At 45.1% G+C, this 72,089-nt stretch overlaps 2 pseudogenes; both read left to right on the forward strand.

Moving 5' to 3' along the window:
- Positions 1-4,258: 4,258 nt before the first annotated feature.
- LOC144368105 (reticulon-4 receptor-like) lies at positions 4,259-51,091 on the forward strand (annotated as a pseudogene).
- A 15,925-nt stretch (positions 51,092-67,016) lies between these two features.
- The window catches only part of LOC144368106 (KH domain-containing RNA-binding protein QKI pseudogene), a 10,832-nt pseudogene continuing 5,759 nt past the window's right edge, over positions 67,017-72,089 (forward strand).

The following is a 72,089-nucleotide window of genomic DNA, read 5'->3' on the forward strand; positions in this document are numbered from 1 at the left end:
TAAGCCACATTCTCAGCCCGTTTTTCTGTTTTTTTTTTTTTGAGACAGGGTCTCCCTAAGTTGAGGAGGCTGGCTTTGAACTTGTGATCCTCCTGAGTCACTGGGCAAGGTTCTATGTTTCTGAGGTTGAACTTAAAGATCCCAGGAGTTAGGTGTGAGGTTCTCTGGGGTCCTCGTCATACAGTGCCTTCCAGATGGAATGAAGCTGGAGCCTGTCATGAAGCTGACCCGAGAGCCCAGCCTCTCATGGCTACTGGGACCAGCCTCTCTCCCATCTGTTTCTCCTCCATCCTCAGCCTGAGCACCCACGTGCATTCAAGAGTCGTCCCACTCGCCATCCCTGCCACAGTTAAAGCCTCACTCTTCATTCCCCCAGGTACTCTGCAGCAATCATGGCGGGACGTTGGCCCTGTGCCGGTAACTCTTCTGACTGTGGATGAAGAGGGAGACAGAGGCGGCCCACAGTGTGACAGGGAGCCATGCCTGGCTGGAGCTCCAAGGATTTTATGCTCCTACCTTCATGGTTCTGCTCTCTGCACCTTTCTGTACCCATCCCCCTGAAGACTGAGTCCCCAACTCACCATGTTAGTTCACTCTCTGAGACAAAGCGTATGAGGGAATCCACTTCAAGGAGGAAAGGTTTGTTTGGGCTCCTGGTTCATGGTCAGCTGACTCTGCTGCTTTGGGGCCTGTGGTGAGGAGAGCATCATGGGGAGGCTCTGGTGGGCAAAGCCTTGCTTGAAGTTGCAGAGGCAGGAAGCCCTGGAAGCCAGGACACCAAGAGAAAGGAAGGTCTCCTGTTCACTTAAGATCTTGCCCCCATTCCCCTGTGGCCAATGTCCTCCTGCTGAGCCCCACCCAGTGAAGACTCCAGTGATCCCCAGGCTGCCCACCAAGCTTCAACACAGGGGTTTGGGGGACGCTTAAGAGCCAGGCCATAGTGCCCTTCACCTCCCCACTCACATTGCCACTTCCTCCTGTGCCGCTTTGGCCTCTCTCATACATTCTGGGCCAGGTGCTCCAGCCCCTGTGTTTCGGGTCACCATACTGAGGGCACGGCACTAACGTGTTTGTGGATGGCGAGAACTGCAAGGGCAGAGAGCCCGACACACTGGCATCTCTTCATGGCTTCCTCCACCTCTGATGGCACTGGACGTGGGCTGTGGACGGGGCTCTGAAGAAGGCTTAGGGTCATCGCGACAGGCACCCTGCCCTGCCCCCATGCCATGTGGACTTCAGAGGAAAAAGGAAGGTGGCATTCTCAGGAACCCACCCTGCTGCAGAGGGAAAAGAGCTCCCCGCTGAAGTGAGTGACGAGAATGAGCAGGCTGGGGATTGGGGACCATGACTATGTCACTGCAAGAAGAAATGAATGCAGTTGGAGACAGGCCAGTCATCTGGCACACCCAGTGCAGCCCAGAAGAGCAACGGGCCTCAGTTTGGCTGACTGCTCCTTAATGGGCTTGGGAGGCCACCTGCACCTTGGCATGCCCAAGACCCATGCTGCCCATTGCTCAGCAGCCATCCACATCACCTGGACTCCAAGAACTCCGCCAGCCTCTGTGAAAATGAAATGTCTCTTGCTCATGTCCCAACAGAAGCCCAGACTGGAATTTCAAGTGTGATCTCTGGATCTTCTCTAACTTGGTTGTTTGAAGCAGCCGGACAAATAAAAAGAGTCTTCCAGTAATTGCCTACAGCTTCTAGCATGATGCAGCCCGGGGTCAGATCCTCCCTGGGGACTTGTCTGCAGCGAGTGCTTCTTGCCTGAAAAGAACAAGAGAAACAAAGGAACACAACCAAACAGCCACAGGAAACAAGAGGAACTGGGCCAGGCTGGGGTCTCGCACACCCATGACCTCAGTTGGAGGTCCCTCCCAGAGTCCTGTAGACTGCAGCCTGCAGGGACCCATGGAGGTGGGTACACTTGAGAGCCACCAGAGCAACGGAAGTTCCTGTGCCCTGCTAAGGGTTGTTCCAGTGAAGAGGAGCTGGCCAGGATGCAACCTGATAGCTCTCTGGCCAGAGGGGAGCCGGACGGTATTCCTTTACACAGGCCTGTGCAGAGGCCACATGCTCTGACCTATTGGGTTTCATGCAAAATGCTAATAGACTTCCTGGGATAATTAATAGAGGAAATTGGAAAGAAAGGAACACTCTATCAATTATCAATAGGCAGCTCCAAGAAACTTGTCAAATTAAGTAGTTAAAATACGATGAATAGAAGCCCGTGGAGTTTTGAAGCAGCCCCTTCACGATGGAGCAGACCTAGAAGCTGGGACACTTTCCTGTTCCCACAGAGTGTGCCAGAGGTAGAGGGCAGAGGAGGAAGCCAGGCATGGCTGTAATCCAGGAAAGGTCACCTTCATCAAGGCGCAGAAGCAGGAAGCAGGGAAGTGGTCCCCGGGGTCCGTGGAGGGCTCCACACAGCACTGCATAGCACTGGGATGTGGTGGACCAAGGTGTCCCTCATTCCCACCTGGGCCACCACAGATGACAGCCTACATGACCAGGGCATGCTGGGCACACAGCCTCTGCATGCTGCCATACCCAGCCCCAGGCACACTTCTCTCCTTCCTCTGTTGATTCATCATGTGTGCATAACGGCATGTCTCCACATACATCAAGGTGGCCCATATGATGATAAGGGAATCCAGTGACGCTGCAGCTGCCCAATGTCTTAGCAGCGGCTGGCTTGGTGCGTCTATTGTGATGCTTCTGCAAACCCCACAGCAACTCCAGGCGCGTGACCTGGAGCATGCAGAGGACGCAGGCCTGAGGCTGGAGGTGGTCACGGGGATGAGGTGCTCGCTGACGACTCTCCCTTGTTTTAAGATGTTCTCCAAGTTCTAACCAAAAACGTTTTCTGTGGAGCAGAATTCACACCTGCCACAGCCCTCAGGGCCACTTATGTCAAGGGGCTGCGCACAGAGGCTGGCGGGAGTTCCCTGGCAGGCGCTTGCTTAGCAGGCCCTGGGTTTGTCCCTGTGCCACACACCCACTCATACAAGGGACCTGGGCCATCCAGGTTCCTTCCGTCATTTAATTCTTTTTGGGGTTGGAGCCCAGAACTTCATGTGCTCTAGCACATAAGTGCTCTAGCACTGGCCACCACTCACCTCTCACTGAGATCTCTGTGCATCACCATGGTGTCCACACACTGAAATGGACCAGCACGGCGTTGCTCTGTGGCTGACCCTTGCCAAGGGGCCACGCTGCATGTATTGCTCCTGTGGCAGCCGTGAACCAGGAGTGGTGCCAGCCCCCTGACATAGCCCTCTGAAGTCGTTTTGAAATAGATTTATTAAGTTGCATAAAGTGAGGTGACTTTAAAAATTACATTCAGAAGATGAAAGCACTAGTCTTAGGACGTGCCCATGAGATCTGAGCCCCTCACCATGCACAGAGATCCGGAGATGCTGTGGGTTTATCACTGCTGCTTCTGGAGAGGACGTCACTGTGTCAAAACCAGTCAGGAAAACTGCACGAGAGTTAAATGCGTGATCTCCTCTTGCTCACCTATGTCCTTTCTGAAATAAAAATATTTTTTGAGGTCGCTTTTACAGATGAGGAAACTGAGGCACACAAAAGCTAAGCACCTGGCCAAGGACACCTGGACTGACCCCTAGGTCTGAGTGACTCAGAACACGGGGCAGGTAAACAGTTGCCTTCAGAGTGACCAAGCTGTGTTTACCACTCCCACAGATTTAAAGAAGATAATGTAGAGAATGCCCTGGGCCTGTAACATGCCAGGAAATTTTATCTTTCCTCTGAAAGGTGCACAGGGCCTGAGGACATTCACATTCATGTGCTTCCACTTCTGCATGGCAGAGGAATCTGGAGAGGGTGAGCACCTCCCAAGATCCTTGGGCAGGTTGCCACAGAATTGGCACTTGGAATTCTCCAGGTGCCTGAAGAGTTCCTTACCTTCCCTCCAGGACCGGATAAGCCCCCTCAGGGCCTGGCTGCATCTTCATGGAGACCATCCTGGGTACAGCCCAGTCCCCTCTCTTGTCATTGTCCCCCAGTTGCTTCTCTTTCCAGCCCGACCACCATGCAGGAGCTGTTCCCGGGTTCCTGTGCCGTCCCGTTTGTGCTATCCATGGTGTGACCGGCACAGGGCTGCTGTGTTATTCTTTCTGATTGTTCAATAAGCATGAATTGAATGCTAAAGGGCCACATGGAGATATGTGTTACCTTTCAACAAAGGTAAGTTAGCTGGTTTGTCACTGAGACGTCATCAGTGCCCCTAAGAACCATGGTGGAGGCCAATCCTGCGCTTGGAGACTCAAGGCTGGAGGGAGAGCTGCAGGCCGAGCTCAATCACTGCCAGCTGCAGGAGGCCCTGCGCATAAGCAGGTCCTCCCCTGTCCCAGAACTGTCCGGCTCTCTGAATCGCGAAGGAAGCCTGGGAATTAGGCTCCACTATTTCTGCTTTTCAGGGAAGAAAATAAATCTCCTCAGCCTCAGGCAACTTGCCTGGTCCTGCGTGGAGCTGTGTTCAGGGCTCTCTTCTTTTACCCCACTAGAGAACAGCCTGGGGCAGGGGCCTACCTGGGCAGCTTGACCCCATGATGTGGTTGTCCGTCAGACCCCTCTTGTCCTTCAGTTTGGCCAGCCTCAGTGTTTGAGCTTCATCTTTCTATGTGCTGGCCCCGTGTTCTCAAGCTGTCCCACCCACACTAGAGGATCACCTGTGTCAGCTTCCATTTCCGTGACTAAACTCCCTAGACAATCAATTCAAAAAGAGGGAAGGTTTATTTTGGCTCCTGTTTTGGAGGTTTCAGCCTGTCGTTGGTTGGTCTATTGCTACTGAGCCTGTGGAAGCGTGGACCACCAGTGCTTCCCTCATGGTGGCAGGGAGCACAGAGAGTGAGGAGGGGCTGGGGTCTCAACATCTGCCTTAAGGACACACCCAGAAGGCCCAGCTCCCTTCCATTGGGTCCCAGATCCTACATGTTCCACTGAGCCTTTAACACCTGCGCCTTGGGGACTCCCATCCAACCTTAGCGAAGACCCAAACAGGGAGCAGGGAAGTGGCAGGGTGGAGTCAGGGACTGTCCTGCCTGAGGGGCTTCCTGGAAGTTTCACCCAGTCAACCCCCTCCCCAGGCTGTGGCTGCTGCTCAATGGACTCACGGCCAGTACACACAGGTTGGAATTCCTGAAGTAAGACGAGGGGAAGAGACGTGGGGGAGCAGCTGGGGTGTCCACTGCCCCTCTAGTTTTAGCCTGGACTTTAAACCAGCGACATGCTGATAGATGCCCAATTAGCCACCAGGGGTGGATGCAGGGGTGCTCTGGTGCGTGGCCGTGGCTGGGGCTGCAGTGTCAACCTGGCCATGCTCTGCATGTGCCATGCCCAGGATGGTGGCCGTGAGACCGTGACCAGCTGCAGGACTCCTGGCCTGGAGTCTGGGCCGTGTGTCTCCATGTAGATGAGCAGACACTTACCACCATGTTACGATCCCCTCTGCCTTTAGCACAGTGACGTGGGCAGCCTGGGTGGGGCGGCCCCGAGGCCTGGAACAGTCTCCAAGGTGTGTGTGTCATAGAAAAGGGCCCAGCAAGGCCCTTCTCAGAACACCAACTAGGGCTGATGGCCCATGGCTGCACTGACCACGGGTGAACTAAAGCCGCCCACAGGGTTGCTAAGAACTCCTGAAGGTTTAACCCCTGGCCACCGAGGCTTGATACAGCTGGCTCTGGATGGTCACAGACTAGAACCTGCCTTGTTCCAGGGAGGAACCTGTCCCTGTGACACTACACCAAGTGCCATGGACCTCGAGGGAGAAAGCATTAAATATGTGACCAGGCATCAGGGACAGTGTGATTCTCAGCCTTGGGACAAGCACTGAGGAGCCAGGCAGAGGCGCCAAGTGTGTAATGCCTCAGCCACTGAGACTGTCCCCTCCAGCCGGCTGTGCAGTGAGCAGCCTAGAGCCCGGGGACAGCAGGAGAGGCTGCATCCCAGAGTCTCCCCAGGCAGGCAGAGCTGATGGACGGGGTGGGAGCCTCCAGGCAGAAGGCCTGGCCTCCACACACAGAGCCGCAGGTTTTCTGGAGCACCTTCTGCACTCCCGGGCAGTCCTGATGCCAGGGGACTTTGGCAGTGTCTGGAGTCTTTTGGGTTGTCACAGCTGACATCTAGTGGGTAGAGGCTGGGGATGCTGCTCCTCATCCTGCAGTGCCCAGGGTGGTCCCCACAGAGACCATCGGGCCACCAAGGCCAGCCTTAGGCTGAGGAGTCCTGTGCCAAGAAACCAACCAGCAAGACCTTCCCCTGTGAGTCTCGAGAGCCACAGAAAAGGCTTCTCTTCTGTTTTTTTTTTTTTCTGTTTCTCCCTTGGCACTGCGGAGGGGTGGGGAAGGAAGAGGCTGTTTATATTCAATCTCGCTTCAACAGCAGGGAAAACACTGTTTATACAGAACATCAAAGGGGGCTGCCACAGATATCAATTCCATATTGCAAGAGCCTTTGCCAAATCAAATTAGCTTATTTTCTTTGATATTGAGTTTGACAAGCAAGGAGACTGTGAAAACCAGAATTCCAACTGGGCGTGCCCCTCTAATTTGGTAAACTTTTTTTGAACATTGAGATCCCAACAGTAGCCTTATTCTTCAAGCAAGGATTATGTTATTGTCTGTATTTATTGTGTCTGGAGATTTGCCTCTTCATATCCCCAATTCCTTCTCATATTCAGATTCTCCGGGAAAGTGACGGCGGCGGCACGGGCTGGTGGACTCGCTGTGGGTGCCCAGGGAGAGAGGCCCTTGTGCCATGTGAACCCACCGCCCAGACGATTGTGTGAAGGGAAGGGCAGGGATGTCAGTATTAGTGTGAGTCAAAGGGGGGAGAGAGAGAGAGAGCTCTCATTCCCTGGGGCCAGTTGCTTTCAATGGTTTTTGGCTCCTGGTGGCTTTGTGAACTCCTGAGAAGGGGGTTAATTGCAAGGGCAAGCACACAGGGGCCCCTTTTTCCTGGAGTTCCAGGGTGCCCACTGGCTTCCTGAATCTCAGGCAGGGAGCCCTGCTCTGGGACCAGCAGTCGTTGCTGTAGCTCAGAGCACATAGAGGGAGGAGGTCTCCCCGCTCCAAACAGACTCAGGCATGTGCCCCCTGCCACCGCCTTACACCTGTGACCTGGGGCCTCACCTCCTGAAATCAGCTGATCTGCGGTGAACTGGACATCGACATCTGCTCCTCCAGGCGCCCCTCTCACAGGCAAGGGAGGTCCCTCTAAATCACTGTGGAAAATCGGGCCTGGATGCAGATGGAGCTGAGGAAACCACTCCTTTCACTAGTATTTGTGAAGCTCCAGCCGCTGCAGATGCCCCCAAGGAATGCTGGGAATTCAGATACACTAGGACCAAATCCTTGCCTGCAGGACCTCACGGGGCTACTGAAACCCACAAGAGATAGGTAGGCAGATGTGCAGGCGCTGAGACTCTGGGGTGAACCCAAAGGTGTGCAGAAAGGAGCTTTGAGGATGAGGCTGGTGACCAGGGTTTGCTCTGGGGGTGAGAACCTGCGCCGAGGGATTCTGCTGCTGGCCCAAGGTCTGAGCTCAGAGCCTGGCACCTCCAATACAAGCCAGACCAAATGGCTTGTAGACCACGTCACCAGGTCACAGGGCTCCAGGATCCTCCAGAAGGCTGGCTCTCAAGTGCCATCTTGGTAATCTTGACCCCACTTCATCATTTTTTCACCTAATGGCACCGGCTATGCAGTCTGGACTTGTGATTTCTGCTTTCCACAGAATCCCTGCAGTGTAGACGGAGCCTGTGGGTCCGCAAGAATGCGCTAACTTTCTTTCCCTGACTACTCTGCCCTGGGAGTGGGTCTGACACCCAAGTGCTGACTCAGCATCCAGCCCACAGCTCAGCGGGAAGCGCAGGCTTACCTAGGCCATAGGAAGAGCACGGGGTCCCTCGAGGAGCCGAGAAGGTCTGCAAGGCTGCAGCATGGAGGATGTGGGAGCCAGCCGGAGGGCTTCAGGGGATGACGGGCCAGATTGCACGGGGCTCGGGGGCATGCCAACACTCTGCTTTGTTCCGAGAGCAGTGGGAAGTCACCAAATGCCTCCAAACGCCTTGGACAGTGTCCTTCCCTGCTCTGCCTTTCTGTCTGAACCCGGACAGCATGAGGAGCCGACTCTGTGTTCCCAACTGTCCTTCTCACACTCCCCTTCTTTTTCTCTTCCTAGAAATAGCACCCCGGATCTCCCTTGGCAACTTACCCTTTCTCCTTCTTAATCCCAAGGCCTGGGAGGTATTGATGCCATCCCACCTCTTGCAGGGAACCTGTGACCCTAAGTCCACGGATATGTCTCCTCCATTTTACCAACTGAGTTTATCTTACCATAGTCAAAAAGGAAAAAGGGCACAGTGCAGAGATTAGCTGAGTTTCCCAGAATATGAAACCCTTTTTCCCCTGAGAACCTCTCACTTTACCCTGGATAGTGTGGCATAAAACTTCCCTCTCACCAAAGAAACTGTGACAGGAGAAAAGCTTGTGCTTTCTGAGGGCCACTTCAGGATGAAGTTGACATTCTGAAAGTCAGATCCAAAAAATGTAGCCCAATGGAAACTTGATGATACTTTGTGAGCACCTGAATCAAGCCTCACCTGATGTCCAACCACCTCTGGGCCTTTCAGCCTCCTGAGCCAATGATTCCGCTCTGTTTGGTTAAGCCATTCTGAGTTGGCTTTTGGACACGGAGGTGCTTAATCAATTCCGCAGGCTTTAGCAGCGATCTAATGTTGCTGATTCTGCAGAAGAGTTATTACAGACTCATCAAAACACAGGGCACCTGGGAGGTAGAAGCCATGTGGAAACTGTAATCTGAAAGCATGAAATCTCATATTTTACCCAAGTATTATGATGGGCCATCAGTCCAAAACTTCACACCACAGCACGGCTGAATTCACAGTGAGCGGTCTGAGATGCATGTGGACACAGTTCCAAGATTCAGGATTCAGTTTCCACTTGGAGGAGAGCCTAAAATTTTTGGATGTCTCTCCAAGGATTCAAGCTGGTGGATCTGAAAAGCCAGCAGGGGGATCTCCTGAGAAGGGTTTTCATGACTCTCCGGGACACTTCCTCTCTGTGGATAGGAAGGTCCTTTGCTGCTGGGCCTTGGGCCCTTTCAGGAAGAAGCTGGCGGGGGCTCAGAGGGGTGAGTAATGCCAGAGACTGGAAGGCAAAGGCAGCCTTTGGCTGGAGAGGAGCTGGAGTCAGCAGTAGCTGGCCCAGTGGGCAGCGCAGACATGGAGGCCTGCAGCTGCCCGTGCTGAGTTTGGTGCCCGTCTTCTCCTTTTGAACTCAAGGCAGATGATAAAGGGCAGTCCCAACCCTGCTGCGTTGAGGCCTGGGTTTCGGCCACCAAGAGCCACACTGAAGAATCGAGGCTCGGCTTGGCCTCTGTTCCATCAGGGCCTCTTGAGCCTCGGGCCTTCTGCGGAGCGGCCTGCTCAGGGATACTTCAGAGGCGAGAGAAAGGGGCCTGGATGCCATGAAGAGACCAGGAAAGGACCCGTGATCAGCCCGTGTGTGGCCTGTGGGAACTGACCCCTGTGGCTCCTTTGGAAGCTGACCAGGCACCTGATCCCTCTGAACTTCTGTTTCATCTTCAGCTCAATGAGGGACAGCAATTGAAAAATAAGAGCCCAGGGGATACTTCCGCACCAACCTGTGCAAGAGTGAGCTCCCTCCACATGAACAAAAGAGTCAAATTCAACCCCAGTACGCTACAAAAGCAGTAACCCGCAGGCCAGGGTCACAAAGGGAGGGGACCAATGAAGCTGGAAACCACCACTGCTTCCCACACTTCCACACAAGACGTGCCCTGTGTAGGGGGTCACACAGGTCAGCCCATGCCTGGGCAAGTGATCTGTGGCTTCTGCCCAGTGAGCCAATACATAAAGGGAAACTAACTTCCTCCAGCAGAGTGATATCACTGTCAGTCTGCAGAGGTGCTGGCCCGCCCTCGGCACAGTGGTGCAGACATCAGCTCGCAGCCTGCCGGAGGTGTGCCAACGTGACACATTTAAACTCTGAGCTGATCCAAGACAGTTAGCATTGACCCTGGGGGAGAGGCAGGCAGAGAGGGAGGGGTGTGTGTTCCTGTTGATGACAGGGGGGTGGGACTGACCCTGGGGCACCCCAGAGAGGCAAGTCCCCCACCCAGTGCTCAGCAGCAGGGGGAGTTCAGCAAGGCAAACTTGGGGTCTCTCTTCACAGTGGTCCAGTTGGCCCACCACCCGTCTCGGAGCCAATAGACCACAACAGCCAAGTTTGGACAGAAATTGCTCTTTCTTTTCCTGCTAATGGGGGACTTCCTTTCCCGGGGTTTGAGGGGGTGGGGATATCCCTGGTGACTTCTGCATACTTCCCACTTGAGCCAGAAAAGCAAGTGCAACTTAAGACAGGAGAAGCAGGCTAGGCCTCCCGCGTCACTGAGGGTTCAGATCGGCTTTTGTGGTTTGGAGGGAGTGACCGTTTTTCCCAACTCCATCCTTCATCACCCTCCTGGCCAGAGTGTCTGGGAAAATTGCCTTCTCGTTTTGCAGGGACCATTAGGTTAAGAGATAGATTGAAAATAATAGGAAGACGTCAGCAACTTCCTCGGTCTGAGCCAAGAGAAAAAGAGAAAAAGAGCAGGAGGCAAGTGGTCAGTGTCTTGGCCTGGACCCTGCAGCCAGGCCACCACAATCCCAGAGCTGGTTCCATCTTTGAGGGTGGAGTCAGTGCACCCCAGAGGATTTCTGAGGGAACACTCAGCAGAACAGTGAGTGCTGGGAGACCTCTCGTTTTCCATCCTGACGGTAATGACACTGGCTGGGATGCGTGACAGAGGTGTCAACAGGAACAGGGGACTATAGCAGGAACAAGACATGGCCACAGGGACCATGTAGAGCTATAAACCCAGCAGTTCATTTCAAGCCTTTGAAACCATTGTTCTGCCTCTGGGTGTAAATGAGAACTGAGGTTTGTCATCGAACAGGTCATCTTCCAGAGGACCCCTGTGCAGGGCGGTGGCATCCCAACCACATCAGCCACTGAGCATCCTGGAGGGAAAATAGGATCTCAGTGCAAATCAACCCCTCTCGCTAGGAGAAGGGCGGGGAACTGGAGAAGGCTGGGGTGTGTGAGGCTGGTCACAGGAGCAGAAATGTGTGTGCGACTGACCACAGGAAGAGCGAGGCCGGCTGTTAGAGGACGGGCCAAGAGAACCGCAGTCCCCAAAAAAGGCTGCACTCAGCAGGCAGAGCCCCGCCGGCCTCAGAGACGTACTCTGCTGTGCCATGGCTTTCTTTCTCACAGGGAGAAGGCTCCTCTCTAGGACAGAATTTTCACATGATTGTCCTCTGGAATTCCATTCCGGAGGGGGTGTGGTTCTACTACCCCCCCCAAGAAGGAGTGATTGATAATAATAACTTCCAAAGTCATGGCCACGTCAGCTGCCTGCCCTCCCGGTATGGCTTGCATTATGGGCCCTTGATGACCTGCTAGATACAAGGTCATTACAATAAGGTAAACATGGCCGATATCCCCTCGTGACCGAGGAGGAAGCTGAAGGGAAATAAATCATGCCAAAAGATATGGGGACTCTACACTTGAACCACGGTCTGAACCCAGATTTCTGTGGCTCCAGTGACCCTGCTTAGCTCCCTGTGAGTGGCTTTTACTCTTTATAACTGTCTTCCCCAAACCCTGAGTAACATGTGGGAAACCGAGGCTGAGGGATGGGGAGAAAGTGGCCCCTGGCCCTCAGTGCCGAGGTTGGTATCCTGTACTGCTCCTCTTAAAGAGGCTGGGGGTGTCAGGGAAGCCAAGGAGGTGCCCTTTGGATGCTACCCCTGAGCCACCGAGAGGAGGTGAAGTGCGAGACCTGGAGAGTCGGTCCCCCATGGCCTCCTGCTCCTCAGACCCTCACAGTGACTTCTGTTCTCACTCTCTTGAGAACCATATTTTTCAACTTCTCTCTGAATTCTCTGGGCTCTCCAATCCTCCCATGAACCCCTCCCCCACTTTTTTTTTTTTTAAGGTGGCCAGAATTTGCTTTCTGTTGCTTTCAGCCATAGCATTCTAATTGGTACAGTAATCTGACTGAGTCTAAAACACTGAAGCTAGGAAACCAATTCTGAGGTCATGTCCAAGGGAGGACAGGGGAAAAGAGAGGGGCAAGCCAGAAATTAACATGGGTGAAGGTCTATACGGATTCTATGCAATTCCAATCAAAACCCCAATGGCATTTCTTACAGAAATAGAAAAAGCAGTTCTGCAATTCATCTGGAAAAATAAGAGACCCGGAATAACCAAAGCAATCCTTAGCAAGAAGATTGAAGCAGGTGACATCACTAGACAAGACCTTCAACTATACTACAGAGCAATAGTAACAAAAACAGCATGGTACTAGCACCAAAACAGACTGGTAGACCACTGGTACAGAATAGAGGTCACAGAGACCAACCCACATAACTTCAGTTATCTCATATTAAATTATATTATATCTTACATTAAAGGTGTCAAAAGTGAACATTGGAGAAAAGATAGTCTCTTCAACAAATGGTTCTAGGAAAACTGGAAATCCACATGTAACAAAATGAAATTAAAACTTTATGTCTCACCATGCACAAAACTCAACTCAAAGTGGATCAAGGACCCTGGAATTAAAGCAGAGACACTGCACTTAATAGAATAAAAAGTAGGCCCTAATCTCCATCATGTTAGATTAGGCCTCAACTTTCTTAATAAGACTCCTGTAGCACAAGAATTAAAACTAAGAATTAATAAATGGGATGAATTTAAAATAAAAAGCTTTTTCTCAGCCATTAGTGAAATGAATAGAGAGCCTACAGAATGGGAGAAAATCTTTACCCCTCACACATCAGATAGAGCACTAATCTCTAGGATATATAAAGCACTCAAAGCCCCTAACACCAAAAAAAAAAAAAACCAAATAACCCAATCAATAAATGGACCAAGGACATGAATACACACTTCTCAGAAGAGGATATACAATCAATCAACAAATATATGAAAAAAATGTTCAACATCTCTAGCAATTAGAGAAATGCAAATGAAAACTACTCTAAGATTTCATCTCACTCCATTCAGAATGAAAGCTCTTATGAAGACAAACAACAATAAGTGTTGGTGAGGATGTGGGGGAAAAGGTACACTCATACATTTCTGGTGGGACTGCAAATTGGTTTAGTCAATCTGGAAAGTAGTATGGAGATTCTTTGGAAAATTTGGAAAGGAATCACCATCTGACCCAGCTATCCCATTCCTGGCTTTATACCCAAAGGACTTAAAAAACAGCATACTACAGGGACACAGCCACATCAATGTTTATAGCAGCACAATTCACAATAGCTGAATTGTGGAACCAACACAGATGCCCTCCAGTAGATGAAAGGATAGGGAATCTTTGGCATATATACACAATGGAACATAACTCAGCATTAAAAGAGAATAAAATCATGGCATTTGCAGGTAATGGATGAAGTTAGAGAAGATAATGATAAGTAAAGTTAAACAATCTCGAAAAACCAAAGGCCAAATGTTTTCTTTGATATGTGGATGGTGACTCACAATGGCAATGGGGGGGCATGGAAGGAATGGAGTAACTTTAGAAAGAACAAAGGGGAGGGAGAGGAAGTGAGGGGGCATTGGGGTAGGAAAGACGGTGGAATGAATCAGACATCGTTACCCTGAGTACATGTGTGAAGACACCAATGGTGTGAAAATACTTTGTGTACAACCAGTGTTGAACAATTGTGCTCTATATGTGTAATATGAAATAAATTGCATTGGGCCATCGTGTATAACAAATTAGAAAAAAAATTAATGAGTGAAAGTACACTGCTGGCAGGAAGTCAGCACAGCCATATGGAGAACAGGGTGGAAATTCTTCAACAAGTTAAAAATAGAACTTCCATATGATCAGCAACCCCCAGGGGTCAAAGGAAACCAGATTTCTAGCTGAAGAGCATCTGCACCCCACGTTCATGGCAGCACTATTCACAGTACTCAAGAGTGGAAGCAAGCTAACTGCCCATCCACGAATGAATAGATAAAGAAAGCACCCTCTTTTACCAGGCTCAGCTGCTTAGGAGGCTGAGGCAAGCGGACTGCAAGTTCAAAATCAGCGGGACAACTTAGAGAGACCATGTTTTAAATTCTATTTTATAAAAAAAGAATTGGGGATGTAGCTTAATGGTAGAAAACACTCAGGTTCAATTCTCAGTATATCAAAAATAAAGAAGGAAAAAATATGGTTCACAAATACACACACACACACACACACACACACACACACAGAAATACTACTCAGCCATATAATAGGATGAAATCCTAACAGTTGAGGCAACAGAGATGAATCTGGTGAACATTGTCCTAAGTGAAATGAGCTGGCCACAGGGAGACACAGACCTCATCCATGTGCAATCTAAAGATCAGATGAATAGAAGAAGAACAGGTACAGGAGGCCAGGCAGCAGGGGATAGAGAGAGGATAGCCAATGGACATTGAGCCACAGCCCAATAGGAGAAACAGTGCTGTGTGCAAGTGCACAGGAGCGTGGTTGGGGTTCAGAATAATGTGCTGTGTGTTTCCAACAACAGGAAGAGATGACTTGGAATGCTCTCATTGCATAGAAATGAGGACTGCACGAGATGGCAGCTAGCCTTGATTACTACAGTGTCTGCAGCTACTGAAGTGTCACGCTGTGCCCCATGAGACGCACATGGATGTGCCCCACTGAAAACAAAAATTTTAAAATGACAACTTAAAAAAAATAGGAAAACCTAAAAAGCAGCTGCTCATGGAGATAGAAGCTTCGGGACCAGGGAGGAAGGAGGCTGCGGGCCGCTGTCCTCTAGTGAAAGCCGTCCAGAGGTCTCTCCCACCAGGTCCCAGCAGCTGTCTCTGTATTGGGACGTGCATGTCACTGCAGAATCAAGACAGACGTCCACCCAAGCGCACCCCTGCTTTATTTTTACATATCTGTTTCTATTACAATGCCGCTCTCCACTCCAGCGAGAGGTCGATTAAGTGAAGGGGATTTCAGTTGATTAAGTGAAGGGGAAATGAGTCCACTGGAAAAAAATCCTTAAATAAATAGAGCGCCTATCACAATTATGCATAAAAAAATAAGTGACACTTAAGGTGCTACGTGGCTCCTTAATTACCTCATGACGCAGCTAATGAGACTTGACACCTGATGACAACGCCAAGCCCAATGTTGTCATCAGATCTGGAGAAGCCACCGGGAAAGCACACCTCTTCATCTCAGTCACCTAACTGCAGGTCCTGAGACTGTTAACCTGAGTCATCACGAGACGAACTTTTTTGGTGATGCAGTTTGTGACAGGGAGGACTCTGCGTGCAGAGCCACTCCTAGGCTCAGGAGCTATACCTCTTCCGTGGGGTCAAAAATAACATAAAGGGTGATACTGCAGCCCAGGGCAGCGCGCCTGCCTGGCCAGTGGGAGGCTGAGTTCCTTCCCTAGCCCCGGAGAAATAAATAGACGCATAAAGCAGAAAAAGTAAATGAATTTTGTAAAAAATAACTGTCAGCCTCAGGAGGGGCAGCATGGGGGGGGGCTGTCTGGTCTGATTTGTCATGTAGACTGGCATTCCTGAGAGGGAAGAGGCAGTCCGGTGTCACAGACCAGGGACATCTTCAGTGGTGCTTGTCAAGGACCTGAGACACTGATTGTTCCGCACTTGCCAGCTTTGACTGTCCAGCGTCAACAGTGACACATAGGACATTCAGTTTTGTTATCAGCTGGGCATGCGTGGCTGCAGTGGCAAGCCCCTCCTTGTGGTTCTCCCCGTCCAGTGACGACGGCTGAGAACGTCAAGTCACCCTTTCTGTTAAGCAGGTCATCTGTGGGGATGTCCACGGCTGCTTGTTTCAGTGTTGTCCCCCCAGATCCCACATTGAGCTCCCTCAGTCTCTTTCTGAAGCAGGATCAGCTGCAGTGTGGATACCCAGACAGTGGCAAGAACAGGACTAAGGGTGTCCAACCACACCATGCAGCACCCATAGGCACCACGTTGTTCTAGCAGAGTGCCAGCCAGACCCTACATGGACAAGCCCCAGTCACCAGGAGAGTCCCAGTGACCCATCTGTCCTGCCTCACGAAGAAGCCCTCGTTGCACTGTGCACAGGGATCCCTTGACTTGCCTCAAAGCTTTCATCCAAAGGCCACCGGAGGTGTGAGCTGCTGTTTGGTGAACAACTCCTAGAGGTTCTGTGGGCCAAGGTCCCAGAGGGAGTGAGGGAGGCTTTCACAGTTGAGACTGACTGGCAGACACACTCAGTCACACTGGTGTAAATGACATTGTCAGGGGAAGATTCTAATGTGCTAATCTTATAAGGATCCCAAAGCAAGGGAGCAACCCACAACCAGGCAAGGAACCCAGCACCCCATTTCTCCAGGACAGCTGCTCCTGAACAGGCAGATCCTTTAGGGGGGAACTACCCAGGCCAGGCCAGTCAGGAGAAAAAGAGACGCTGACTCTGGCTCCAGAGGTTCAAGTCCAAGATCAGGCAGCCCCATTGTTTGGGCCTCTGGAGAAGGCAGCAAATCACGGTGGGAGCACAGGTTGAAGTCAGCTCACATCCTGATCCAGGAAAAAAAGAGAGAGAGACAGATCCCTAGAACTCACAGTCCCCTGTGTGGGCACACCCGCAGTGATCTAAGGCCTGCCTTTTAAAGGCCCCAGAACCTCCCAACACGTCCACTCTGGATCTTTGGGGACACCACCAGTTTTCAAACCCCAACCAGGCATGCACACCTGTTTAAGCTGACCAGGAGGGGAGACTCCTCCCACATCACGTGGCAATATCATCAGCAAAAGTGCCGACCCGTGAGAGACACCACCTAGCCCTTGGTAAATGTTGTTACATCCACTTCTCAGGCATCTAAGCAAATATAGATAAAGTTTAAATAAAAATAGTAAGTTCAACCATCACAAGAACATCTTCTCTGATCTCTCAAAAAGAGTCAAGCAAAAAAGGTTTTGAAGCATTTCCTGTAGAACATTAACTAGCTGTTTGGAAAACTCTACATGATGCAATGTTATGGTTGGAATGTATCTAACCCCCCAAGTTTATGTCCGGAATGTGTGTTGATTGAATAGTGCAGGACTGTAAGCATGTGCCTGTGATGCAATGTGAACTGCAGAACTTAGATGGACTTAAACTGCAGAACTCAGATAGACCTAAGTTAGTGGTGTAAGTGTCTACACCCCAGGCATAACCAGGTTTACTCCAGACCTCACCCAGTTATCAGATGCAAGCACAACTGAACTAGGACTCAAAAACCCAGACTTCTGAGTCTACACCCAAGCATCTCAGATGCTCACCTGTGACATGTCTTAAGTCCAGGTCCCTGGAACTCTATCCAGGCTGGAGAAGTCTGGTGCAGGGGGGGATGACAGTGGCGGAGGTCTCCATCTCATCACGATTCAGATTCACATCTTAATTCTACCCAGGGAGCCCTCACCAGATGCACAGAAGACGCTGGTTTTATTTGGCTCTCAGATCTAGTGACTGGAAGCCCCTTTGGCTCTTTCATCTCTGGCTCTTCCAGCCACCAGAACTGGGAGCCAAATAAAACCCATGGAATAAACCCTTGTACTCTTTGTAAATGACCCAGCGATTGGTTACAGTAACAGGATTTGGACTGAGACATGGCATCTTTGAAACAATGTTGCTGTTCCTAGGCTGGAGCTGCCAGGGAGTTGGAAGTCGCAGTCCACACCCACAAGTGCTTTAACTGTAAGCCAATCAGAGACACTCAGGAAGGGGAGAAGGGCATCTGGGAATGTGTTCCACAGAGCACCCATTGGAAAAGAACTTCATGACATTCAAAAGAGAGGCAAAGTCAGACTGAGCTCGGTATATAGAATGCACCCTCATGATAATCTAGAGAATACCAGACAGGCCTAATTATTCTTTTTATTGTCTTTTCTTTTATAAGGGGAAAAAGAAGAAATTTTTGTTTACTCAATGACTGTCCAGAAAAAGGCAAAGATTTTTTGAGTTTACATGTCATCCTTAGAATTTTATGATTCTGAATTTGGAGCCCCAGTTTTTTGGGGAAAATAAAAACATCAAAGACATTTTTCAGAATAGATTGGCCACAGGAACAAGGAAAGGTTGGGTCGCCCCACTGGACACAGGGACAAATTACCAGAAGTTACATAATAATTAAGAATGTCAGCCCTTCCTAAAGTAAATAATCTGTACTGCTTCACTTAAAAAATAACTTAGAAAAAAGCAGAAGCAGAAAATCAATGAATCAATCAATAAATAATTAAGGCTTAAGAATTGAGTGTAATCAGACAAAAATAAATCTTTCTTTCCTTTTATGGAAAGAAGATATACATAGTCTAAGATCATAACTTTTTTTTAGTTATCAGACCTTACCTTTCTATTATGTTTACAGTTTTTGCTTATTGATATATTTTATGAAAATAGTTAAGTGTATAGAAATTCATTTATCCTCACGAAGTCTGAAATACCCTCCAGCCCTCCCTTACAGAAGAATGCCCTGTGTCTAAATCAATTTGACCTCAGATGGTTTGTCTAATGAATCTGTTACAATCTTTTCCTGATGCTACCTAAAGCCTGATCACTTGAAAATTAAGTTGGATCCATAATCTGAAAGGTAGCACTGCTCTGCCAGCTTTGACCCCAAGACAAGAGGACATCATTCTTTTACACAGCTATGTCAATCCTTAGCTTTTCCTGAAAAGCTCTTTTTCCAGTCTGTGCATTTCCTAACTTTTACAAAACCATCACAGAATATAGTGTACTCTTCTCCAGCTCTTCAAAAGGTGGGGAGTTTCCATCAAAGGAGTTCTGGGGTGCTTACCAAAAGGAAAGGAGCAAGGTGGGCATTTGACCACTTGTCTCTGCATCTCCACTGTAATCTACCATCACCTGGCACCTAGCAGTCAATACACAATGAAGGAGAGGATGAGAACAGGTGGCTGAAGGGTTGGAATTTTTTTTATATCTTCAACCGTCAATTTTTCCTTTGGTTCCACTTATGATTAACAAATAGTCATGTTATGTTTTAAAATAGCTAACAACCTCCTTTTAAGGAGAAAATTTATTCCATTTCCACTTAGTAGTTCAGTACAACTGGATGAGCTCATCCTGCTCAGACACAGCCCGGATTCCTCCAGACTGCACACTTGGGGAGGAAGGCTCTGCAGCACATCTTCCAGGTCTGCCATAGTTTGCTTGAACATATTCCATGGCTTCACAGGGCATGTGGACCTTCATACCTGCAGTCTCAGCCCAGCACAAGCTGAACTTGAGTACCAGGTACTTAAATTCTTATTCTGTTTTGTGCTGAGAGCCTCCAAGGCACACATGGTCATCTTCCCACAGGAGAAAAAAATGTCAAGTTTCTTATCATCTTTTCCCTGGAAGGACATTTCCAAGGTGCCTCCACGCTCCCAACTTGTGTTTGAGTGGAAGTCCTGTGTCCTGAAATGCTTCCTCTACATCAGTGGTGACCTGCTTGTTTACATTTTCACGCAGATATGTTTTCGTACTAAAACATAGACAAAAAGTTCTACTGAATAATCTGCTAACCTGTTCGTCTTATTAACATAAGGCAACCTCTATATATCAAATTGATCTTATTGATTGTTTCAATCTAAGTGTCAAAAAGAGCCAATGCTCCATGTACAGGCAGAATGCACATTAAAATGATTTCCAGGGGAGGGTATCTGAATAAGCTCCCTCAGAGATGTCCATGACCTGACCCAGGAGTCAGGAATAGGCTGTTTTACTTATTTGTAATTTTGTTCATTTTCTGTTGCTAAAACAAAATCCCTGAGGCTAGGAGATTTATAAGGAAAGGAAGTTCATTTAGCTTACATTTAGCTTAGAAGTCCAAGGTTGAGCTACAGAATCTGGCAAGGGCCCTGTGCTACATGGTAACAGGGCAGAAAAGCAGTAGGGCAAGTGGGTGCCTGCAAGAGGCGGGCAGGCTGGAAGGCTTTGTAAGCACCCACTTTGCCAATAACTAGCCCATGTAACTAACCAACAATGGAGGGAACAGCCTGAGTCCCTCTTAACAACTCAACCCCATCTGTTTAAGGAGTTTTCCTGGTTATTGTGATCAATCTATTCTGAAGAATCTCTTTGATATTGTTTTCCCAAAATGAATCTCCAAATTTATTTTTATTATATTAGTGTATTATAATTGTACATAATAGTGGGTTCTGTGTGGTGTATTCATCCATGCCCGCAACAATTTCCTCAGTTCATTTCCCCAACACCTCACCTTCCCATCCCCTCCTCCTCCCCTGGACCCCCTTTCTCTATTGGTCTTTCTTCTACTTATTTATTTTATAATTGGTGCATTATAATTATATATATATATATATATATATATATATATATATATATATATATATATATAAACAGGACTCTTAGTCTAAAATCATAAAGTTCTAAGGCTGTCATTTAAACTTATAATGTATTTTGTGTTTTCTGGACAGTCACTGAGTAAACACAGTATAGAAAGAAAAAGACAGTAAAAACCATGGGACTTATCCAGAGTGTGGCTCAGCCACATCCATCAGCAGATGGCACTCAGACTCCTAGCATGAAATTCCAGACATCAAACTGCGTGGACAAGTGGCCCCACCAGGGGCGCACATGCATGGTAGAGGTGGATCTCCAGGTGGCCACTGAGGTGGGGTCTAATGCAATCACAGGGACCTCACCCCCACTCAGGAGGGGCAGCAGGAGGTCGGACAGGAGGGAAGGACATTAATTAATTCCTGGTTTCTCTTGTTCTATATTATATGGCTGCCCTGAAGCCCAGGAACAGGCTGGCGGCCCCTTCCCCTGAGGCACGGTAGGGTGAGGAGCTTGTCTTTCCCGAGGGTCCACACGCACACACATGGCCTCTGACTTTAGACTCAGTCTGACCTCCAGACTGTGAGGATGAGCTTGCTTTAGTAAGTCACTAAATTCATGGTAACTTGTTACATCAGTCAAAGAAAAGGAATACAATGACATCTTTTCCCGTTTTTCTGTAACTTGAGATAAAAGTTATTCAACACTAACTTTCAAGGCCTCTTCAAAATCAGAGATCTTACAAATTGAACTCAAGTCATTTCCTCAAAAAATGAGGTGGTAACTAATGATATTTAAAGTGTCAGAAAAATACCACTGTAGAATTTACCTTGGTAGTAGTGTAATTAGATTAATTCCCTAATTACTCTAATTAGAGTGGATTTATGTAATTTGTGGCCTGACTGAAGTTGCAAAAACCCATTCTTTTAAAGAAGACATGGGTTTCCAAATTGGCCGCACCAATTTGCAGTCCCACCAGCAATGTACAAGAGTACCCTTTTCTCCACATCCTCGCCAGCACTTGTTGTTGTTTGACTTCATAGTGGCTGCCAATCTTACTGGAGTGAGATGGTATCTTAGGGTGCTTTTGATTTGCATTTCTCTGACTGCTAGAGATGGTGAGCATTTTTTCATGTACTTGTTGATTGATTGTATGTCCTTCTCTGAGAAGTGTCTGTTCAGATCCTTGGTCCATTTGTTGATTGGGTTATTTGTTATCTTATTGTCTAATTTTTTGAGTTCTTTGTATACTCTAGATATTAGGGCTCTATCTGAAGTGTGAGGAGTAAAAATTTGTTCCCAGGATGTAGGCTCTCTATTTACCTCTCTTATTGTTTCTCTTGCTGAGAAAAAACTTTTTAGTTTAAGTAAGTCCCATTTGTTGATTCTTGTTATTAACTCTTGTGCTATGGGTTTCCTATTAAGGAATTTGGAGCCCGACCCCACAATATGTAGATCGGAGCCAACTTTTTCTTCTATCAGACGCAGAGTCTCTGCTTTGATATCAAGCTCCTTGATCCATTTAGAGTTAACTTTTGTGCATGGCTAGAGGAAGGGATTCAGTTTCATTTTGTTGCATATGGATTTCCAGTTTTCCCAACACCATTTGTTGAAGATGCTATCCTTCCTCCATCGCATGCTTTTAGCCCCTTTATCAAATATAAGATAGTTGTAACTTTGTGGATTAGTCTCTGTGTCCTCTATTCTATACCATTGGTCCACTCGCCTGTTTTGGTACCAGTACCATGCTGTTTTTGTCACTATTGCTCTGTAATATAGTTTGAAATCTGGTATTGTTATACCGCCTGATTCACACTTCCTGCTTGAAATTTCTTTTGCTATTCTGGGTCTTTTATTTTTCCATATGAATTTCATGATTGCTTTATCTATTCCTACAAGAAATGCCATTGGGATTTTGATTGGCATTGCACTAAACCTATAGAGAACTTTGGGTAATATCGCCATTTTGATAATGTTAGGTCTGCCTATCCATAAACAGGGTATATTTTTCCATGTTCTAAGGTCCTCTTCTACTTCTCTTTTTAGGGTTCTGTAGTTTTCATTGTATAAATCTTTCACCTCTTTTGTTAGGTTGATTCCCAAGTATTTTATTTTTTTGGAGGATATTGTGAATGGAGTGTTTTTCCTCATTTCCGTTTCAGAAGTTTTGTCGCTGATATACAAAAATGCCTTTGATTTATGCTTGTTTATTTTATATCCTGCCACTTTGCTGAATTCATTTATTAGTTCTAGTAGTTTCTTTGTAGACCCTTTTGGGTCTTCTAAGTATAGAATCATGTCATCTGCAAATAGTGATAATTTAAGTTCTTCTTTTCATATTTTTATGCCTTTAATTTCTTTCATCTGTCTAATTGCTCTGGCCAGTGTTTCGAGAACTATATTGAATAAAAGTGGTGATAGAGGGCATCCCTGTATTGTTCCAGATTTTAGAGGGAATGCCTTCAACTTTTGTCCATTCAGAATGATGCTAGCCTGAGGCTTAGCATAGATAGCTTTTACAATGTCAAGGTACGTTCCTGTTATCCCTAGTTTTTCAAGTGTTTTGAACATAAAGGGATGCTGTACTTTGTCAAATGCTTTCTCTGCATCTATTGAGATGATCATATGGTTCTTATCTTTAAGTCTGTTGATGTGGTGAATAACATTTATTGATTTCCGTATATTGAACCAGCCTTGCATACCAGGGATGAATCCTACTTGATCATGGTGCACAATTGCCCTTCTCGGACTATTCCCTGAAGACCTTAAAAGAGCATGCTACAGGGATGCTGCCATATCGATGTTCACAGCAGCACAATTCACAATAGCTAGACTGTGGAACCAACCCAGATGCCCTTCAAAAGATGAATGGATAAAATAATGTGGTATCTATACACAATGGAGTACTATGCAGCAATAAAAAATGACAAAATCATAGAATTTGCAGGGAAATGGATGGCACTAGAGCAGATTATGCTTAGTGAAGCTAGTCAATCCCTAAAAAAAAATACCAAATGTCTTCTTTGATATAATGAGAGCAACTATGAACAGAGCAAGGAGAAAGAGCAGGAAGAAAAGACTAACATTTAACAGAGTCATGAGATGGGAGGGAAAGGGAGAGAAAAGGGAAATTGCATGGAAATGAAGGGAGACCCTCACTGCAATACAAAATTACATATAAGAGGTTGTGAGGGGAATAGGGAAATAAACAAGGAGAGTAATGAATTACAGTAGATGGGATAGAGAGAGAAGATGGGAGGGGAGGGGAGGGGGGATAGTAGGGGATAGGAAAGGTAGCAGAATACAACAATTACTAATTGGGCATTATGTAAAATTGTGGATGTGTAACCAACGTGATTCTGCAATCTGCACTTGGGGTAAAATTAAAAGTTCATAACCCACTTCAATCTAATGTATGAAATATGATATGTCAAGAGCTTTGTAATGTTGTAAACAACCAATAAAAAAATTAAAAATTAAAAAAAATAAAATAAAGAAGACATGGGTTACTAACACACAATCTAATTTGACATTTTTCTTTACATTTTTATAATTTGAAATATGTATGAAAACAATGTTAGCTTAAGTCTAGAAAATTTAAAGAACCTGGGGTATTTAAGCTGTCTAGCATAAACAAGAATATTATGTTAACATTATTTTTATACTGTTTTAAAATTAGGAGAAGTAATTATCAGAATAAGTTAATTTTCAAATATTCTCAACATAAACACACAACTGATAATTACTTTCTCCTGTTATATATTGTGCAGCAATGATTACCCTCTTCTGTTTAAAGGCACTGCATGAACTTCCTTCCATCTGGGGTGCACCCTAGTAACCAGAATTATTAACTTAGTTCCCAGTGAGCCCTTCTTTTTCAGAGATGAAGTCTCAACAGGCAAATATTCCTTAAAAGAGCTAAAAGATTTAATAACACTGGTAGTTAAGTTGTTTTGCCTTTTTATCATTCTTGAGTTCTTCATTTTAAATTTATGTGAGCACTTTTAAGTCTATATAAGCCAATTAACCTAAGGGCTCCCAGGAAATATGAGAATTTATGATCTGATTCATTAGTTTTCTCCTGCGTGGACCAGATATTCCTAGAGTGTGGTGTAATGACACAGTTTACAGCCACCTGGGAAGCCTGACCTCTGCGGACATGAAATCCTCTGTCTGTGTCAGGTCAAGGAGGGTGTATGCATTCATCTCTTCGAACCTGGCAGCTCTAATGTTTATCAGAAAACAGATATCAAGGTGATCCCCTCCCCAGCCAAGAGACAGACTTAAGCAAGCCAGGAAGGAGTCTTAGCTTCTCTTCTCCAGTTGAAGCATACAGAAAAAAAAAAAAAAAAACTGAAAGAACTGCCGATAAATGTTCAGAGTTAAACCAAGCATCAGGACTGGGTATGATGGTGTATTCCTGTGATCCCAGTCCTGGGGAGGCTGAGCCAGGAGGACCACAAGGTTGAGGCCTGCTTGGGTAACTTGGAAAGACCCTATCTCAAAACAAACAATAAAAAAGGTCTGGGGATGTGGCTCCAGGATAAGCATCCCTGGGTTCCCCAGTACCCACCCTCAGCCATGCTCACACACACGTCTCAGGGCTGAGGCTGCAGCTCAGTGACGAGCCCTTTTCTAGTGTGAACACAGCCTTGAGTTCCACATCCAGCATCACATAACAAAACACATAACCACAGGAGTATGCTGGGCACCATGAGCAGAAAGGTCAGGGAGGAGTGGAAACACTCAGACGGCCAGTGCTGACAGGCTCGCTCAGCAGCGGGCATCCTAAGGGAACCAGAACCAAACCACCACAGAGCAGGGCCCTTTTATAGATGCATTAGAAGAAGGGGCTCTGACGTATAGTATGTGCAGTTCTCTGCTCACCCGAATGGAGAGGAGGCCTTTCTAACATGGCCCTCTGTGTCCAGCAGAGGTTTCCTGACCAGGAAACCATGACATCTTTCAAAATCAGACTAAGAAATGAAAAAGGAACTGGGAAGCGACAGAGGGCGCTCTTGCGTGGCATCTCATCTGGGATCCAGGAAAAAGGAAGTAGTATATTTCCTGGCATACGCACTTGTTTCTTGTTTGCCTTTTAATTTCTGTGGTTGAGCATGTGCAACTAACCAGGAAAACGTCTCCTCCTCACTGACAGAGTCACTTGTGTTTGGATTGATCCCAGTACCAACGAAGTCATTCTTAGAGTTAGTTATTAATGAACCCAATAATAATCAAGCTTCTTAGAAACCTTCTATTATGGCCAATAAGAATAAGGGCGTCAACACAAACTCAGTTGCACTAAACAATACCTGATGCTAATAAATCTGTCCCTGAGTGGCTTGAATTCTAGCCAATTAAGCATGTCGGTGTCCAAGTCATAAGGAACTTGATCAAGGAAATCCCTGGAGAGGTCATTTCCTCTTATTCCATGTCAAAACACTTTGTAGGTCCATTCGTTTATTCGGGGGCTGAAATTTGTTATTTTAAAAGTTGATAAGGAAACACTGAAGAGTGCTCAAAATATTGGAGTTTGTCAAAACTCAGAGCTATGATCCAAAACAGCATTAATGTTATTGTATATAAATTTTACCTTAATAAACCTCACCCAAAAAAGGGATTTAGGTTATTTTCCGAAAAAAAGATGGAACTGAAGAGTCGGCTTAAAAATAACTTTTAAGACCTGTGAAATGCCTGAGATTTGCATTAAAATAGAGCGAGGTTGGAGTTGGGCATGGTGGTGCAAGCCTGTAATCCCAGCAGCTCCGGAGGCTGAGGGAGGAGGATTGCACCTTCCAAGCCAACCACCGCAGCTTAGTGAGGCCCTCAGCAACTTAGTGAAGGCCTGTCCCAAAAATAAAATAAACAAATAATAAAGGCTAGGGATGTGGCTTAGTGGTAAAGTGCTCTGGGCTCAGTCCCCTGTTCCCCAAACAAAAACATTTAACCAAATTGATCTTCACACACACTTGAGTCTCTCTCTCTCTCTCTCTCTCTCTCTCTCTCTCTCTCTCTCTCTCTCTCTGTCTCTCTCTCTCTCTCTCTCTCTCTCTCTCTTTCTCTCTCTCTCTCTCTTTGGTACTTGATTTTCAATTTATTAACCTCTGTATTCAATTATTCACATTCCCCTAAATATTCTGTATTACATATGCAACCAATACATAAAAATTTCTAAATTTAACAAATTATATTTCTCCAAATATGTAAACATTGATTACAAATAAAATCAAGCTCTTCATAAATCTAACAGTTTTGGTTTCGTTTTTGTTCTTTGTGGTACTGGGGATTGAACCCAGATGCACCCTATCACTGAGCTACATCCCAATTTTTTATTTATCTATTGGTTTATTTATTATTGATTATATTTTTATAAATACATGACAGCAGAATGTATTACAATTCTTATTACACATTCAGGACACAATTTTTCATCTTTGTTTTAAGTCTGTTCATGCCAATTCATGTCTTTATACATGTACTTGTTTTTTTTGTTTGTTTATTTGTTTTGCATTACAACTCTTATTTTACATATATACCACAATTTGTCACATCTCTCTTTGTATATAAAGTAGTTGGACACCCAATTTGAGTCTTCATACATGTACTTTGGATAATGATGTCCATCACATTCCACCTTCCTGGGTAACCCCCTGGCCCCTCCCTTCCCCTCCCTCCACAATTGATTCTCAAAACACTCCTACTGTGATCAAATCATCTTCATCACCGTTGGTAGATACTTCATTGTTACAGTGTTGAAAAAAATACAGATACTGAGGTTGAGGAATAGGAAAGAAGGGAAAGTGAAGGGACCTTGGCCCTGAGTGGACTGAGGGCAGTGAGAGGGAGGAATGGGGAGATTCACCACATCAGCCTCCTGGTGTCTGTGTTCAAAGTTTTCCATGATAAAAAGTTGAGCAATTAACTTACAAGTGCAGGAAGGACGTTTATCCAGACACATTCCAGGGCCAGGCACACTGTGCGCAATGGTGATGCAGGAGGTGGTGTGGATGTGCCCATTCTCAGCCTCGGGCCTCCCTTCTGGTGTTCCCTCCATCCTAGTGGCAGATGCCATTCTTTTCCCCTGTAAAGAGGGCAACTGAGGCTGCAGAGATGAGGGAACTCGCCTCCAGTCCGCAGCACAGCAGCACTGAGATGACCTAGAGAATCAACAGAGGAGAGAGAAAAGCCCAGCCCTGGGAGATGGGACTTTCTCGAGGTGCCTACTGTGCACTTTCTACCTAGTAGGCAATTAGCACCCAAGATCTCGCTTCTGCCCTGGAAACAGCGTGCACACCAAGGGATTATCACTTTCCCCTGCCGTGTTTAGTCTGTGGTTCTAGTATTTTCTCAAAAGGTGAGTTTCCACCTTCCCTTCTCTGAATCTCAAGTTTCTTCGAATCAGAGAAGTGGAAATATGGCCCTCAGGCAGGATGGTAGCAAGGATGAAATCTCCACATTCTCCTGGAGGTGGTGGCACCAGAGCCCTGTTCTGGGAGGCTTTGGGACAGGCACACTGTTCTGATTAGTGGTGGTGCCTGGAGACATCGGGGCTCTCTGCCATGTCTCGAGCGTCCTCCACTCCACAGCTTCCTTCTAACCATTCACGCTTTAGTCCCACCCATGTCACAACTGGAGGACACACGGGAGGAAAGGTCTCACTCTGGCCAAGGGCGGTGACCCCACATATTGCAATTCAGGATCCTGCCCCTACCCCAGTTCAGAATTCTGGTTCCTCCTTTGCTGGTTTAGGAGCCTTTGCCTAGTTTGGTGGAGTGCCCCCACCTAGATTCTCCAGATGCTCCTCGCCCTCCACCTGTGTGGTCCAGGCCCTCATCAGATGAGCAAGAGGCAGTCGGTTATTAGACCTCCTCTGCTGGACTCTGGGGCTCAGCATCATGCTGTTTACCACTGGGTCCTAGCTTCTGTAGAGCAGTAGACAAGAAGTGGAGCCTCATGGCATTTTGCTGACTGTCCAAAGGCTGAAACATCCCAAACGTGTGGACAAAGTCAGGCTCCATATTCCACCATTCCCATTGGCTCTTCAGGTCAAGGGTGGGTTTCCCTGTCCTGTTTTGATGGTGATGGTGGCTCCGTGCACTGCGCATGCCGTGGCTAGTCAGGGGGCAAAGAGATGAGAAGTTTATGGGGGAGTCAGATTAGCAGTGAGATTCGCAGGAAATTCCTAGATCACCCATTAATCAAGGAATAATTACAGGTCTCTTAAAAACATCCAATTCATAATGAATATCACTGGTAGAATAATAGCTATTAAAATAAAATGTAATTACCCAAATCTACACCTGGAAGAGTTCAGAATTACAAAATATGAGGGAACAAAGTAAAATGGATGAGCAATACTCAAAGCTATGATGAATAAAACTTGAGATGAACAAAACTCCCTAGATTAAACAAGCCTGCATTGTCATAAGGACAGTTCCAGTGACTGGCTTATCCCCATTTCATCAGCAGGCTCTCCATGTCCTGGGAAACTTTTCAGTACTGAGAAACGCAGGATGGTCTGTCATTCTGAGGATAACCGACCTGTTGCAGGGAACGTTGGCCCGGCTGCTTACCTTGGGTTCTGGTCCAAGTCTTCTTATTTATACATAGGGCTAATAATAGTTTCCACTCTATAGGTTCTTGGGGGAAATAATCTGAGATAATGTACAGAATGCCTTTCATATGTGGCAACTGCTCAAAATATGTACTTATTCCCAGCCAGACTGCAGCATTTGGTGGCCCGAATGGGGAATGGAACCCATGACCTAGGCATTATCAGCACCACAGTCTGGCTGGGCACAATTCAAAAGCCACTTGTCAAAAGAAACAAACTTTATTTTTAGAACACACATACCACACCACACAGCTCTTCAGAAAAAACCCTCAGAACCCAACTGCCACCACCGGGTTCCCACATGCCTCTCAACCTCCCCCACTCCTTCTGCTCTTGAGGCCGATTGGCTGAGTCACGTGGGTGGAGCCAAAAAACGTCCTTCAATGAGCAGCTCCATGGTCTGAAAGGGCGGGGAAACAGCCCAATGAGCATCACCACAGAGGAGCCAATCAGTTGGCAGCTAGAAGTTGCTGTGGCCGCTGTGAGCCAATCATCAGCTGGCAGCTGGAAGTTTGCTGGCAGCTGGAAGTTTGCTGGGGCCCCTTCAGCTGTGGCTCTCAACACCCAAGATTTCTGTTGACTCTTCCTACACTAAACTCATGGATGCACATCTAGTTTAAGAGCCAGGAATTCCTGAGGTGCCTGCAGAAGATCCCTGAGCCGAGAAGCTTTGCAGACAGCCATCCTGGGGTCTTGGGCATGAGGACAGCGAGATATAGATTCCAGCCCTGATTACCCCCAGGCCTGCCAGTGCAGGTGACGTTGGGTGCACAGCAAGCACCCCCAGGACCTCAGGCCGGGCCAGACTCATGCAGTCGAGTTCAGAGAGTGCACAGCTCCTTCCAGGCTGCCCTCACCAGCTGCCATCTTGGGCAGGTAGCAGTGGTGACCTGCCTGAGGCAGATTTCAGCTCTTAGGAACAGGAGACTCTGGTTCTAGAAGGGAACTCTTGTTAAAACAAACAAGCAGCGAGGCGAGGTGTCGAGGACTCTCAGATCCTCTGTGTTATCGTTTGGGCTTGAATCATAAAGCTGTCTTTCCCTCTGGAGCCATGACTTAATTAATCCTTTTATTTGGCCCCAGCTCTGTCGTCTCTTCCTTTGATTCCTGACACAGAGGGTGGCTTCTAGGGCCATATTCTTCTAGAGCTTAGGGAGGAAGTCGTGGAGGTGGGTGGGCATGGAGCATGTAGAAATGAGTCACAGGAGGGGTCTTCGAGCCATTTCAGAGTGTCCTTTACTCCCCTCTCTAACCGACTGACTCTACTGTACATGAAGACGCTGGGCCAGTGGCTGTTAAGAAGTTCCCTCTTGCAGCTTGGTCTCTCAAGGTGTTCCATGCTACCTCAGTAATCTGCACACAAGGCTCTGGACCAGTTCTGAGGCCGGGTGCCAACTTAAGCCAGAGGAGTTCCAAGAAGAAATCAGGGTGGCCGCTAAAGCCACCCACAGAGGTGAGCCTTCACAACCTAGGTGACCAGATTTGACCAGCACCCCTGGGGCCACCTTTCAGCTATGGGTCTCTCCCCTGCCTCTGAAGGGAGACCTGAGTTTCAGCTACAAATACAGAGAACCCAAAAAGAGAAAATGGATCTAGAATGAGTCACTTTTGGAAAACTCTTTCCAGCGGGTGTCTCACAAAGTTAGGACCTCTGAGTGACGAAGGGACTGGGGAGGCTTAAACCTAGCCAATGAAAATCAGGCCACTGCTTCTTTGTCCCAAAGAACAGAAGCTCAGCTTTCACATAGTGGGCAGGTGGATCTGGGAGGTGGTGCTGGGATGGAGGTGGCAGAAACACTCAGGTGACACTCGTGCTGGCAGTGCCAAAGGGCACAGTCTTTTGGGAACTTGCTTCACCAATTTAAAGGAAAAATGTAAAGTAGAAGGTAAGACAAGTGGACCATCGAATGCTGCAAAAATTGTCAAGTAGTCCTTGGACGGCAGGAGTGTGGGGGAGCTCATTTTTAGAAATGATCAATATCAAAGCAGGTATCTGCTCCCTCACTCCCAGTGCTGGGAATCTCAGGGCCCACACAGAGTCCAGAGAAGCCCTGGAAAGTGCCCTACCATATTCTGACAGAATGTTCCATACAAGCTACTGCCATTCAGAGTGTTGTCCCTGCGGCTTTTCAAAATGAAGTGAAAGAATACAGGCTCAATTTTGCAATAAGCCCAGCCTTCCTTCTTGCTTCCCAATCTGACTTGTGTGTCTGCACTTATTTAATTGGGCTTGTAGTTGAATGATACTCTGATTTGCACAAACAATTAAGTGTAATTACTCTGGAACACCCATACAGGCTCATAACCGATTATGCTAGGCAAACTTGGCCAAAAAAAATTAGAGATGCCATTTCCAAATCTGGTTCTGCTCTGTATCCTGCACTCCTTCTGGACAATAAATGTGCAAAGCAAAGTTGACTTACATGTTAAGCCTCTGATGGCATTCTGATGTTTCATCATATTTTCCAGGGCTTGATACTCTTGTTTTCAAGAGGACTAAATTCTCCCTTCATTTCAATCCACTGTGCACATGTATGGGGCCCCTGCAAGGACTAGCACCATGGGTGTCAAGCCCCCTTCTTCATAACAACTGTAGACAGAGCATTTTGCAAGATACTCTTTGGATACCACCATCTTATTCTACTTTGATTATGTCTGAATTCCTCCAGCCCCCAAAACAGGTTTTGCTCTATAGCCTTTGGAAATACACATATAGACATGGTCGAAACCAAGCTTTTCACCTTTGTTTTTTTTTTATGTTGTTTGATTTTTTGTGTTTTGCTTGCCTTCCCCATTAACTTACCCTTTGCAAGTTACTTATGGTGCGTGAGAGTTATAAAGAAAAAAAAAGACCCAGGATCCCCTGGGTGGTGCCTTATCAGATCTGGACTGATGAGACTGGCCCTGCCTACCTGTGTGGTAACAGGGGTTGATGGTGAAGCACAGAGGTTGGCAGAAGGGGCAGTTGATGCAGATTCTGGGTCACAGCTCCACATATCCTTGGGGTGGGCAGTTTGCAGAGAGTTTTTTTTGTAAAGTTGCAGCAAGACCTCGGGGCCAGAGAGAAGTTTGAAAGAAATCAGGGCTGCAAAGCAGTTGTCTCATCCTCCTAGGGAAGGGAGTCTTGGAGCAAAAGACAAAAGCCTTTATTTTTAAAAAAGGGGATGGATTAATGGATTAATTAATAATCTTGGCACCAATGAGGATGCCACATATACCCTGGCAGGGTGAGAACCTGACACTTGTCTGTCATGTCCATTCCACATTTAGTTGAAAGCACATGTACTACAGTCACCCTGCTTCCTCTGTTAACTGCGAGACTCTGAGCAAGCCCTTGAACCTCTGCTAGCCCAGGGGAGTCCTTCATAAAGTAGTCTCCAACTTATGAATATCTCCTAACTTCCCAGTTCTGGTGATTTTAATTGTTTTTTTATCCTGTTTAATTTTTTAAATTTGAATTAATTTAATATTGGTAGGTTGTAAAATTGTGGTGGATTCCATAATTTCACAAATAATACATACATATATTTTTCCTGTTTAGAGAAAACAAATATTTACAGATAAGGCTCAGGTGTCTTTTGACCATCATCGCTAATTTGTTGTTCTTTCAACCCTTGTTGTACCCAGGACATACAACCCTGTTTCTATTTAGGTGTAACCAGGACTGAACGGCACACATACTGCAAGATGTTTCCCGTCATTCGCCATGCCCTAGACCTCATTTCCTGGCACCGATTCCCTACCCGTCTCATTCTCTTTAACAACTGCAACATAGAGTTTTGGGTGTGATGTGTCAAAGGACTGACATCTAGATTGCTTTCTACTGGTGCAGACGATGTTACAGCAAGACTCTGTTGGTGTGTACAAGTGTTGGGTCTGTCTCCTCCACAAGATTGCGAGCTTATTTGCAGGTGTCTATTTCCCTGGCAGGTGCTCTAGCTGGCCAGTGGCATTCACACTGTCTTCAAGTTTGTTGAATATAAGAAAAGTCAGTTTGAGTAGCTTGAGGCTTCACAAGATGAGATCGAAGATGAAATGGTCTTGCCTTTCCAAGTGTGCAGCTCAAGACCACAAATGCCTGAGCACGACACTGTTAAATGTCTTTGGATCTCTAGCATACACAAGGAGAGAAAGGCTGAAATCATTTGCTTCCAAAGTAGATCCTAATTAAGTTAAGCTGGAAAAGCTGTAGAATCTGGAGACAAATGGGCTGTGTCCTCAAAAAGCTGACTATTTCATTAAGAGGGGGCAGAGTGACACAATGTGTTCTCAGATATCATCAAAAGGGGACACAGGAACATGAGACACTCCTTCAGAGGCAGAAGCAAAGAGATATTGCTGAGGGTGTGACTGATGGTTTGCACTGAGGAAACACCCAAAGGAAAGAGCCTCTCAATGCGTTAGAAGCAGGGGCCACTGATAAGATGAGGGCCTGGGGAGGTGGTAAAGAGAGTCCAGAAAAGAAGAAAGTGGCCTAACTTAGCGCCTTCTGCTCCTGACTGTGCCCCCACCCCCAGGATCTGGTGACAATGCATAAAAATTTCTGACTCAGCTCCTCTGGGGAGGGCCCCGGATTCTGTCTTTCTACTGCACCCTGGAACCTCCGAAGAAGAGAAAAAGTCCTTGGCTAGTTTTGAGGCCTTAGTTTAGAAATAAAAATGGCAGGAATTTGTCATTAAACCTGTGGTTGAATTCCAGAGAGGGCTGAATATCCAACAATGAGATAGCCTTGCGTGTTTGGAGCACTTCCTACAAGTCAGCCCTGCAGCATGATCTGCTTACAGGAACTGCAGCTAGCTGAGCTATTACTATGAACAGGCTGCCTTCTCAGTGCTCTGAATTCAGTACTGAACTATGACCCATAGAGGCATATACAGCTCCAGAGGAGGTTACACAGTAGCAAAGTGAAGAGGAACGAATGAATGAACAGTTGGTGCAGATAAATAAGTTCCCAGTATTGAGTAGCGAGAAGCAGTCTAGGGACAAGTGGACTTACCTGAGAGTCAATTTCATTTTTAAGAAAGGTGGTAAAGGCAGAACTACTTGGTGTGTTAAAGACACAGGGGAGATGAGGGCTGCCTCTGGCTGTGGAGGTCCGTGCCATTGGCAAAGGAAGCAGCCAGGACAGATACCCCAGGTTTTACAGGTGAGAAAAGTAAGACCCAGAGAGCTTAGGTAACTTACCAAAGATCACCTGCCCGGGATGCAAACACACCCCGAGCTCAGGTTCTTAACCTTGGCCACTAGTCAGCCGCCTGCCTCAGTTTCATGTCATGTGGCCTCTCTCGTCATTGAAGCTCTGGCAATAAAAAAATGAATGTCTTTCTTCTGCCAAGCACTTGTCACTTACCCAGTGCACGTGGGCAGTGGCCCCCCCAATACCTAAAGAACCACTTGCCCTACACAGGTGCCATGGGCGCTTCCTACCCCAGGGCCACCAGGCCCAGCCCTCATCCTCCACCATCACTGAGAAAGTGTCTCCATTGGCTTCTTCCTGTGCCTCCTCACCATCTGGCTGTGTGGCCCTGGGCATCTGCATGGCCACCTGGACCTCAGGTTCCTCATCTGTCAGTGGAGATGCCTCCCAGAGCTGCTGGAAGATCAGATGAGGAAATGTGTAACAGCTCCCCTTTCAGGGAGTCTACCAACCATAGACCGAAAAAGAAAATTTTATAGAACATGTAGTCCTCTATTTTCCTTGTCATTATTCCCTGAATAATAAAATATAACAAGCATCCACATTGTATTGGATTTTATTTTCAGCATATGATAGGGCATTCCTGGGCTATCTGAACATTCTCCATTTTACATAAGGGACTTTCACATCCTTCGATTTGGGTACCTAAGAGGGAGTCTGGAGCCAGTCCCTTGTGAATACTGAGGGACAGCTGAATGATAATGAGAGCTCCTTGTTTGGCGTCATCCACCATGTCCCTGGCACTGTGCTAAACAGTGCATGTCCCTTCTCTCAGCTATCCCTTCCAACAATCAGACATGTGGGTACAGTAGCAGCACCCTGTTGTGATGACACAGAGCTAAAGCTCAGCGAGAGGCAAGCAGTCATGGTCCACCGTCCGCAAGTGACAGAGCTCAGAGAGAAGCCCGGCAAGGACTGCCTGCAGCACAGGAGCCTGCAGCGATATCTCCACTCATCCAGAAAGTGCTGCAGGCTGGGCTGGCCAAGGAGTGGGCAGCAGGCAGAAGGGGGCAGCGGGCGAGGGAAGCACTGGACTGAGGCCTGGGACCCGGGAGGCAGCCTTGTGCAGCATGCTTCAGGCAGAGGGAAAGGAATACCATGGTGTCTGATGTCTGCCGAGCAGAAAGGCCAGCGTGGCTGGAAGAGGTGTGAGACAGAGGAGGGACGTTTATGGATGAAACTGGCCAGTGGGCAAGGTGACACATTGTGACATCTGAGGCCAGGTGCTAAAAGGGGTCCAACTTCTGCCTGATTCTCCCTACAATTGGCTTTGGAACAGGGTCTTCCTGCTGCAGGAGGCCCTGAGAGCAGCTCGAATAGACTGCTGCTGAGGCAGGTGGAGGCAGAGGCTGGGCATGGTGCCCACGGCCCAGTGAGAGCCCACACCAGCATGAGCACAGGGGCTCCACTTACACATAGATTTTTTTTCTTTTTTTTTTTTTAATTTATGACAATTTGAAGAAACTCACAGATAAACTGTGTAGCCTAGAAATATTGCGAACAATAAGATCAATATAGGTATGGAACAAATGTCTAAAACACATGCAGGTAAGAGTCTAGCTTATCCTTTGCTATCATAGATACCTGAGTCAATTATAAAAAAAATAAAATTTATCAAAACTGACGCGTGGCCTTTCAGCCTTACGTGGCTCCATCTGCAGTGGAGAGAAGCATCTGAATGAGGAGAAGCAGCAGAAAATCATCACTGCACAACACTGCACTCCCAGGATAATGCCGTGACCACTTTCTGCTGCCATCTGTGAGCTCAAGTGTGCCCAGTCTATGCTGGAAACACGAGCCACGTGGTGCCCATGACCTCTGTGTTAGCAGTTTGTCTCTCTACTAAATGGCATGTCTCAGTAAAGTCATTTCTCACAGTTCTTCAAGACTCTTCAGTGTATATAATACTTACAACACCCGTGTTGTAAGTATTATATACACATGTTAATTGACTGTTTATGTCACTGGCCAAGCTTATAACAGCAGGCTATTAGCAGTTAATCAGCGTTTGATGGGTGCGGACATAGGCACATGGTCAGCATTCTGTCGCTGTGACAGGTTACATTTGAGGGGAGTCAAAGTTACATGTAAGTTTTCCACTGTGTTGGGAGTTTGCTGTGCTAATCCCCGAGGTGTGCAAGGCTCCACTGTCAGACTGACTGGATCACCGAAGGACCCGGTGCTTAGCAGACTGGCCATCGCCACAGAGCCGTGTGCCACTGCAAAAGCATCGTGAGCAAAACAAATGATGACAGCTGTTTGGGGCTACACCACTGGGGTGACTTGGACGCATAGCAGCAGACCACGGCTCCAGAGGCATTTGCAGAGGTCACCCAGCTAGGGAGTGTGAGGGGAGGTTCAGTCCAAACCTGTGACCCTCTGCCCACCTTTTAGCTGTGCAACTTCAGGCCAAGCTCCCTGCAGACTCGGGGACCTCCAGGGAGTGGAGACGCACATGCTCCTGCCTGAGTGTGCAAGCCCCTCAGGCTCCACCCTGAAGCCGAAGCAGCCTTTTTCACCCAACTTGGGGCTGTCACACCCAATGAGATTGGAGGGCTTCAGCAGCAGGTTTCACTTCACAGGTGTCTCTGGAGGAGCGAGCATCGTTCTTCTCTTGAGGCTCCTGTCTCTGAGCTCTGGGGTCCAGCCCAGGAGTTTGCATCATTCTAAAATAGTTTTGATCTCAGAGTGGAGGTCTATGCCTATAATCCCAGAGGATTGGGAGGCTGAGGCAAGAGGATGGTGAGTTCAAAGCCAGCCTCAGCAATGGCAAGGCACTAAGCAACTCAGTGAGACCCTGTCTCTAAATAAGATACAAAATAGGGCTGGGGATGAGGCTCAGTGGTTGAGTGTCCCTGAGTTCAATCCCTGGTACAAAAAAAAGTTTTGAGCAAGAGGATGGTGAGTTCAAAGCCAGCCTCAGCAATGGCAAGGCACTAAGCAACTCAGTGAGACTCTGTCTCTAAATAAGATACAAAATAGGGCTGGGGATGAGGCTCAGTGGTTGAGTGTCCCTGAGTTTAATCCCTGGTACAAAAAAAAGTTTTGAGCTGCATTGATATATATAATCAAAATCTGCTAAATGGCACATATTTAAATGGTCCAATGTGATCATGATTGACATATGTCTATAGATTAGTTCTCTGTTAATGGTGACACTGTATGGAACCCTGATTCACAGGGTTCATCATGGCAAACCTCCTTCTTTGGACCTGTGGTGGCAAAAGCATGCAGCAGAGGGGGCTGCTCACCTCAGGGAGGCCAGGAAGCAGAGAGACGGGAGGGGCCGGCTCCCCAGAGCCCCCTAAAGCACTGATGACTTAGCTTTCCTTGCACCAGGTCCATCCTTCTGAAGGTCCCACCACCTCCATGGCTCCTCAGCTGTTAGAAACCTTCCCCATTCAAGTTGCCACAGTCCAGGTCTGCGGATTCCTCAGCACAAACTTGCAGCAGGCCCTGCACCACGGAAGCTCACCTTGTCATTGTCCTTCTCTCTACCACCTTGTCAGGTGGCCACTTGTTGGCACTGTCACCGTGGGTTATTGTGCACTTTGAAAACATCTCATTTGTGAAATCACACGCTCCTACTCTCTTTCTTCTCTGGTTTCCTCACGCTTGGCTTGGCGACATTGAGACCCGTCCTAGGAGTTCATGGACAACAGTTGGTTTCTTTTCATTCCTAATTAGTAGTCCACTGTGTCATGTGAGCTGCCAAACCCCCGTCATCTGCAGACAGACATGAGTTTCCCTCCAGGGTACTTTGACCAGTAAAGCTGCGGTGATCATCCATGTACTCAGGTGGACGTCACAGTTGAATAACTGAATCATGCAGCAGGTGACATTTAGTTTTTAAAAAATTGCAGAACCATCTTTACCAAGTGTCTGACCATCTTGCACTATATGTGAGCTCTTGTTGCCCCACATATTCATCAACCTCTGGTAGAGTTTTGAACCTGTCAATCAATTGTATGCATTGCTTCCCAAGTCCAGGTTCAGGGGCCTATTATTAGTAGCTTGAAATCTACCATTGGTGGGAGCATTTACACCAAAGAAACTTAAAAACGCTGTTATCAGACGCATTCCACTCCTTCCCCACCCAGAGCTAGCTCTTCATCATTGACGAGCATGGTATCCATTCTAGACATACTAGTGGGTATATACTGGTATCCCTGACACTTATTTTGTCTTTCTCCGATGCCTGATGATATTGAGAATCTTTTCATGTGTTGAAGGATCATTCTTATGTCTTCTTTTGAGAAGTATCTATTATAATATTCACCCAATTTCTTGTTCAGTTGTTGGTCTTATTTTTAGAGTGTCAGAGTTTTTTATATTCTCAAGACTAATTCATTTTCTGACATATGTGTTGCAAACATTGCTTCCCCACTCATTTTCTTAGTGTTGTCCTTCAAAGAACAGAAGGTTCTTATTTTACTTGAAGTCTAATTTGTCATCTGTCTCTTTTGTGATCTGTGCTTATTGTGTTCTATTAAAGAAAATCCTGACTACCCCAGGGTTGCAAAGATATTCTCCTGTGGTTTTATTCTCAAAGTTTTGCAGTTTAAAAGCTTAAAACTTTTAACAGTTTTACATTTGGGTCTATAATTCATTTTGAGTTAATTTTTTATGTCCTGGATGAAGTATCAATATTCATCTTTTATCCTACATGGATATCCTGCACTACTTCTATTGGCGTAGAAATGTCTTGGGACCCTTGTCAAAATGACTAACCAGATATGCATGGTTCTATTTATGAACTTATCCTTATCTGTTCCATTGATCTATGTGTTTATGTTTTTACTAGGTATAGTAAGTTATGCAAGTCTATAACTCTTTTTTTAAAATCAACTTTGCTATTCTACTGTTGGTATATAAGGATGCAATTAATTCTCATATCAATCTTTTATTCATGGTAATTTCAAATTTATTTATTAATTCTGGTAGTTATTTTATTATTCTTCCTTAGATTTTCTACATAAATCATCATATTAGCTGCAAGGAAAGGTAGAGTTTTTTCTTCTTTCCATATGATATGTTTTCTTGCCTTATTGCAATGGTTAGGTCCTTAATGTTGGACAGAGTAGTAAGAACAGTTCTCTTTGTTTTGTTCTAGATCTCAAAAGAAAACAATTCAGTCTTTCTTCATTAATTATGTCAGCTTCTGATTTTTTTTAGATGCTTTTTAGCAGTTTGAGAAACTTCCCCACTATTATTACTTTGGTATAATTTTTTTCAAGTGCATTTCCTGAAATCATTGAAATAATCATTTGGTTTTCCTCCTATATTTTGTCATTCTGTTGAATTATGCTTAATTTGTTGAATTAAATTATGTTGAATTTGTATTTTCAAATATAAAACAAAGCTTTCACTCTTTGGAATAAACTCTAATTTGTCATAATATATTATCATGGCTATGTATTACTGGATTCAATTTGCTATTAACTTTTAAGAATTTGTGTCTATAGTTCTGAAGTATTGTTCTACAATTTTTTTAATCATGTCTATCAGATTTGGGCATCAAAGATTCATTGGACTTATAAAACAGGCTTATACAACATTCCTCCTCTATGTTTTAAAAATACTTGTGACATTTCAGTGTCATTTCTTCTTGAAATACTTGATAGAATTCAGCAGTAAAACCATCCAAGCATGAAATTATCTTTTGGGGAAGGTTTTTTGCAACAAATTCAATTTAGGCATAGGGTTATGCATATATTCTAGTTTTTGCATGACAATTTTGGCAAGTTCTTGTTTCTCAAAACATTTGTTCACTTCAGTTAGTTTGTCAAATTTGTTGGCATAAAGCTGTTCATGGTATTTTGTTATTATCTTTTCAATGTCCATAGGATCTGTGCTGATAATCTCTTTTTATTTCTGATATTGATGGTCAATATGTTTTTCCCCCTTGAATTAATCTAGTTAAAACTTTATCAGTTTTATAAATTATTTTTAGAGAACGAACTTTGGTGTTCACTAATTTTCTCTGTTTCGCAGTTTATTAATTTTGCTCTTGTAATTATTTTCTTCTTTCTATTTGTTTTTGGCTTATTTTGCTCTCTTTTCCTATTTTTTTGAAACGAAAAACTTAGATAACTGACTTTAGACATTTATTCTTTTCTAAGACTATAATTTTTCCTCTGTAACTGCTTTAGCTGTATTCTGCATATTTTAATATGTCACATTTTTTTTCTTTCAGATCAAAATATTTTCTAATTTCTCTCATTTTTGTCTTTGCCCCATAAGTTAATTAGTAACATGTTATTTTATTCCCAGATATTTTGTTTTCCCAAATATCTTATTATTATTAATTTCTAATTTCATTCTACTTTGGTCAGAAAGTATAATTGTTGCATCCACATTTTTGCAAAAAATTAATTGGCATAAAATCTGTGACACTTACGCAGTAAAATATGATATCTGTTTCTTCTCAATAGCCCTGAACTCAAAATAATCTTTGTGCCAAATCGGCATATTTGGGGGTATTATATTCTTTTACCCTTTAAAGATAAATAAAATGGTGCTATCATTTTCATCTTAAAGTAGGAATAAATAAATCTATAATGTAGAAAGAAAGAAAGAAAACACTATTTTATGATTGTTATCCTTAAATTTATTGAGTCCTGTTTGATGGACTGTAATGCAGTCTATCTTGATGTACACTATAGGTATCTAACTATGATTTAATCATAATTATTTTAGGCAAGTTACTTAATCTTTCTCTTCTCAATTTTTTCATCCACAAGGGGATGGTATGAACAGTCCTAACCTGAAAAGATTGCTGCCTTGCCTTGGTAACTGATGCTCCTTCTCACTTTACCTTAAATGGGACCTTCTCCAGGGGACCCTGCATGGAGTCCATATGTACTCCTCAGTCCAAGCTCAGTTCACTTAAATAGTGTTCCCATGGCTCCCTGGTTCCCCTTCAAAGCACTTAGTGCAGTTTGTAAGCACTGAGAGGGCAAGATTTGGGATTCCATGGTGTCCCTCAGGACCTGTAAATGACAGTCACCATGTTTTACAAACATCTTCTGAACAAATGATTGTTCTAAACTCCAGGTATGTGGCCCATAGAAGATCATTTTACTAGTCTCAATGCTACTTTTCTCCACTGTAAAATGGGTGCCCACTTCCATTCTTCCAAAGATTATGGAGAAGAATTTGCATTTGGTGAAAATCTAAAAGAAATTTAGACATCTCATCAAACAAGTAAACCACCCTAGAGCTCATACAACCAGAGGGACCACAAAGACACCCGAGAAGGGATAGGCGACTCTCAGCACATCCATGAAGTTTTATGGAGTGATTTAGAAAAACGTGGCCCATTAGGACGCAAAAGATATGTGACAAGGAAAGGAGATGAAGCAGACTGCTCTCATTTGTGCTGTGCATGGTGAAGCACACCTGTGATTCCAGCAGCTTGGGAGGCTCAGGCAGGAGGATCTGAGTTCAAAGCCAGCCTCCACAAAAAGCAATGTACTAAGCAACTCAGAGAGACCCCTGTCTCTGAGAACAATATAAAATAGGGCAGGGGGATGTGGCTCAGTGGTTGAGTGCCCTGAGTTCAATCTCCAGTATCCCCCCCCAAAAAAATAAATAAAATAAATGCTCATTTCTGAAGGACATTAGGAAAAATGCTTGTTTTCTAGAACAGGACATTTTTGACACTCTTTATTTCTTGGGCGCAAGATTAAAAATGGGGGGACACTTTTCATTTTAAGCCTATTTGAAATTATTAGCATGGGCCATAATTGCTTTTGTAAATAACTCATTCATGCGTGTTTCTCAAATGATGGTGACAAGTTGCTGGCTGGACAGAGCCCGCCCCTCCTCTTGGTCTAGTCACTTTGTGCTGGGCCTCCAGACAATCTTGACAGCTAGAGCAGGCCCCAGCACCGGGCGCCAACATGTCAGTCAGCAGACAGCTCCCCAGACTGGTTGGTAGGGCCTTCTCCTGCTGCATGGCCTGTGTGTGCTTCCAGAACCCAGACAGACACACACAAATAGCCCCTCTGGGCAGCAGGGCACCTGGGGCCATGGCTGGCAGCTGGGAGCTTGGTTTCCAACAACTAGTTTGTAGCGGGTGCTGCAGTGACAGGCTAAGGAATGGCAACAAGTCATCAGCAAGTGGGCCCACACATTACTTCCCTTTTCAGGGTGCTGCCTGGCACTTCCCAAGAGCAAGAGATTTACTGGCACTTGGCTGGCTGCCTTGCCCTTCTGCAATCCCCGGCTCCAGCAGGTCAAATCAAGTTGCCTCACCCAGCAGTGATGCACGCGGGAAGCTCCAAAACTCAAAAAAGGCCTCCTGTCAGAGGAGACCCTCTGTGGGCACAGGCCCTGGACGTATCAAGAGGGGCAGAGAGACAACATTCTGAATCTGACCCTGTCACTCTCGTTCTGAAGGCCCACACACACCCTCCTCTGAGCAGCTAGCAGGGCCAGGTCGTCCTTTCAACTGTATTCAAAGTTGGTTCCACTTTGATCTCCTGTCTCCCCTTGCTGCTGTTCACACTGGTTAGGCTCCTTCCTGAAGTTATCCCAGGGCAATTTTCTTCCTTTGAAGTCCCCAGAAATTCCTGCCAAGTGCTGTTCTGGTGTGAGGAGGCTGCAGGGGCAGGCGGCCTGGTGCCATTGCCACACGGGGTGCCAGAACTGGAATGCCCAGACATCAAAGGGGAAGGTGGCAGCGGCGCATGAGTGAGCCTAGCTCTGGCCTCGCCTTGGCCCCAGAGGCCTTCACCCCACTCCCAGTTGGATCTGGAAGCTTGGCTCGGGAGCCTGGAGACCTGGCTTCAGATGCTTCTAGAGGTCGAGGAAGGCCCATCCCTCTGCATCTTGGGAAGGTGCAAAGCGCAGCTCAAGGTCCCTGGCGGCATGGCCTGTGCCAGCTTTGCTCCCCTCCAGTCTCCTGAGACTGCATCTGTGAACTGAGAAGGCAGCATGGTCCCCACGGTGACCACTTGTCAGCCCAGGGGCCAATTCAGGCCCATAGTAGGCTCTGTTTAGCCCACATGGTTAAAAATTCCCTCGAAAATAGGGCAGAGGCTGCAGCCACTGTTACAAGCACATGCTCGGCCTGCACCAGGTCCTGGGGACAGCCCCAGCACCATTGAAAAAATAAGAAGTAGAAATTTATTATTCATTATCTCCAGCTTTTAAAAGTTCAGATATTATGCCAATATCGATAGTTTAGGGTTTTTTTGACAAATCAGTGGTAAGTCTGGCAATACCAGGCTGCTGTCCAAATTGACGGGTTGCACGGGAGCTGTGTAAAAGCTGCAATCTCTGCAAGAAACCCATGTCCAAGTTGTGGACTTTCCCTCCCAGGCTGCTGCTTTCTCACCCTGTGACCATTTACGTTTTGGTCCCCTGAACTGGGTTATTTCACTTTACGTCAAGAGATGTGGAACATGAACCCCAACCCAGGCGTCACAATCTCCCATACGCAGGTCGGACCTGCTCCCTCCCCTCTTTTTAAATACAAGCAGAGGTTTCTCAGAGTGTAGCCAGATTCCCCTGAGGATCACAAGGGGATGCTCATCAAGGTGCAGAAGTACCTGGGCTCAATCTGTCAGCTACAGCAGAGCCCTTGGGGCTGGACATCCACCTTCTGAGCCAGGCAATGTCCTGGCTGCGGGAAAGCTTTTCAGGCACCTGTGAGAAGGAGACTCCTCCGTGGCTTGCAGCTGTGCTCAGGAGTACAGTGCATTCCTCTGGGTGCCCGAGAAAGGAAACAGGACTTACTGAGCCACCCCTCACCCAGGCCTCACGCCCAGCTACCTGCTAGCTATAGCTGTCCCTTGGTGTTCATGGAGGACTAATCTCAGGACTCCCGAGAATACCCAAATCTTAGAGGCTCAAAGCCCCTTATAAAAAAGCATCCTGCTAACTTTCAGCCTGTGGCGCAGCCTCCTGAGAACTCCGCAGCATCTCTGCATGGCTTTTCACACCCAGGACCACGTGGATCCTGAGCTCAAGGTCAGCTCAGTCTATTTTTTCAAAGGGAATAAAGATGAGAAATAAGTATGCTTGTGTTCAACACAAATGCATTTTTTTTCCTGATTATTTTCAGTCCACAGTGGATTGAAGCCACGGAGAGGGATCCTGCCATCGCTACCACTGTTGAACAAGTGGGGATCTAAAGCAAAGAAGCTCAATGGCGCAGCCACCATGGCAGAGCCCAAGTTCAAACCTGGGACCAACCCCAATGTCATTGCATGAGAGCGGAGCTGCTGCTCTCTCTCCATGCACTGAGAGCAAAGAGAAAGTTCTGACGGAATGAAAACCAGAGAGGGAGCCTTTTTCCCACTGGCCTGTGCCAGGTGAGTCCGCAGGTGGAATGCTCAGAGGAGGCTTAGATCCTAGGCTGCTCTGGATCTGCAACTGTCTCCAAGAAGCCTCTCTCCTGTGGCCAGCTGGGCCCTCATGACTCTGGGCATCAATTTTTTGTTATGTGACAGCAAGTGCTGGCAAAGTGATTTGTGATGCAATTTTGGTAGCTAACTTTGAGTGGCGGCTCAGCAGAATCACAGAGGTTGGACCACTTTTTCAGAGGACCCCAAATCAGACCTGGAACCCACAGGATTGCCATACAGCTTGACGACGGCAGCTGTCTGGTCAATTTTTGGTTTTATAAAGAATCTTACTCCTTGTCCTTTCTCTGTTTTCACAGCCGGTCTGTGCCAGGCACACTACAAAACATGTTGCCCTTAGGAAGATTCTGGGGTTCTGGAGGGAGGAAGAAACAGCACATGGGCCAAAGAGACTCCTGGTGGCGTGCAATGGCTTCTCCTGACAGACCCCTCTCCTGGAGGTGGCGGTGAGCAGAGAGCAACTTCCCTAGCTTGTCTTCACAGCTAATCTCTATAAGAGTTATCACATCCCCAGATATTCAGGATGGCATGAGACAGTCAGGGGTGGCCCACTAGGCCCTGGAACCCAGGGGCTTTGCTACTGACACAGCTGTGGGTCTGCCGATGGTGGCTCCTTTTCTTGAGGCTTTGGTTTTCCCACCTGGAAAATCCTGCTAGATAATTTTTAGGACCATTCTAGCTATAACCTTGTGTGAGCTGCTAGTACCAGGCACACACTAACTGGAAGGAAAAGGGATTTAAGAATAAGAGGGCCAGAGAGGAGACACCCAGGAATGGCCACTGCTTGCAAAGCCACTGCCTCTTGTCAACCTGCACGCTCAGAATGGGGCAGTCGATAATTAACACACCTGCCTTGATCTCACTGAAATGCTACTTTTCGACTGTGTTATCTTGGAAGAAAATGAGCCAATTAGAGAACGTAAATGAGACCGATTCTTAAGAGACTGTGTCAACTATTTATTGTGCTCAGTTGGAGGTGATGGCTCGGTGGCTGGGCCCCTAGATGGCAGGAGAGGAGGGTCACAACAGCTGGCTCCTCATTTTTGGGATGCAGCCCTGAGCTACCCCATTGGCCAGTGGCCCCAAGAAGGTCAGAGCAGCTGGATTTCTCCCCAGGAGGCTGGCCTTTCAGCCTTGACTTCATTCACCAGATTCTTTTTTATTCCTCCCCAAATATGCACAAAATTTCCAATGATTTTCCCCTTACCACAGTGTGGGTGAGATTTGAATCCTAGCCTACTGATGGCCTCACAGGGCCAGGGAGCTGGGGACACTGCTTTCCGGATACAAAGATCAGGCATTTCGCAGAATGTTTTGAGGAAGCCACTTGTTGACCTTTTGTTTGACCAGTACAGGGCAAACCCCAGGCAGTGTCTGCACAAAGTGCCTTCATATGGGGGCCTGTTCGCCTCTTCAGATGGAGCTGGGATTCCCTTAAACAGCCCCTCCCACAGCAGGTGGAAAACTAGTTCTGCTCCAGAGAGCTATCAAAACACGTTATGGGTGACTTGTGCTTCCCTAAAGTTCGTATGTTGAAGTCCTAACCCCCGTACCTTAGATATGACCTTATGTAGGAATAGGGTGACTGCAGATGCTTAAGATACAGCCACAGTAGGACAGGGTTGCCTAATTCCTCATTAGGAGGTGAAACTGCAGACAGACACACACAGATGTGGTGACACATCTACAAGACAAGGACCAGGGAGAGGCTATGTATCCCCGCAGCCCTGAGAAGGAACCCAGCAGACAACACCTTCCTTCAGAACTGAGACAATCGTTTTGCTATTGGAGCCACTGGTCTGCTGTACTTTGTCATGGCAGCTCTGGTAAATTAACGGGCCCACCCACTCTTCCCAAGAATGGGACTTGAGGAGCTTTGTTCTTTTGGGCCCTGCCTCCTGGGCTCTGCCTTTTTCTGCACCCGCTCAACCTAGAAATCAAATGGGGCCTTCTTTTTTTTTTCGTATTTTTTTAATTGTTTGTTGTTCAAAACATTACATAGTTCTTGATATATCATATTTCACACTTTGATTCAAATGGGTTATGAACTCCCATTTTTACTCCGTATACATATTGCAGAATCACATCAGTTACACTTCCATTGATTTACATATTGCCATACTAGTGTCTGTTGTATACTGCTGCTTTTCCTATCCTCTACTATCCCCCACCCCCTCCCTCCCCTCCTCTCTTCTCTCTCTACCCCCTCTACTGTAATTCATTTCTCCCCCTTGTATTATTTTTCCCTTACCCCTCACTTCCTCTTGTATGTAATTTTGTATAACCCTGATGGTCTCCTTCCATTTTGATGCAATTTTTTTTCTCTCTCCTTTTCCCTCCCACCTCTCATCCCTGTTTAAAGTTAATTTTCTTCTCATGCTTTTCATCACTACTCTGTTCTTAGTTACTCTCCTTATATCAAAAAAGACATTTGGCATTTGTTTTTTAGGGATTGACTAGCTTCACTTAGCATAATCTGCTCTAATGCCATCCATTTCCCTCCAAAATCTATGATTTTGTGATTTTTTTTAATGCAGAGTAATAGCTTATTGTATATAAATGCCACATTTTTTATCCATTTGTCTATTTAAGAACATCTAGGTTGCTTCGACAGTCTTGCTATTGTGAATTGTGCTGCTATGAACATCGATGTAGCAGTGTCCCTGTAGCATGCTCTTTTTAGGTCTTTAGGGAACACACCAAGAAGGGGAATAGCTCGGTCAAATGGTGGTTTCATTCCCAGCTTTCCAAGAAATCTCCATACTGCTTTCCAAATTGGCTGCACCAATTTGCAGTCCCACCAATAATGTACAAGAGTACCCTTTTCCCCACATCCACGCCAGCACTTGTTGTTGTTTGACTTCCTAATGGCTGCCAATCTTACTGTAGTTAGTTGGTATTTTAGGGTGGTTTTGATTTGCATTTCTCTGACTGGTAGAGATGGTGAGCATTTTTTCATGTACTTGTTGATTGATTGTATGTCCTCCTCTGAGAAGTTTCTGTTCAGGTCCTTGGCCCATTTGTTGATTGGGTTATTTGTTATCTTATTGTCCAATTTTTTGAGTTCTTTGTATACTCTGGATATTAGGGCTCTATCTGAAGTGTGAGGAGTAAAGATTTGTTCCCAGGATGTAGGCTCCCTATTTACTTCTCTTGTTATTTCTTTTTCTGAGAAAAAAACTTTTTAGTTTGAGTAAGTCCCATTTGTTGATTCGAGTTATTAACTCTTGGGCTATGAGTTTCCTATTGAGGAATTTGGAGCCCGACCCCACAGTATGTAGACTGTAGCCAACTTTTTCTTGTATCAGACGCCATGTATCTAATTTGATATCAAGCTCCTTGATCTATTTTGAGTTAACTTTTGTGCATGGCGAGAGAAAAGGATTCAGTTTTATTTTTTTGCTTATGGATTTCCAGTTTTCCCACCACCATTTGTTGAAGATGCTATCCTTTCTCCATTGCATGCTTTTTGCCCCTATTTCAAATATAAGATAGTTGTAGTTTTGTAGATTGTTTTCTGTGTCCTTTATTCTGTACCATTGGTCGACCCACCTGTTTTTGTACCAGTATTATGCTGTTTTTGTTACTATTGCTCTGTAGTATAGTTTGAAATCTGGTATCGCTATACCACCTGATTCACACTTCCTGCTTAGCATTGTTTTAGCTATTCTGGGTCTTTTATTTTTCCATATGAATTTCATGATTGCTTTCTCTATTTCTACAAGAAATGCCATTGGGATTTTGATTGGCATTGCATTAAACTTTTAGAGAACTTTTGGTAATATCGCCATTTTGATGATGTTAGTTCTGCCACGAGTAATTTGTCCGCATGGGGATTCACATTTTAATACACTCACTCCTGAAGGCAAGGCAGGCTAAAAGAACCTTCAGCATTCAAAAGGGGTAGGGAATCTAATGGTGGAATAATAATCCCTGCTGTTGAGGCCAGGTCGCCCTAGCCCTAGGAGAAGTCTTTTGCTAGTATGGAGCCTCCTTGAAAGTCCAGGAGTGTCTGGCCCTTCAAGGAAAGACAGGGTGAAACACCATGAGCAAGGGGGAGATCATTGCTGGGAGGCTGTTCCAGTTGAGTGTGCACCTGGGTTGAAGAGTTGAGGGAAGCTGGGACCATGCAGTGACTGGCTAGGATGAGTGAACTCCTCCCCTGGGAGGTCATCAAGCAGAGAATGAGGCCAGGAAGAAGGCTGCAGGAGGTGTTCCAAGCCAACTCAGGAAGTGCTTAAAAAGAAGGATGTGTGGAGGAGGGAGCAGCCTGCTGGGGGCAGGGTACTCTGAGGTGGAGACTGTACTCCTTCACCCCATGCCCTTCCTATACCTAGACCCCTGTTCCTGTGATAGCAGAAGTGCTGGTAGGTAGACCCAGTTCATACCCCCTGGAACCCTATAGTGGTTTTTTTTTTGCAGTTTTTTTTTTATTAAAACACAACTCCCCATTATGAATTGAGGGGGACTCCCTAGACTCCCACCTGCTAGATTTTATCAAGAGCTATGAGGGCCTAGGCAGAGAATAGGGTGATGAACCTCAGTGTTTTTCCTTCTAGAGTCTGGGAGGAATATTTCTGCATAAGCTATAAAAATCTCAGAGCTGACAGACTAGGGTTGAGACTTAGATTGCAGCTCCTCTGCCTGAACCTCACTTCCTAGTAGTCCCTGAGCTTAGTCTGGGTGGTACTACAATGTTTACCAAGAGAATATCTCCTCCTCACCCAGCATGGCCTGCAAGCTGTTAGGAGGCTGGGTACTGGCAAGAATATTGCTTAGAATATGGGGATAGAGACCAGGTCCTGGAGGACTCTGTTCACTAGAGTCCCAAGAAGGTATATGCAGATTTGAGCAACAGTCCTTCACATGAGTATTTGTTATGTGACCTAATAGGCTACCCTTGATTATGGATATGAGCATCCAGAAGGGTGAAGTGGGAAGTCTTTAGACATGGTTTACTAGAATGTATAGCTCCAGGCGCAAGTTATAGCCAAGAATCATCTATGTGGTATGCAAAGCAATGATCCCCAAACCTCCAAATCTCAGGCCACATCTAAGACCTGTCTCAAGCCCCTCTAAAGCCCAATCCCAAGGGACACACTGGCTCCAAAATGGCCTCCCAGTCCCTTAGGGATCTCTTACCCCTAACTACCCTTTCTTCTACTCACATGAAGCTGGCTGCTGGCATTGGTGCTGTGGCTACAAGCCTGGCAGGTGGCAGCACCATGTCCAGGTGCCTGTGTGTACTACAGTAGCCGAAAGTGACAGTAAGTTGCCCTCAACAAGGCCTGAAGGCCATGCCCACTGGCATCCCAGCCTACAACCAGCTCACCTTCCTGCATGGGAACCACATCTCTTATGTGCTAGCTGCTGATTTCCACGCCTGCCGGAATCTCATCATCCTGTGGCTATAGTCTAATGCATTGGCCCAGATTGATGCCACCGTGTTTTCTGGCCTGACCCTTCTGGAGAAACTGGATATCAACCACAATGCCCAGCTTTATAACTTCATTCCTGCAACATTCCAAGACCTGGGCCACCTGCACACACTGCACCTGAACCTCTGTGGCTTGTAGGAACTGGGCCCTGGCTTGTTCCATGTCCTGGCTGCCTTTCAGTTCCTCTAACTTCAAGCAAATGGGCTGCAGGCACTGCCATATGATGCCTTCCATGACCTGGGCAACGAACCTCACGCACCCTTTCCTTCATGGTAACCACATCCCCAGCATGCCTGAGCACACCTTCTGTGGCTTGAACAGTCTACCGTCTCCTCCTGCACCAGAATCATGTGGCCCATGTGTATTCACATGCCTTACATGACCTTGGCCACCTCAGGACACACTACTTGTTTGCCAACAACCTCTCAATGCTGCCTGTAGAGGTCCTGGCACCTTTTTGTGCTCTACAGTATTTGCGGCTCCACAATAATCCCAGGGTATGTGACTGCCAGACACGCCCACTCTGGTCCTGGCTGCAGATGTTCTGAGGTTCCTCATCTGAGGTGCCCTGCAACGTGCCCATATGCCTGGCTGGTTGTGACTTCAAGCATATGGTTGCCAATGACCTAGAGTGCTGTGCTGTGGCAGCCAGACGCTTCAGACAAGGCCTCAGTGCTAGAATCTGATAGGCCAGCCTCTGTCGGCAATGCACTCAAGGGACGTGTGCAACCTGGTGACAGCCCACCAGGCAAGGGCTCAGGCCCATGTCATATCAGTGACTCTTCCTTTGGGACCTTGCCCAGCTCTGCAGAGCCCCCACTGGCTGCACTATACCAGAGGGGTCTAAGTCACCAGGAGTCCACACCACTGGTCCTCACTGGAGGCCAGGCTGTTCCCGCAAGAACCACACCCGCAGTCAGTGTCATCTAGGACAGGCGGGAAGTGGGGGCAGCGGAGCAAGAGCTGCAGAGGGTTCAGGTGCCCTTTCAGCCCTGACCACAAAATGCAGTGTTGTAACTTTAGCCTTGTGCTGATATTGTGGACAATGTTTGCACCCTGCTGACCAGATATCAGACCTCAGAACCTCTGAGGACAAGGACCTGCCAGTACCAGAGAAAGGGCAATTGGGCAGGCCAGTCCTCCCTGATGGATGCCTCCCCACCAGCCCAACCCCATCTCTAACCCATCATGTTTACAGGGTTTGGGGTTACGTTTATTCCAGAATGCAGTTTCCCACCAAGATTGCAGAATTTAGAGATATGCATTTTGTTTTACCTGTGTAAAAAAATGGATGATTTGGAATAAAGAGCTCTTTTCTTAAATTATGGCCTCTCAGGCTGAGGTGCTATGAGTGGTGAGAGGCATGAGTGGGACCAGGTGCTTCATCTTACTGGACACCATCACACAAGGTCCCTGAGAAGTGAAGTCACCCAGCTGAATGTACCAGGTATGACTTGGTATCCCTGCCACCTTCTGAGCTTGCTCCTGAGCCTAAACACCTACTCTGAGAACTGGACTGAAAGAGCAGATGCCAGGACCATGGGTCTAGATGAGGTTGCTTTTGTGGGGACATCTACTCTAGTACCTTCCACCCAACTATGCATTGCCCCCAAGAAGAGACTGAGGATAAGAGATGAAAAATACTCTCCATTTTCTGGGAGATGGCAGAAGGAGGGTGGTCCTGAAGGACAGGTGAGTTGGTAAAGCCAGGCTTGGGGCCAGGTAGGAACTGTGTACACCTTCCTACCACTGCCCAGGGTTACAGCCAGATTCCTGTTCCTCTTACAACACACCCACAGACCAGAAACTGTCCTTTGAGGATCTGCATGCCCTTGTAAACATGTATGCACAACACATACATATGACCAGGCAGGAGCTACATGCATGCATGCCTATGTTTGAAAAAAGTACCCAAAGTACAGACAAAAATACATGTGTGAACACATTCCCAAGGCCTACACCAGGGAGGACTCAGAACAAAAGAGAAAGGGGCCACATGACAGAGAATCTATGTAGGGTGCTTTTAAGGAAGGCCCCCTAACCCACAGGGCAGGGGCTGGCTTCGAAGAGGAGAAAAAATCAGTGATTTTGCAGAGGGAACAGCAGAGGGGAACATTGCTTGTGGAGCCAGATGGCTGTGGGGTGGCTGGGGCTCCAGAAGCCCAGGGGAGGAGGAGAGTGTGAGGGAATGTGCTCAGAAACCATGGCCCCTGCTCGCCCTCTAGTTCCTCAGTGCTGCCCCCAAGGTGGATTCAGGACTCAGGACAGATTCTCTAGGCCATTTTCTTTATCCATTTATCTATCCATTTATTCTCTAGGCTGAGGGAAGTGAGAACATGGGATAGGTACAGTGACCTGACCAGGGTGGAGAAAGAAACTAACTCAGGAGGTCCCAGCCATGTTAAGTTCCATACAGTAAGGACCCAGGCAGTTGGGGTCCATGTACCGGGAGGAAGAAAAAGAGGAAGGGAAGAGAAGAGAGACCCAAGTCCTTCTGACTATTGCTTTCCATCTGATGCTCCAAGAGACTGTGAACTTCTTCTCTGGGCTGCTTTTATTCGGGGTGCCAGAATTATCCCCACTACTCAGTAAAAATCTCAGGGAAGTTGCAAATTAATGCGAGTCAATAGAAATGGAGACAGAGAAAGATTTCTGATCAACAAAGCACATCATTGCAGACCCTGCTCAATCTCTCTGTGAAGAATTTTCTAGGGCTTCCTTGGTAAGAAAGGGGACATGAGGCTCAGAGTCTGAATTCCAGAGAGTCCAGTGGATTCAGGGCGTCAGTTTCTGAAGTCTTTCCTGTTTAGAGATCGGGTCTATGTTAGTTGTAAAAGGCCTGCCTGCCATGAATATTTAGGGGGAAGATTTCTCTGTCCTAGAAGGTCCTGCCTGACACATGCCTGTCCCTATCACCTGTCTTTTTCAGGAGTCTGGTCAGGAAATTTTTTCTGTTTTCTCTCCTTCTGTTAAAGGATGGGAAGGTGCCCATATTTGGGCCTGTGTGTCCTGAGCTCCATCATGTCTATGGTGTCCTGCTTGAGCTGAGGGAGGAGGTGGTACTCAGCAGTTATGCCCACCTTTCTCTCCCTCCTTCTCCTCTACCAGTGATTAAATCCAAATGGGCTTAACCACAGAGCCACATCTACAGCCCTTTTTATTTTATTATTATTATTATTATTATTATTATTATTATTATTATTTTAGATTTGGAGGCAGGGTCTTGCTAAGTTACTTAGGGCCTAGCTAATTTGCTCAGGCTGGCTTTGAATTTGTTATCCTTCTGCCTTAGCCTCCTGAGTTTTGATATTACAGGCATTTGCCATTGCATCTAGCTGTATGTCCATCTTCTCAATGGAAAGCCTTTCCGCATCTTACTTCCTTTTATTTCTTCCATCATCTCTGAGTCCCAGAACAAAAGATCCCGTCAATTGGTTCAAGGGAGTCCCATAGCCAAGACCTTGGGAAACTGATGCTTTTAGCACTTTCCTTCCTTCCTCCTATATCTAATAGTCTTGGAAGCCCAAGCTAACTGCCCTATTTCTTTGGGCCCTAAGGACAAGAGACCCAAAGGGAAGAAGTAGACATCCATTCACCCATTCAGGGAAGAATGTTCACTGGAGAGAAAGATGGAATCACAGTGAAGCCTGAGCAAGAAGCAAGAAGGGGTTACTTGAATCATCCAACGTGCTCCAAAAGGAACCTTAGAAGAGGAGACATATTGAAGGAGGTGAGGGGATAGATAAGGAAGAGAAAGTTTAAGACCTCCAGATAAATTAAGACTTTAATGCTGATAAGACAGAAAAGAGAGAAAAATCTACCTAGATTTCACCCTGAACCACAAAGGTGAGGAAAAAAAAAGATTCAGCAAGGATGGTTAGCTAGGTGCTTTTTCTGCACACATAACACAGGAGTGCAGACCTGAAATCCAGCCCTTCCTATCACAAGGCCCAGACCCACCTATAGCTGTACTGTGAATTCAGGAACTAGCCACATATTCAGAGGACAGTTTCAATACATGGGAGAGTGGCAAATGGTGGCCCCTTTTTCCATGGAATCACACAGTATTAGGTACATGGAATTCATTCACCTAAAAGGGAGTGGGATAGGGAGAAGGGATAACTCTTCCTCACAACTGGTTTCATTACTAATGTCTGTTTCAGAAAGGGGCTGTGTCCCCAGCTCAGCTCATCTTGGGTAATGTACTGGGCAAAATAGAGAGGCTTGTATATATCAAAGTGAAAGTGGAATTGGGAAACTGGTTGGAACTGAGGCACCTAGGATTGTCCTGGGTGCCCATTTTAAACCCAAGAAGGATGTACCATAGAGAATGTGTGTATATGTGCTCGTGTCTGTAACATATGTGGGTGCATGCATGGGATTTCACGTGTGCATTTATTTGTCTCATAGCTCAGGTACCCAGAGTGTGGGACTGCCAGGACAATAACCTGTTTAATAGGAGTAACACAGAGCTTCTAATGAGAGGAGTCAGTTCAAAGACTGATGCAAGATTTAAGTCAGTTCAAAGACTGATCCAAAACTTGACTGTAATCTGGAGCACTCATTAACTAGACATGAACTGCTGAACATGAAGAACTAAAGAAGGAAACTATTGAGCTGTCCACCGGTGACAGTGGAGACTAGAGCTGACCCATGTTTCTGAGGGACTTTGTAAAAGGAAAATTAGCCAAACAGGGCACACAGAGAGAAGTGTGGAGCAAGTACAAAGTATCTAGGTGTTAAAAATTTCTTTCTGTGAGTGCTATACAGAGGGATTATGGAAACCAAGGCTGTGTCTTGTGGAGGTAGGAGCAGGATGGACGTGGAAGGAAGGGCAAGTGGCTCCAGGCTGTAAGAACAAGGATTACAGGTGGGGGAAGTAAGAAAAAAAGAGTGGCAGACAAGATAGAAGTGATCCTCTGTGACGTGGACTTAGACTGGAGATGGAAAGACATTCAAGGATGAAGTGATGTTCAGACTGTCCCAGGAAAGAGAACTCACACATTCTCCTGGAGTCCTTGGGGATCCAAGGAGAGACTGATCTCGGGAGTGGGGAGGTGAACTAGTCTGCCCAAAAGGAGCAAGCACAGGGTGGATAGGTGAAAATATGCAGACTTGGTTCCCGTTGAGGGCCATTCCCTTGGTGTAGAAAATTCTGTAAAGTTTGGGTGAGAGTGAAAGCATCTACCAGGGAAATATCAAAAGTGTTTCCTGGCCATTTTTTCTCAAGGTCTAATTGTGTGCACCTGCGAGGATGGTCAAAGTTAAGATAGGAAGTGTGTAAACTAAAATAAGCAGGACCTTGTTTTCTGATAAAAAAGGAGGATGTTTATTGAGGGGTTTCTGGCTAAGGGCTAAGGGCTGGGTTGGTAGGGTTTGGAGAAGAGAAGCTTCCCTGGGGTTTTTAGCTTCAAGGTTGAGTCAGGAACACCGTGCAGGGGATACACTCTTCTCCACAGTCCTCCCCTCATGAGTGACCTGGCAGGTGTAAGTCTCATGAGATTTCCACTTGTCCGGCATCAGAGTCAGACAGCTGTTGGCCATGTGCTTATTGTTGGTATGCTTGGAGGATTGAGTAGTCTCCACACCCTGGTGACCTTTTGGCCATCCCTCTTCCAGGCCATGGTCATGACACCCAGGTAGAATTAATTGATCAGACAAACAAGTGTGGCCTTGTTGCTCTGCATCAATGGACTTGCAAGATGGACTAGGCAAAAGGAATCAGTGTTCTGATGTTCACTTGGGAAGCCCATTTGCTCAGTGTGTGAGGAGGGTTTCCTCGTTCAGGTATTCTGTGTTGGAGCATGTGTGATGTAGAGGGTGTGCTGCAAAATTTCTTAAACTATTCTACGTGTTCCTGTGCTTTAAACAACCCAGGAATCCTGTGTATCACCTTACCTAGCACCTCTTAGACCATGGCCTTTCACACAAATATGTCACCCTTGCCTTCCTGTCCTGATTACACCTACATTTTGTCTGGTCCATGTGTGGTCTCTGTCTGTCCTCTGAGCTCTCTGGGATATCAGTATGTTCCATTATGGGTCAACTCTGACCTGATTCTTTGACTCATAGGGCCAGTGTTTTTACTAAGAAGCCCATTTTCACCCAATGAGCCTCCTCTTGAGTTTCTTCCATGGGTAAGTGTCTTTGTTCCTAAAAGTTTGTTTTTCTGGCATGGCCTCAAGGTAAGGGTCCTTGTCCACAGGGCAGATATGTTGGTTTTCTACAATGGCAAGTATGTTCTATGAGTCAAGATCTCATACTTCTGAGGAGCTAACTTTGCCATATCATGTCCTTCATTGAATCTTTACCCAGCATCATGTAGACAGTCTTCTCCTCCTTTCTTTCTCTTGACTAAGTTTTATGCATCCCAAAGTGGCTCTGGGCCCTTTACCTAAAAATCCATGGGGGCTTAAGGATCACTTCTATCTTGTCTGCCACTGTATAATGAGTCTCACAGCCTTGGGCACGTGATATTCTGACCTCTAATTTCCCAGCCTTAGGTGTTCCATTTCTTTTCTAATTCAACTAATTTCAGCTCCTCATAGCGCCTGGTCCCTCTTCCCCATAAGATAGTGCCTCAGTGCACATGTTCACACAGCTCATCAGATAGGGCTTAGGCCAATGGAAGACAGAACAACACAGCACATCTGAGGGAAAATATATGGCACAAACAGTAAGAAAGACAGCTGAGTATCCAAAGGTTATCCTGTCCAGTTTCGTTCCTTTATTGTCAGAGTTGAAGGGTTGTGGGTATTACCTGAGTTTTTATGATGTCTTAACAGAAAAGCAAAAGTTCAGTGCCCCAGGGCTGAAATTCATGGATAATGTTTAACCTCAGGCTGAGATAAGACACAACACAACCAGGAGGAAACTCTTACAATACTCAGAGATAACAAAGAAAGTGGGGTAAGGTGTCATTCACCCAGGTCTGTCAGCCTGTTCCTTCACCAAACACAAAAGAAGATGACACAGCTTGTGCAAAAACCCTTTCCTGCCTTACCCCATTTCCTTAGACTCAGCTGCAGCTGTGCTGGAGCCTCCACTTATAGACCTGGCATCTTCATGAGAAAAAGATGAAATCCCTGAGAAATGACCAGTACATGGTGTCATTAATGGAAGGTGCCATCTGTCCTGAGAAAACACCTCATCAAAGGATCACCAGCATGTTTTTCTCTTCACTATGGAAGATTCACTTGTTAGGAAAAGAAGAAAATAGGAAGTGCCCATTTCATGCTTACACATTGCCCTGGAACCTCATTGCACCCTCTGCCCACAGGACCCCTCTGGGCTGCCTACCTCATGTGGAAGTGACAGTCCCTGGGTCTGGATCCCAAGGAGTCCAGTTAATTGAGGGTTTCCATGGAATTGTGACATAGCTTGTGGCTATGACTTCTAAAGCGTCACACTGCTATCTGAAGTTCTTGGATGATGTGTAAGTCCTTGAATATCTTTCTTTGCCAACATTTCCCCATCACTTGCAGCTATCAGAATGTCTTCCATGCGAATTTTCTGTTGGATATCTCCTCCAGTAGTAGGATGGAGAGTGGACACACCCCTCTCCAAGGCATCTTATTTATAGGGCGAAGCAGAGAAGGGACACAATAACTGAATCTACCTTTTCACAGAAAGTTCTTCGTCCATCCTTGTCTCCTTTCTATTTCCTTCTCTATTACTCCAAGTCACCAGTCTAAATCTCTCCTTAATGTGTTGAGGTTGATCATAACAGAGACCATGGAAGATTGACCCTTGGAGGGCAAGCACTTCCCATCCCACTTTGTAGATCCCTTAACCCTAGAGCTTTAGCCTGAGACACTTGTGTGACTCTGAACCCTGTGGTCCAGAGAATTCAGCAAGTGGATACTCTGAAAAACAGTCAAAGGAAACCCCTTGAAAACGTCCCTTAGGACAGAAGAAGTTTCTAGCAGGACACAGGAAAGGGTCATTTCTATCCTGCCCCAGTAAATAACTAAGACTAGGGGATGAACTGGAGAGAATGAGTAAGCAGATGAGGAGAGGCAAAGATGACACATTCCTGCACAGGTTGAAACCTCAGCTCTGTAAAGGTAGAAAGGATAGAGAATTCACCAAATGAAAGAGGAAGAAGAAAACTCACGGAAGATGGTAACCTTGGTCCCACTGCCAAACACAGCACACTGTGACACAGATCTGTACATGAATCACTTTTTGCAACATAACCCAGACCCCCAGGCAGCTGCATCAGAGATCATAGGTTCGGCCTTCTTTTACAGGGGCTGCTCAGTCTATGGGTGAGTGAGATTTTGTGCTTCTGCTTGAGCTGAATCATGACCTCTTTAAAGGCTGTGGAATAGAACCATCTTGAGTCCTCCCAAGGGTTGGAGAGGATTTCTTTCTTTTCTTTATTAAACTTTTATATATATGCATTTTAATTATGATACGAAAATTTTAAAGTGCAGAAACCTGTCAAAAATTAATGCCATTTACATGAGGTGATGAGTTTCTGAATAACTTTCTTCTCATCTTATAATTTTTATTGTAATTTCTAAAAACAATATGAAAACCTTAAAATTTCTGACTTGATGATGATTTTATATATTGAATATATATATATATATATATATATATATATATATATATACACATATGTAAGTAATATTTGTATAGGTAAGTATATATGTGTATATATAAGTATATATGTATGTATATATATATATATATATATATATATATATATATATATTTGCAGATATTTGATAACTCAAATACATACATGTTTTACAAGATTTATTGCTCTCTCCTTAAACTTCAGAGAATACTCAAAATTAAATCACAGGAATATACTGGACAAACACCCATCATGTAATATTCTAATAAAAATAATGTTCTAATAATACAATATTCTAACAGCAGTATAAATCTCATGATCGATGATCCTAATTTAAAAGTTTCAGGGGTAGTTCCTGGATAGTGGTTGGTAGATTTCCCTTCTTCACAGTAGAGTTTATTTCATAAGCTCTAAGGGTGAAATCTCTGCTTTCCCCTTGACCTCCTTCTGACTTACACATGCACGTATGACTATACTTGCTTCAACATGTCCTTTGCACAAACATGAAGCAGTCAGCATCTGTTCATATTGTCACCATCACTTATAGCCTAGAGACACACATGGTAACCCTCATGAGAAGGATGTAAGCAGAATCAGATCCCAGCACCAGGCTCTCAATGAACTTCCTTGTGGTTGCCCATTAACCTGTAGAGCTCACAAGGAGACACACACCAACAGCTTGAAATCCCTGAAGTGTCCTTTCCTACAAGTATCTCCCTAGTTCTCCAAAGTCACCTGATGCTCCCTGAGAACAGCCCTTTCCAAGATTTCTCCTCAACTCTTTCTCACTCTTGGAATGGATAGAAACTTCCTTCCTTTCCTGAATGTGAGTGGCCTACCACAGAGACCATTATTCTAGGATTTTGATGATGATGTTTGATAATTGATTTCATTACACCAGAGGGCTTTACTGCCTCTCCTGCTACCTAGAGTCTTCCCCATCCATTCATACAGATGCTTAACATGACAATGTGTATCAAAGGACTTATGCTTGTTATATGCATTTTGTGTGTAAAGATGCGTGTTTGTTAGCAGGCATATATGTTTATGTGTATGTGTTTCTATAACAGCAGGGAGCTTACACCAAGTTGTTAAAAAGGTGCATCAGCTTGCACACAAGTATGTGGAACGTATCCCAGAATGTGACTACTGACTTTGAACACATTAGACCCAATGACAATCTTAGGGTACCTATGGTGTGTTCATTAGAAGCAATACTGAATTCTGTTCCTCAGAAAATAGAGGGACACAAATAGACAAGGGATACCAAGAAGAGAGTGTAGGATGAATCACCAAGTTAAATGGACTGAATATCCTATTAATAAGTGATATGGGGCTGGGAGTGAGTAGTGCTATGGGGCCCATGCTGTATCCCCAGAGAGGTAGGAGCAGGGTTGACACAGAAGAAAGAGCAAGTGGTTCTAGGCAGCAAGAAAAGGTATTACAGGTAAGGGAGGGAGACAAAGAGAAAAAAAAGGGATGCCCTCAGTGATAGGGGCTTAGACCTGAGACTGCAAGACATTTGAGGATAGAATGATTTTCAGACTGCTCCAGGGAAGGAAGCTCACACATTCTCTTGGAGGCCTTGGGGATTCCAGGAGAGACTGATCCCCAGAGAGAGTAGGTAGGTAAACTAGTCTGCACAAGAGGAGCAAGTACAGGGTGGATAGGTGAAAATATGTAGGCTGTGTTCCTACTGAAGGCCATTCTTTTTCTGAAGAAAATCCTGTGGATCTGCCAGGGTAATATCAGGAGCCTTTCCTGGCCTTTATATCTCAAAGTCTTTGACCACGTTGAGGGGATGGTCAAAATTAAGATGGGAAGTGTGTAAGCTAAAATGAAAAAGACCATGATTTTTAGTTGAAATAGAGGATGTTTATTGAGGTTGTTCTGGGTTGAGAGAGAAGGGCTGGGATGGTAGGGCCGGAAGAGAGAATCTTCCCTGGGGTTTTCAGCTCCAAGGTGAAATGAGGGTCAGGGACCTAGGAACACTGTTCCAAAGACACACTCTTCTCCATGGTTCTCCCTTCATGAGTGACCTGGCAGGTCTATGTCTCATGAGATCCACTCATCTGCTGTCACAGTCAGGTAGCTGCTGGCCATGTACTTATGGTTGATCTGTTTGAAGGGCTGAGTGGTCTCCACACCCTGGGTGTCCATGGCGCCATCTCTCTTCCAGTCCACGGTCACAACACCTGGGTAGAAGTTGCTGATCAGACACACCAGGGTGGCCTTGTTGCTCGGGAGCTCCTAAGAGGACGGTGAGAACAGGGTGAGCAAGGGCCCAGCCTTAGGCTGACTGCCAAATGGACAAGGCTAAAGGGATCAGTGTTCTGGTGTCCTCTCTGGAGGCCCTATGCTCAGTGTGAGAGGAGTGTCCTCTTGTTCATGAACTCTGTGTTAGAGCATGTGTGATGTAGAGGGTGTGTTGGGGACTTTTAAAAATCCTTCCCCATGTTCATAGGCATAAAGAAACCCAGAACACCTGTTTATTATTATTATTCATATTTGTGTGAAAGACCATGGCACCTCTTAGACCATGGTCTTTCACACAAATATGTCACCCTTGCCTTCCTGCCTGCCTCTTTCTGACAGCTTTATGGTCTACCCGTAGTCTTTGTCTGTCCTCTGAGCTCTCCAGGACCCCAGTGTTTTTCATTGTGGGTCAATTATGACCTGACTTCTTGGCTTTGAGGTCCAGTTTTTTTCTAAGGAGCCCATTTTCACCACAATTTATGTCTTGTTGAGTCTCTACCATGGCTAAGAAACTTTGTTTCTTTAAGTCTGTCTGTCTGTCTGGCTTGGCCCCTCTCTTTGTGCAGAGTCAGACCAGAATGCCTTGCTTACTGGTCATATCTGTAGGTTTCCTGTATTGAGACCTGTTCATGTGGAAACTCAGGAGCCTGTGCTTCTGCAGCATGTGACCTATGGAGACCCACCACCACCACTCTCATCTTCAGTCACTCTTCTCTTGCTTATCTGTTATCCAGAGCCTCTCTTCTTCTCTTTCTCCTAAGTTTCCTGAAACCCAATGTCTGTCTGGGCTCTGACCCTGGCCAAACTTGAAGACTTGGCTTTCCTTGTACTTCTCATCCTTTTTGTGACCTGTGATCCTGGGTTACAGTCCAGGATGTCTGGACTGAGTTATGAAATGTTGTTCCCCACTGTTACTCCTTGATGTGCTAAGTGTTTTTATGTCCACCCTTTGTTTTTTATTTCCTCTTCCCCTTAGAGAGGGCCTCAAATTAACCCCTCACAAACAAATTAGAAAAGTGACTAACAAGGGAGAACAGTTCATAGTACTTCTTATGGACCAGCATTCCAAGACAGACAGACAGGCAGACAGACAATGAAATCTTAGTAGTTCATTCTGTTCAGTCTTCTTCCTCTGGAGTCAGAGGTTAAACAGTTGCCTACAAATCACTGAGTTAATCAAAAGCATCTGAACAGAAAGGGAAGAGTTCAGTGTCCCAGAAATAAAATCAATGGAGACTGCTTGTCCCAGAACAGAAACAGGACACAGAAAAAGAGCAAAAAAGCAGAAAATTTTCTTCAAACAAAGGTGAGGAAGAGAACAAAAAGTAACCTAAGATGGTCAATTTGGCCCCTCTGCCAAACACTGTGACACAGACTTGTGCAAAAAATCTCTTTCTGTGTTGACCTGACCCTCCCCCAACCAGCTGCATCTCTGCTGGCAGCAGCCGCTGATAGAACTGGGCAACCTGCATGAAGGGAAGTTACTCTTGCTGAAAGATGATCAGTACATGAGGTTTTTCTCAGGAGCCACCATCCCAACATCTCACCAAAATGTCAACTAGACCTTTTCATGTTCTCCATGGAAGAACCACTTTTTGGAAAAGAAAGAAACAGAAGTACTCAGTGACAACTCCTGAATACCATGGGCTGGGTGGCAATTGGGGAAAGTACCAGGACCAAGAGCTCAGCTCCTCTTACCTTCTGCCTAGCCTGGAGTCACCAGAGGAATGTCGAACCATGCCAGATGATGAGAGGTCAAGAACACATGCAGAAAGTACCATTTCAACTCTTGTTTCAGCTTCTTACACACAGAAAACAACCACAAATAACCACAGCACTATACTCAGAACAAAGTAAATACATCTGACATTTGGGAGGGATTTTATGAGTCCCTCACTGTCTTTTGGTATTCACATATCACTGATAATTTCAGCTTAGGTTGGATAAATATATTTTAGTTATGTCTGAACTTTCCAGAACAGAAGCGGAGTATTTGCAGATGAAAAGACAAGATGTCTGGCATTTATGTCAAAATATCATGTAAGCATGATATTATTCTGTTGTGGGTGGATCAAAATCATCTGTGAATTGATCATTTTGATAGGTGGTTTGATGAGACCATGGGGGTCATTCTTATTCCTGTTTTCTCTTTGTGTTGAAAATTCTCACCATAAACACCAATTTTTAAAATGAAGAGGAGATTATTTTTGGGGCAGATTTTTGGGATGGGTTGAACCCTTGCATTATATCCACTGAGAGCATTGATATGGTATTGGATAGTCTCAGCTTCTATATCCATACCTTGGAGTAAGTTTAGTGCTGACGCATATTAAAGATGAGGTTTGTGATCAGGTGTGTCTATAATCAAGGTCAAGGAGGACTTCTTTTCTGTCCCATTGTGACACCAGAACTTCCTGTCTTTGCAACTGCTGTCTTTGTTTTGGCAGCTCTGGTGAGGACATTTGTCAGGTTCTTGATGAGGTGGACTCTCAGAAAGGGGGGTCTGTGAGCACTTTGGGCACGAAGACTAATAGAGACAGCAGGGATGTATATTTAGGTTATCTAACCTATTTTCATGGCCCCTGAGAGTGTTTCTCTGACTTTGGGCTGGAGGTTCACATGATTGAGCCATATGAGAGAGGAAGGGTGTGGATCTTGTGGGATGGAGAATCTGGGAGCTCTGAGTCCCCGTTTAAACTAGACTTCACTTGTAGCTATTTTGATGTATTCATCCTCCCTTGATTTACTCTAACTTTACTCAGTTCTTGTCTTTAAATGATCTCTGACACATCTTCCTAGGAACAATCAATGAATGCTGGTTCTGTGCCCAGTTTGGTGACTTTTCTCACTTGTCTAATTTCTTCCATATCTTTTCCAACTGTTTCAATTTCCTTCTTTAACAGGCTGACCATCACACAATTCTAGCCATCAACCATCCATAAACCTTCATCCTGGAAGCTTGTGGTCCAAACTTTCAGGGTTTCTTTCCAACACCATAATATTGTCAAACTTAATCTTGATTTCACATTCATTGGATCACACAGTGATCATTCCTCTATGCTTTTGCTTTACCCTATGTTCCCCTAACTATCTCCATGAAATATGAGTCTTTTTGAGAGTATTATAGGACTCCCAAGAGTGAAGAAGCAGGTGAACATAGTGTGGAAAATACTGTTTCATTATATCAGCTGTTTTTCCTACTTTACTTAGTTAACATGCAATGTGAAGGCCTTAGGAATGCACATGTAGATTTCATTTTCCAAATCTTTCCATGGGATTCCTGGTGATGACAAACTATGGAGAACTCACTTGGTTAATAGTCTCCCAATATGGTTTCTCAGAGGATATGGAAAGTTTATGACTTTGGCTCAAGGTTCTTCTTTATCTTCATGTTTCTACCTCTAGCTTGTAGATGAGCATCAGGAGTCCCTTTAATTCTCCCTAATTCCTCATTATGGCCAATGCCATTCTTCTAACAGGCCTCTGTCCCTTCCAGGTAGGCAAAGCCATTCTGCAGGGATAAAATTTCTGCTTACAGTCTCATCAATCATAGGGAACTCACCAAGTCTATGGTGGGTTTGGTGGATCGAATGAGCAGGAGATGGCATCTCATTAGCCTTTGGCTCTGCTGTGTCCTTGGGAGTGCCCCTCACCCCCAAACTGTGAGGCACAGCAGCCCTTACCCACCCTCACAGCCTCTGTGACTCTCTAAATACAATGCAGTTGTAGATGTACAGCATGCCTTTATTTTACATGTTGATATTTATATGGTGCTGAAGATTAAATCTAGTGCTTCATGCATGCAAGGCAAGTACTCTGACCCTGAACTACAGCCCAGTCGTTGATGACCCTTGATTTCAACTAGCAGCCATCTTGTTCTCTGAAACTTCCATTTGCTTTCTCATATCTCATCTCCTGAGTTTAGCACACATGCATTTCATTTGAAGGAGGCAGGAGTCTGATGCATGAATAAGGAAGGCCCCAAGCCCCAGGGTTCAGGAGATCCAGGCCTCTGAGCAGTGACCTTTCTGCTTAGAGACACAATGAGTTACCAGTGTCATATTAAAAATATGAAATGATACATGATTATTAGGTCTTTATTGATGAGATTTAGGAATGAGGAACATGTGAGATATACATGGTGTGAACTTAGGTGTTGGGGGCTCAAGAATACAGTAGAGAGTTGGGGAAATTGGTATATGATTGAAGAAGGTACCTCCTGGGGTTATTCCCCAAGAGATGATCCAAAGACCCTAATTTTCCTACTGGGTGCCAGGATTCCCTTCACACTACACTGAGAACTCTGAGACCACTGCAACTAAAGATAAGAACAAATGAGACAGAACAAGTTTTATGATTCACAATGGGATATTTTATTGAGCAGTCAGTGGGTTCAGAGAAAAAGGCTTAGTGGGAAGACTAGGGAAATGAGGAGTCCCTCACCAGGGTCCTTCACTTCCAGGATAATTAGAGTGGGGTGTGTGAAAGAGGTTAAGAACATCCTACAGGGGACACACTCTTATCCACAATGTTTCCTTTATGTGTGACCTGGCAGCTAAAGTTTTTGTGATATTTTCACTTGTCAGGTGTAACAGTCAGGTAGCTGCTGGCCATGTACTTGTTGCTGGTCCATTTAGAGGGCTGGGTAGTCCACACACCCCGGGTGATTGTGGTACTATCTTGCTTCCAGGCCACAGTCACAGCACCAGGTAGAAGTCATTGATCAGACACACCAGTGTGGCCTTGTTGGTCTGTGGTTCTTCAGAGAAGGACGGAAATATAGTGATCAAGGGGGAAGATTTGTGAAGACCTGTGTGGATAGAGAAGTGATATGGGTGAGCAGAGGACAGCCAGGCTGTTGGGAATAACCCCCAAAGTTTCTGTAACCATTTTCATTGTGGTTTTCTTCTGCCTTCAGGGAATCTCCTTCCCTCTTCTTTCCTTTCTTGTGAACTTAAGCCACCTGGAGAACAGACAGCCATTTCCAAGTTATCTCTCCCAGATAGTCTGTGTCCCTCCCCTTTGTAACTTTAATTTACCAGATATCAAAAGAGTATGTTGTGCACCCTCTTCTCTGGTCTGAAGTCTGAGTTTGGAATTTGGCCCTGACTCCTAGAGCCCTCTCCACAGTCCATATTTCCACCTCTTTTTCCTTCTAGTGCCCAGAACCTCCTCTGTAAACTTCGTCCATCCAGCATGGAAGGATGGTTCTGGTGGGTGTGGGGAAGTCTTGAGCCTGTACTCAGTTCACAGGGTTCCTGAAATTCTTGTCCTCCACTGCATCAGGTTCTGCTCCAGCCTGTTCCTCTCAGCTCTTTGGCAAGGAGTTGTGCTATACCTAGACAAGAGGAGGCTCCTTCAAGTCTGACATCTCCTCATTATAAGTCCATTGCCTCTGCTGTGTTCTTGGGACCACTTCTTGCCCCAGACTATGGGGGCACAGAAGCCCTCACTTTCCCTCACAGTCCCTGATGACCCTTGAATTCACCTAGCAGCCAAATAGATCTCTGAGACTTCCAATTGCTTTCTCATTTATCATCTCCTGAATTTAACTTGTGCTTTGAGGAAGGCAGGAGTCTGATGCAAGAATAATCAAGGTGTCATTCCCTGTGGCAAAGGGGCTAAAAGGACAGAGGAGTCTTTGCTTCTTTCTGAGGACCACCCTTCCAGGGCTGGACTCTGGTCATCTTGCTTAGTCTGATCTGGCTCTGAATCCCTCTGCCCATAGGGCCCATTAGTGGACCAGATAGGTGCACTGTAGAGTGAGCCAGATCTCTCTCTATCTGTCTTGTGTTCGTGTCTATTTGGGATAACCTTTTGAGTGCCCAGGGGCTAGGGATTCTACTGCAGCCTCGTCACTGAGTATTATGTGAAGCCTTCCAAAACTTGATTAACATTCAGCCCTCAGCCTAGATTCTGAGGTCTTGTGAACTCTCACTATGGCCTAGTGCTCCCTAATTAGACCTGAACTCTGGTCCCCACATGGTCTACAGCCTCAGAGGAGGAAAACAGACCCTTCTCCCTGTCTTCAGCCCAAGCTTCCAGGACAAGGCCATATCAAATTGTTGAAATCTGAAGGTAGATTTTTCTATTGATCAATCCTTTCTGCTGGCTACCACATGACCACCAACCTCCCCTATACCCCATGGAGAAAGGTAAGTGGTCTTTCCTTAAGACAGGGTCGGGAAGAAGGTAAGAAGCCCTTAAGAAGAGAAAATAGACTTTCCCAAGACAGGAGGGGTATATGACAGAGTGAGAAAAGTCAGAAGTGCCACTTACCTTTAACAGTGAGCAGGGTCTCACTACCAAAGACATACCACAGTGATTTAGGCTTGGACTAAATCCCACAGCATCAACACCTGGGGTCTGCCCCCTGGGGGTTAGGCAAGAGTGGGAACTATTGGGTGTGATGGGAAGGGTTGTGTCCTTGGCATACTGCAGGTTGTTGACTGTTCTCCAGACACTTATCTCCCTTTCCCAGGCATGCTTTGCACATGGCTTTGGAGATTCCCCATGTGTGTCCCCTATCTCTGAGTTTCTCAGTACTGACAGAAAAGGTAAGCATAGTTCCTGCCAAAAATCCTATAGTGGAGTATATTCTGAAGTGGCTATGTGATGTGTGAGAGAGTCCTGATGTGTCTTGGACCTGTTCAACCTTTCCTGGCCTCATTTTAGAACTTCTTAATCTCCTTTAGACAAATACCCAGTACTCCAATCTTGAAAGTTTTTTTGCTGAACCCACAAACACTGGGTCATGCCTGACTTAACGAACTTCCATATGGAGACTCTTCTACTTGCATTTCTCTCCGTGGAGACATAGTGCAGTCCTGCCACATTCATGAAACCTTCCCTGATCTCTCAGACCACTCTTTGTATTCATTCATACTTCCATTTATTAATCCATGCATCCATCTATTCATCCATCCATCCATCCATCCGTCCGTCTATTAATCAATCCAAAATGTCTATGAAACACGCAGATACACCAGGAACTGTTTTGCATTCTAGAATATGGGTGGATTCCCTTGGCTCTCACCCTCATATTTTCTTGAAACTTCTCAAGTCTTGGTCTAAAAGGCCATTGTCTAAATCTGTAGGTCTTTCCCAGTAACCTGGGGTCTCTGTAGGAGTTCCCTTTTTCTGGACATTCCTTTCTCCTTGGTTATGGAGATGGTCCACTCTCTTGTTTTTATAGCTTTCTTTTCTTTCTGACCCATGCATAGCTGATGAGCCTAAACCACGACCATGTGGTTTTCCTCTGTTCTCACTGTCTTTGATTTGACTCTTATGATGCACTCCACAATTGCCCAGAGGTCTCAGATCTCTATTTCTTACTCTGAAATTTCTTCTCAAATCCAGATCTACATTTATTTTGATTTCTGAACCTATCATTGCTTGAATGTCTGGCAGCACCTTGAACTCAACAGCTTTCAACTAAATACATTTCCTTGAAAATCTGATCCCCTGCAATGTCCTCATTTCAGCAATTTGTCTCCAAGTCAGTGGCCTGGAGTCATCTTAGAATGCTTTCCCTGTTTGAATCACCTTGTGTCTCCTAGACCTTATACCACAACACATTAAAATTGTCAAAAGAAAAATAAAAAGAAAATTACAGAAGTTATACTCTAAGAATTGATGGTGTCTTTGCCAAATGTGATTTTATCTTTAAAAATAAAGTACATTGGAAGATTATGAATTGCATTGGGATCACCATGATTTTAAACTTACCATCAGGACTATTTGACAATGGATGTATTAAAGACATGCACCTAGGTTTTTTGAAATTATTGTAGAATTTGTGTACAAGTCATACCTCAATCACTGTGGTATACTTTGGTGCTGAGACCCAGCTCGCAATTCTAGGTAAGTGACTTTGCTCAAACTGTCCCAATACCCTCCTATCTTTGGAAACTCAGAATTTAGTGTAATATTAATATGAATCCAACTCTTGTTTCTAAATAAAAAAGGAAACATTTATCCTTGCAAAAACTTATTCAAGAAAATTTTCTCAATTTATTAAATAATGTCTTCCAAAACTTACAACATTCATACGTAATGAGAAAAAAAAAAGACATTTGTGTCAGAAACTAGAAAAGTTGCTCACTCAAACTTTTCTTTTTTAAAAAAAATTCAATGTTTATTCTAAAGGTTTAGGTGGACATGATTTCTTTATTTTACATTTATGTGGTGCTGAGAATCAAACCCAGTGGATTGTGCATTCTAGACAAGCACTCTACCCCGGAGCCAAAGCCCAGCCCCTCACCCACAACTTTCAATATTCAAGGGATTCTACAAAATGTAATGAGATGAAGAGGGAAAAGTTATAAGTATTAAGAAAAGAAAGTGAAAATGTTTTCTGAAAATGATGTGCTTGTCTGCTAAAAAGCAAACAAACGTACTTAAGATAATTATTTGAACTGTTAGAATCCATACAAGATTTAAAGTGGCTGAACATAAGAGTTAAATGTAAAAATCATCAGGTTTCTTTGCTGCATAAGCAGTAACACTTTAGAATATAAAATTTGAGGAAATTTTTAATTAAAAAAATATATTTGACTTCCGAACCTATCTTTCAAATAAATAACTAAGATTAATAAATTAATAACTCTAGATTTTCAATGAATTAAATACAAGACTACTTGATTAGTGAACATAAAAGTAAGTGAATGGAAAGCGTGTCATGTTTCTGGATGAAAGTGCTGAGCTTTATAAAGGTATCAGTTCACCTCAAGTTAACCATATATTCCTAGAAATTACAAACATAACACCAAAAGAATGATTTTTGAGAACTAGTGAATTGACTCCATAGTTCAACAGGAAGAAAGATGGAGAGTATGTATGGATATTTTGCAAAACAGTAATTATGATGGGTTGTTTCCCCTAGAAAATACAAAAACATATTATAAAGCTAAAATAATCAAAACAAAATAGAAGGATACAGGAATAAATCAATACTTCAAGAGAAGCACATAAAAGATGTGATAAGTCATTATTTATCATTTGATAAAAGTCTCATTTATATTCACAGATGTCTTTCCATTTAGCAAATAAACAAAGTTATATGCCTATAGCATGAACTCCAGATAAAGTTAAACACACATGCACCAAAACAACAAAAGTAATAGATCAAAATAGAAGAGTGATTTTATCACATCCAAATAAAAATCACCTTCCTAAATTTGATATGGATCACAGAAACCATCAACATAATGCTAAACCAATGTGACACAATAAGATTAACAACCACTTTATGGTGGAAGACCTCATAAACCAAAGTTTTAAAATAGACCAAGGGAAAAATATTTAGAACACATTTTCTATAAAAAGGTTAAGTTTCTATAGATAATATAAGCAGATACAAGCAATGGAGTAAAAAAGAAGGCAACTTTATGACTTCTTAATTCACAGGAGGAATACACTAAGTAAAAAATAAAAAAAGATAAACATTTAACCAATAATGCAAATAAATAATAAATCAAACACATTCCCTTTATTCTCTACACAAGGGTAAAGTAAAGAAAGATCCATAATATCACATTATTGGCAAGGAGGTAGGAGAAAGGGCACTCTAATTCACTGTAGTGAACAGTCTTTCGGAAGTAGTTTGGAACTACCTGAACAATTTCAAGAGTTCTTCTGAGATTCAGAATTTCCACTTTCAGGCATTTAATCTTTAGAAATACAGAAGTACACTAAGCTCACCCTCAAACCCCAAATTTTCAATGCATCATCACTTCCTATTTTCTAGTAGAAACAATCTACGTGATCTTTAAAAGGGGAATTATTACAAAATTCTTGGTACACTTAAACTTTCTCTAGATATATGAATACCATAGATATATAGGAACTTACCTAGAAAAATAAATCATAGATAGCTTAGAAAGCTAACTTCAAGGTAATATAAAGAGTATGACTTTATTTTAAAGAAATAAAATATCAACACCAACTCTCTTCGCTGAGCATGTGTGTGTGTGTGTGTGTGTGTGTGTGTGTGTGTGTGTGTGTATGTGTTTTCAAGAATGCACTTACAGTGAAAAAGTTGAACTATACAGAACAAGACAGTGTCCATGGAAAGTGGAATAGGTTTTCAGGGAAAAATGTTAGAAGAGAGAGGGTAACAGAAAATATCTGCTGTTTATTTTTATACTTCTGTATATAATATACTTCTTTCTTTTCTTCTTATATATTTTTGAGTTTTACATGCACATATACCTTCATTTTATTTATTTATTTATTTTTATGTGGTTCTGAGGATTGCGCCCAGTGACTCACATGTGGGAGGCAAGTGCTCTACCACTGAGCCACAATCCAGTCCCTACTTTTTTTTTTTTTAGGAAAGTACTAATATATTTACAAAAACTGTTACAATTTTATTAGAATTATCTTAGAAAAAATGAAATACTTCTCTTTGAGAACATTTTCATAACATCAGAAAACTAAAAACTAAAATTTAAATGAAGTGAAACTACACCAGCTGGAGACAAACTATGAAAATTAAAAAAAAATTTAAAAAACTTTTTCAAATTTAAAAGACTGGCTTTTCAAAATGCACACATATATTAAGAACATCATATGTAACATTCTATAAATTACCAAATTATCATTTAAAAATGAGTTTTCTTATTACTAAAGATGTTTCAGAAACAGTTTTTTATGAAATTGATTCCTTTCTCATGATATTATTAAAATAACATTATTAAGCAGTAACTTGTTTCCAGTTTCAATCTTTCAAATATAGTTTTGAAGTTTGTGAAAGATGCTTTATTATGATGTGCGACACTACTATGTCACACCTTTTCTCATGGTTATTTGGGTTATCTCCAATTTTTCCCATCATCAATAACATTGAGCTAGATAGACGGCCTTGTTTATAAATCTTTGGTTATGCCTTTATTTTCCACCTTCAGAAAAATTTTGAGAAATGTAATTACACACTTTAGATAAGCCCAGTTTCTGTCATGTCTTGCTGCCTATTCCTGAATTTGTTTTACATTGAAACCCTTATAAATGGTCCATGAAAGTGCACATTCCTCCCAGGTATCATTGCTCTGAATTCATTCATCAATTTCATAGCAATTTTAGCTTGTTGACCGATGCATTCTCCCCATGCCTAGGAGCAGTCTGTGGTCCCAGTTAACCACCTTCCAGATCCCCCGCTGCTGCCCCATCTCTGTCTTCTGTCTCTGTCCCTGGACTCAATTCTGGCCTCACAAAGACT

The sequence above is a fragment of the Ictidomys tridecemlineatus genome, chromosome 2 (genome assembly GCF_052094955.1).
Source record: "Ictidomys tridecemlineatus isolate mIctTri1 chromosome 2, mIctTri1.hap1, whole genome shotgun sequence".
NCBI classification, from domain to species: domain Eukaryota; kingdom Metazoa; phylum Chordata; class Mammalia; order Rodentia; family Sciuridae; genus Ictidomys; species Ictidomys tridecemlineatus.